Genomic DNA, 72,089 nt, shown 5'->3' with positions numbered 1-72,089 from the left:
TTTATGAATTTCTTTGCATGTGTTTTCCAATAGATCTTTGGGCACATTTTGTTTGTAAGCTTTTGTTTATAAGTCTGACATTGGGGATTCCTTAGGGCTGATTTCCTCCTACTTATTTTCTGTTTCTTAAAATTTAGGCAAGCACTCTACTACTTGATCCCCATCCCCACTCATGTATCATAGTTTTCTTCAAAATTTAGAATTTGATTGTTATTATTATAACATGGAAATTCTGGAAATCACATTTTTAAACTGTTTGATATTTTTATTAGTGGAGATCATAGTAGAATATTGGTTTTGAAGCGTTTGAAATTGTTATTGTAAGAAAAATTCTACATTGTGAGACCATTGATTCATTTTTTAAAAAAAATTTTATTGTCAAACTGATATACAGAGGGGTACAATTTCATACATTAGACATTGGATACATTTCCTGTACTGTTTGTTACCTCCTCCCTCATTCCACCCTCCCCCTTTCCTTTCCCCCATGAGTTGTTCAGTAGATTTATACTAAACAGTTTTGCAAGTATTGCTTTTGTAATCATTTGTGTATTTTTTACCCTGTGTCTCTCAATTTTTGTATTCCCTTTCAGTTTCCTAGCTCTAATACCTGTATAGATGGTTTCCAATGTACTCAGATAAGATACAGAGATAGTGCAGGTACAACCACAGGAAGGGGATACAAGAGGATCATCAATAATAGAAGCTACGGTTTTACATCGCATGTTGAAAGTAATTACAACAGTGAGTAAGAAAAATTCTACATTGTGAGAGCATTGATTCATTTTAGCTTTTATTTTTTTTCTTTTTGAACTGATTTTAATGAGAGGTTTAGCTTGTCTGAACTCAGGATGACTACCACTGCCATTTTGGTAGGTGCATTTGCTTGGGAGATCTTACTCCATCCTTTCACCCAGAGCCTGTTTTTGTCCTTTGCTGTGAGATGGGTTTCTTGATGACAACAGATGGATGGGTCATGTTTTTGGATCCATGATGCCGTTCTTTTTCTTTTGATTAGAGAGTTGTTTCCATTGATGTTTATAGTTACTGTGGATAGATGTGGTTTTTTTTCCCTTCTATTTTCCTATTAACCTGTGTTTTGCTTCTTTCCTTTCTTTCTTGTGCTTATTCAGATGCTTTCTTATTGGCTTCTAACTATTGTGGTTCCTTGATCTTGGCTGTTTCCTGTTGGGTGACAGTCTCCTCTTAGAATTCTCTGTAGGGCTGGCTTTTTTTTCATATATTCCTTTAATTTTTCATTATTGTGGAAGATTTTGGTTTCTCCATCAAAAGTAAATTCTAATTTTGCTGGGTATCTAAGTCTGAGTTGACAGTTGTTGGCCTTCAGGACTTGGACGGTTTTCTTCCAGGCTCTTCATGCATTGAAAGTTTGTGTGGAGAGGTCTGCTGTGATTCTGATCTTTTTCCATTGTAGTATAGTTCTTTCTTTGTTTTGATTGCATTCAGGATATATTCCTTGTTGTTAAGATCTGAAGCCTTGACTATGATGTGTCTGGGGGTGTTTCTTCTAGGGTCGGGTCTGCTAGGTGTTCTATATGCTTCTGTTATTTGGGTAAGGTTTTCCCTTTTGAGATTGGGGAAATCCTCTGTAGTAATTCTATTGAATATGTGTTGTATACCTCTGCTCTGATACTCCTCTCCTTCATCTATTCCAATTACAAGGAGATTATGTCTCTTTGCTTTGTCCTCTATATCCTGGATTAGTCTTTCATGAAGATTGACAGTTTCTTGGAGTGTGATAATCTTCTGATTCTTATTAGCTAAGTTGTGTTCCAAAAATGAGATTCTAGATTCCATATGATCAATCCTTCCGTTGTAGTTTGCATTTTGGAAAGTGAGCTGCTTATGGTTGCTAGATCAGCTCTCAATGTGGTAATTTCTTCTTTTAATGAGTTGAGATTTGATTCTATTTTTTCATGCATTTCGGTTCTCAAGATGTTAAGATCTTCTTTAAATGAGGAGTAGACTGCATCTATTTTTACTTCCATTCTTTCCATTTCTTTCTTCACTCCTTGAAGTTCCCTTGAGAATTCCTTTCTGTTTTCGTGAAATTGTTTTTGGAATTCAATCTTGATGCTTTTAGTCATTTCTGCTACCATAGCCTGAAGTGCTTTTTTATGCTCCATCTCCTTTTCGGTTGCACTGGTTTTTGGAGCTGGCAAGTTGGCTTGACCTTTCATGAAATTTGTAATATTTCTTTCTGATTTAGGCATTGGTCCTGGAGTCTGTATGTGTCCCTCGGTGCTGTGGGCTCTCTCCGGGTCAGGGTATGGCAGCTGTGGCTCTCTGCAGTCCTCAGTGCCCAGCTCCCTGGCTGCTGTCTGGTCCCTGCCCTTTCAGTCCATTCCACGTTCTGCACCATGGTCTGGCTTGGTCTGGTCTGCGTAAAATGGTCTGGGTCCCGTGGAGCTCTTGTTGTCTGGTCTCCGCACTCATGGTGGGACTTTCTGCTTAGCATCTGCGCTCACTCTCTTAGCTTTTATTTAAATAGATGTTTGAAATTTCACTGAATGCCATGAGCTGAAACTAATTATCTGAACTTACTTTTAGCTTGTGGAAAAGCCTGAAGTGAGAGATAAGATCTTAGGTCTTTAATGAGTCATGTGTACATTGTTCGGGCAATCAGGAAGCATTCCACATCCCATCATGAACTTGGTTGCATATGAATGTCTTAAAATCACCCCCAGTTCTCCATCAGTACTTATTCTACTGGACTATCATTTGAAAGTTTGTAATCTTCTTATAGATATTGCAATCAAAGCATGTGACTTCCCCACCTATGTTCCACATTTTGTGAGATAGAAATGAACTGTTCTTTTCTTCAAGTAACCACAGAGAAACTGGAGAAGATGTACACCATCAGTTACAAATAATGACTGCACCATTTCCTCTGGTTTGAGGGAGAGCCCTTAAAACCAAGCTATTGCTGATCAAGACTAAAAGTATTGCCATATCCAGGAAGGTAGGAGAAAAGGCCAAGTAAAATAGAAAAAAAATCCTACTATTCTGAAGATGGATTTTTCTTGAGTAGGGATTTGCTTGGCTGTTGTAATTGATTGTTTCCCAGAGTTACTATAAAATTCATTCAGATGACTTCTGGGTTTTTTTGTTTGTTTTTCTTTGTGATGTTTCTGTGCAGAATGAGAAATTGGACCTTCCTACCTTCTTATTTTACCGTTGTCACTCTCTTGGACATGTTTTGTTTTGTTTTGTTTTTTTTTTTTGGCCAGTCCTGGGCCTTGGACTCAGGGCCTGAGCACTGTCCCTGGCTTCTTCCCGCTCAAGGCTAGCACTCTGCCACTTGAGCCACAGCGCCGCTTCTGGCCGTTTTCTGTATATGTGGTGCTGGGGAATCGAACCTAGGGCCTCGTGTATCCGAGGCAGGCACTCTTGCCACTAGGCTATATCCCCAGCCCATCTCTTGGACATGTTTTTGTACTCATATTTTCAATTGTGGAATCAAGCCATGGATATTTCAAGTTTAGTTAAATAAAGAGTATATATCTTAATGAGGACTTCAGTATTTATTTTGAGCTAAAGTATTTTGTCATTCTCACACAGTTTCATGTTTTTACCACTTTGTTCTCCTCATCTGCAATTCACATCTGCTGCAGTTGTTGTTGGCCTGAGGCTTGGGGGGCAAGTGGTGACCGAGTCAACGAAAAAGAGGGCCCGGGCAAGACAGACTCCGGAGACCAGACTCGAGGTACAGACCTAGTTTATTGCATAGTTTCAAAGCCTATATAGGCGAATCACCCAGTATACGATCATGTAATCAACAACCAATAGGTAACAGACACCTTTACTTAGGGACTCTTCCAAGTAGGGACTTCCCAGGAGGCTCAGGCTTGGGGCAGAGTCAACTTATGCCTTAATGCTTATTGGGTTTGCCCAAGAGCATGTAGTGACTCTGTTGTACGCTGATAGCCGCTAGCTCCCCTGGGGCGTTCCCCACACACATCCCTAAGGAAGTAGTATGATAAATACTATAGAGATAAGACAAGAGTCATTGTCTTTTAACTTCAAGGTGTTTGTTTCTGGAGATATAATTTAAATTATTTGTAAGATCAAGACTTGTTTTGTATACAGTATTTGTCTATGAGCAATGATAGCATTCCCGAAGGATCTAGATTGTTTTGTGATTTGTAGAAGCCCCACTAGAGGCCTTGCTGAGTTATCTTCAGCATTCTATTTGATTTAGGTGCTCAGTAAATATTTAAGAATTAATAAAAATTAATATCTCCCTATGCATCTCATAAAAATAAGGAGAAATGGCATTTATTAGAGGAACTAAAGCTCCTACAGATCCTCTAATGCCGAACATAATTTTCAGCTCTTTCAGAATGTCTTTCTTCTCTAAACTGAAAATAAGGCTTTCTCTCTCATCTAAATCCCTTTAAAGTTTCAATCCACCTGAATTAGACATACAAGGATCTTATGGAGAATAGTATTTGAATTTTGAAATCAGATGATTTTCAGTACTGAGTTCTGCTACTAACAACATTCTTGGTCAAGTTGCCAAACTCCCCTGAGCCTCAATTTCCTCACCTATAAATGAGTTTCTTCATCTGAATTATCAATCAGTATTGCAGAGAGGAATAAATAAAATTGTACAAGTGGTAGGGCCTAATATAGTGTCTGGTTGATTACTTAAATTCATTGTTACATATTTGCAATTTTTTTGGAGTGAGATAAGATAGAGTGTATATTTACCTTTCACATTGCTATACATGGAGCACATGTTATGCAGATTCCTAAGTGGGAAGCTAGCTACCAGGTACTGCATCTAGGGCTTGGAACTTTATGTAAATTTTCCTGGCCTTAATAACACCTACTTTCCCATTCTGTTAACTAAACCAAAGCACAGAACACAAATCTAACTAGTTCAACTCAAAGCTTAGGATCTTTGCTGGGCCTTAATTAAAGACTTAGAAACTGTTATGAGTAAAGGTGTGAGGAATCAGGTGGAGATACAGATGAATCTTGCTGATGCCTCCACAGTTCCTAGTATTTGGATCCACTAATCAGGGCAGTAGGAAGACAGTATGAAAGAACTGAATATTATCAATGACAAATGATCAATGTTTTTAAGTTCAGCATCCTTGTAGTGGTACAAAGAAGAAAAAGTTACAGAAGTAAGTGACCAAGTTACATAACAATGACAGAGAAAGGTGAGAAGGACGAGGAGGAGGAGGAGGAACTGGAGGAGGAGGAGGAGGAGAGGGAGAGACAGAGACAGAGACAGAGACAGAGACAGAGACAGAGATCACATTAGAGAGGACCTCCCTACAAGAGCCATGGCATTCTTACAGAAAAGTACCTGCACCTCTGTTTTTCACTGTTACCTTCTGTTAATGAATTCCCCCAAAGTCAAGGGAGGTTCATTGAACTGGTTTTCATAGGTCAGCTTCTTAACAGGGAACACAGTGTTTAGAGAAAATCACAGAGTGAACCTAAGTACATAGAATAGATAGTGTGATAGCTAGAATATCTTAAATGGCTCTTCTCTGTCTAAAACTATTAGACTGTTTATGTTCATCATCTCTTCTGATCCTTGCTATAGCCATAGAAGTTGGGAATTATTCTCCTTATTTCATACATGAAAAACTGAGTCATGGAAATAAAATTTCCAAATACTGGTTAATTACATAGACTCAATGAGCTAACTTATGCAAAACGGCACCTCTGATCTTGAGATTCACATATGCATTCATTTATTCAACATTTTCATAGATAAATGTAGAGACAAATAAGAATAAATGTTTGCTGTCAAGAAATCCACAATATGAGACAAAGAAACAGGTGAGACAGAAGTAATACAAGAAAGGAAACAACAGTTTGCTCCAGAATCTATGGGGAAAGACAATCTTAGTACATTTCTTTTTCCATTGTGGGGCTTGAAATCTGAGCCTGGATGCTGTCTGAGCTCGTTTTGCTCAAGGCTAGTACTCTACCACTTTGAGCCACAGCACCACTTCTGGTTTTCTGGGGAAGTGGAGATAAGCATCTCACAGTCTTTCCTGCCTGGGCTGGCTTTGCATCACGAACCTCAGTTCTCAGCCTCCTGAGTATCTCGGATTATGGCATGAGCCACCAATACCAGACTATCTTTGATGTAATAAATGGACATCTATCTGTACTTATCTTAGTTTTTGCCATCAGAACTTTAGGTAATCGGTGTTACTGTTGTTTCCACTTTACTACTGAGCAAATTGAATTCAGAAAGATTGATTACTCATACCCTCAAATCAAGAAAGGGGTAGAACCAAGCCCGAAATTCAGGTTTCCAACCAGCACATGCATCTGTAAATTATATCTTTACAGGTGTCTTGATGCTAAATATATTGTCAGTTTTAGTGCTACTTCATACTTGGAATTTGAAATATATCTCTATAAAGTTTCACTTCCAAGAGGTAATCATTCAAGATATCCAACAAAGGGCTTCACAGAGACTTGCAGTGAAGATGGCTTAAATTTTGTAAAGTTGTTTCCTAGAAACCAACACACTCAACTCTGAAGAGATACAACCTACTCTCACATTCATCAGAACATGGCTCCAACTCTAGTCTGTTTCAGTGTGATTGATGAAGTGTAGATGGGACTTGGATGAAGGAATGAAAGAAGAGTCCCAGAAATTACAGATGCAGAGAGAAATGGGGTGTTTGAATTTATTTTCTGGATCTCAGATTTGGAAAGGTAAGCTTCATCTGAGGCTTGAAACTCCTCTTTTGCATGTTGGCAGGTGATGAACTAATCTTATCATTTTATCACTCCTTCTTAATCTACTTGTAATTGGAAAATCACAAATATATGTATTTATGGTGTACAATGTGATACTTTGTCATGAAGATAATTACATGCTGATGGAAATGGCTAAGTTTAGTAAAAATAACTGAGAGAAATTTTAACCCTGATTTAGTTTGATTTGATTTTTATCATTCCCCTTGAATATTGTTTTCTCTTCCTCCTTAGCATGGACTGGTTGTTAAACTGCAGATAAGTTCTTTAGCAATTTTGTGTTGTAGATAGTTTTAGTATTCTAGAATAGCCTACTAGTAAGTTTATCTTAGAATAATATTTTACATGCAGAAAAGAGAAGAGATCATGATGAAAATAAATTATATAAAACTAATGTAGCAACTTACACAAAAACATTTGTGACTTAGAAATTCATGTATGTTTTTATAAGTCTGTAGGTTTACTAGATAGTCTAATTTCAAAATAATTAGAATAAAGGATACTCCAATATATATACAACACACACACACACACACACACACCACACACACACACACACACACACACACACACACACACACACACACACACACACATATATATATATATATATATATATATATATATATATATATATATATATGCGTTCTGGACTTTTTGTAATTTCTACTGGTTTTACTACCCAGTATGTTATCTGTCCTTGGGAGGGCAAGGGGATGTCATGGAAAAGGAGGGACAAAGGGCGAACAAATGCAGCAGTAGTACTTACTAGACAATATGTTGAAAATGAGCTATACAATTTGTGGGTGGAGTTGGGAAGGAAAACTGAGAGGGAAGAAATGGATGACATTGTTCAAAAAGAAATGTACTCAATACCTGACTTTTGCAACTGTAACCACACTGTACCTTTACACTAAAACATTTTTTTCAAAAATTCATTGTTAGGAAAAGAAAATAAAACAATATTGTAGGAAAATTTGAAGTTGTATGTTCTATTTACTGTATACCATAGGTTGAGGATACAGAGGTTAAGTGACTCATCACAAGGTCATCCTAGTAGTGGTGAGAAGCTCAAACTGAAGATCAATTATTTAATTCAACCATACTAATTTTGATATATGTGTGTGTAAATAAACTCAGTAGCTGTACAAAGAGGTTTTGCTTAAACATGTCAGTTTATGAGTACAATGTAGCTTGATCAATGTCACCATCTTCATAAATCTTCCTCATCTCCCACAATCTTATTTATATCCTGTCAATATTCATAGTACCATTTTCACATATGTACGTTGACTATTATGATTACATTCACCTATCTTTCCTCTCTCTCTGTAGACATATAACAGTTTTGAAAGTAACCGATTGACACTAAGAACGAGTTTGTACTCTCAACATGTCCTGGGCTTAACTCACTAATGTTAGTAGGATTACTAAACAGAAAATTGACTATAATCATTTATCTTTTGGGTTTGGTATTTGACAATGTATTTATGGATATGATTAAGAAATGAGGTTTCAATTCACTGTATCGTGAATGATAATTGTGAATAACCAGAGCTTCACTATGAAATCTATTCAATTATGTCAAGCTAGCTGGAGTTTCCTTAATTGTGCTGCAGGTGTTGGTTCTTGCCTGTGACTCATTCAATATTTTATTAGTAGCTCTGATGAGAACTTTAACAGCATATCACAATTACAGATTACAGATTACTGTGCTGGAGAAGAAAGCACAAATGAATTGAGATATAAAATGAAGATTCCAGAAGACATTCACAGGCTGTAATGATGGATTAAATTCATTCAAGATGAAACTGAAATTTATATGAAGATCTTCATTTGGCCTGGAAAACATGCACAGACACAGAAGGTGAAATTCCAGGGTATGGTATTGGAATAATGGAATGGAATAAAGGAAGTAGTTATTTCAGCAGCAGAGGAAAGTATGATTCTAAAAGCTGTTGTGTGTATATTTAGTGAAGGTAGCACCAACTTCTGTGAATGGTAATCCCTAAAACTCCTGAGTAAAATGGATTTTTTCCTAGTACAGTGGAAATTTTAACTAAAAGGAAATCCAGAAAGTAATGACAGAAAACCTGTTTCCACTCAGGTCCAGAGGAATTAAGGCTGCTAGAAGTTCTGCCATGCCCATAGTATGGCTAGAGAAACCCTCCTCAGGGTGGCTACCATGGAAGATGGAAGGGAAACAGTGGAGGCAAGGTTACAGCTTGTACATACCACTTCTACCAGTATCCCACATTTTAGAATTCATTTATATAACTGCAAGAGGACTAGGAAATGTAGCCTAGATTAATGAGTGGGAGAAAAAAATAATATTCTAACAGTTTTTACCCACAGATACTTTGGCTACAATGGCTGGCAGAGTTAGAATTTTATAGTCTTATTCTTTTCTATTCTGGTTTTATACTTTAAAAGAAAACAGACTAGGAAAAAGGGAAGTAGGCTGGAGAGCTGGATTCTTTATTATACAAAATGTCATTGGAAAAATCTAGGCCTCAAGATGAGAAAGTTCAGGAATATGGTTCCTCTTTTCAGACCTCTGAGGAGCAGTAAGAATGAAAAAGATGAAGTTTGCAGCCTGAATGCGTCCTCCCCCCTAATTTGATATGTTGAAACTTAATAGCCAATTAACATTGCTACTACCACTAATAGTAATAGCAAATATCTGTATCTATCTATCTATTATCTATCTACTATCACCCATCCATCCATCTATCTATCATCTATCTGTCTATCTACGTATCTATCTATCTATAATGTAATAGGAGCTAGAGCCTTTTTGAAGTGATTAAGTTATGACCAATGAAAGGGCCCTTGTAAAAGGGGTTTGAAGAAATGAGTTTATTCTTTTCTGGTTTTCTGCCATGACTGTGTAAGGACATACTTTTTGCCCTTTTTTCAATAGCTCTTCCATCCTATAAGGATACAGCAAGAAGGACCTCTCTAGACACTAAACGTTGATATCTTGATTTTGACCTTCCAATTCTCAGAAGTGGAGGAAATAAATACATTTGTTTGTAAATTTTCCTGATGAATAGAGTAAGACAAAGTTGTATAGCTCAAGGTGTTTGAGCTGAGACAAAGTAGTGAAAAGCACAGAGGAAATGGCTGATGCTGGTTGTGATAAGCTGGTTTGGGAGACAATGAGCTTCTCTTTACCAGAGAGTATAAAGGGTAAAGGAGACACACCTCTCCCTAAAGATGCTCAACTGGTTCCACTATTATCTTGCAGATTAAATTACTTCATTTAAAGCTCTTTCTAATTCAGAGCTTCTGCAATTCTATGTTCTTTAACTGCTGTTCTCTAGTTTTAAGCTCATTTCTTGGTTTCTAGTCTTTGAAGAGGGAAAATGAAATGAAACTAAAGGAAGCTTAAAAAACTCTGGATAAAAGACAATATTCACTCACTACAAGTTATGGAGAAATTACATTTATAGACACATTTTATATTCTACTAACAATAAAAAATGATATCTTTTAATGTAGACCTTCATTTCAAGTTTTAAAGGAAAAAAGTCCAAGTGACTGATTTTTTTAACAATTTGACAATATTAAGACTACATTAGAGCCACTCCATAGCAGAATTAGGGACAACTCCATAAAGGAGCTAGCACTTAACTACAAGATGGGCATGGTTTTCTCAAGCAGTGATAAGACTTATTCAGTAACTCAACAAACACTGAGGTAGTAGAAATTGACCTATAAATGCATAGCTTGTTTTTGTCCTTATTAAGCTTACATCCTAGAAAGATAGCAAGAAGAAAATAGAAAGAAAGCAAGTTCCAAAGTTAAAAATGCTTTGAAGAAAAAATGATAATAGCTGAAGAATCATACCAGGTAGGATTTTACAGGTCATTGAAAAAAAGGAGTTATTACTCTAACTGCAACAGGAAAGCATTTGTAGGTTTAAAAACCTTGTTTGCTAGGCACCCATGTCTCGTGTCTGTAATCCTAGATACTCAGACGAGTGAGCTCAAAGGATCACAGTTTGATACCAGCCAGAGCAAGAAAGTCTGTGAGACTTATCTCTAACGAACTACCAAAAAGCCCAAAGTGGGGCTGTGGTTCAGATGGTAGATCACTATCCTTAAGCAAATACGTTCAGGGATAGCATGTAGGCTCTGAATTCAAGCACCAGGACAGGCACAAAACAAAAAACAAAAACATGTAATATCGTTTCTGATTGTTATGTTTGTTTTTATTGAATATATAAGCAATCCTGAGAGGTAGGTGTTATTATTCACACTAGAGGATTTTCAAGAAGGAAATGATATGCTCTTACATACATATACATATATATTTAAATATAAAATAAGCAGATACCTTTTCATAACTCTAGTTTCCTGTCTAGCCATTTTGCCTCTCCCTCTTGCATATATTTCTACTACTGATGTCATTCATTATGTGCTGCAAGTAGGTACCTTCATCAGAGCCAATGCCATTCTATCTGAACTTTCAGCCTCCAAAAACGTCAGCCAAATAAGTATCTTTACTTTTAAAATTACCCAACCTCATGTAATCCATTATAGTAATAGAAATGGACTAATACATTACAGGCCCTCACATTTCACAAAGCTCAAATCCTGTGTTTTAAAACTGATTTTGAATATAGGGGTAACTTCTCATTGCAGCTGTTATTAGAACTGCCTCTCAGATCCATGAGAAGCAGCCACATTCAGCTTCCTGGTTGTTGTAGTTTTCTGGGATGAGACACCTACAAGACAAGAAAGGTACAGTCAAGTGTCATACAATCATCATAACAGGAGCAACATTTATTTCCTACAAAAAACCAATAGCCTCATTCTTTATGGCTGAGTAATACTCTCTTGTATATACTTACCACATTTTCATTTTGGCAATACTGCAATTTGAACTTAAACTCCTGATTGTTCACCTGAAACTATTAAGCCAAAATTCTAGCCCTGCTTTTTGCTGGTGAATTTGTATACAGAGTCTAGTGCCCAGAAAACAAGCACTTCTTTTTTTATAGTAATCAGGTTTCAACTTAAGGCCTTATACTTCCCATGATGGCATTTTTTACCATCTGAGCCATGCCTCTAGCCTTTACCATATTTTCTTCATCCAATTAATTTTTAGTTAGCTAGGCTGGTTCTATAGCTTCAATATTGAATTAAGTCCCTTAAATGTATGCCCCAAAGTAATATACCAAGATTATATGGTAATTTTATTCTTAGTGTATTGAGAAGCATTCATACAAATTTCCATAGTGACATCACTAATTTACATTTCCATCAACAATGTATCTGGGATTCTTTTTCCTTTCACTCTTTTCTGCATTTTTTGTTTGTTTTCTTGTTGATAGTAATTCTGATTTCAGTAGGAAGAAATCAGTGTCATTTTGGTTTACATTTCATTTTTGGCTGAGGATAGTGAGTACCTCCTTATGTATTTATTAGCCATTTGCATTTCAAAAACTTTCTGTTCACTTCTGTAACCCATTTATTAATTAGATTACTTGTATTTTGCTGTATAACTTTTTGAGTTCTGTGTATATATTAAATGTTAAACATTATCTATTGCATATCTGGCAAAAGTTTCCTCCATTCTTGAAGGGAAGAAAGTTTCATTGTATCTTCATTCTGAGAACTGTTTGCTTGGATGTATAAAACTATTCAATTTGATATAATCCGACTTGCTAATTCTTGCTTTTGTTTGTTGAATGGTTGAAATTTCATTTGGAAAGGTATGGACTCTACCTGTACCTTTCTGTGCTTTCCCTTACTTTAATGCAGTGGTTTTAATGTTTCATGTTTTGCACTAAGGTGTTTTTTAATCTACTTTGAACTGATTTTTTTACAGGGTGAGAGATAAAGGGTCTATTTTCAATCTTCTATATGTGGATATGTAGATTTTCCAACATCATTAATTGAAAAGACTATTATTTCCCAGGACAAGTTTTGGGGTTCCTTGTTTGAAAAAATCAGATGACTATATGTGCATGGATTTATTTCTAGGTCATCTATTTTTCTGTTCATTATTGGCATATACAAAGACTACACATTTTTGTATGTTGATTCTGTATCCCATTCCTTTGCATAATATATCAACCATATCTGAGCTGTTTGTTTTGGTGGAGTCTTTATGTTCTTTTAAGGATAGAACCATCTCATCTGCAAATAAGGAATATTTTTCATTCTTTATGTCCTTTTATTATTTTATCCCCATGACTTATTGCTTTGGCTAAGAATTTTAGTATTATACTTAATAGAAATGAGGTAAGTGGGAACCCCTGATTACTTCCTGACTTTAGAAGTGGTTTCAGATTTTTCCCATTTAGTATAATGTTGGCTGTAGGCTTCTGATATAAAGTCTTTATTCTATGCAGGTAACCTCCTTCTATTAGCTTCTTCAGAGCTTTATCATGAAGGTAAGTTGAAGTTTGTCAAATGTTTTACTACATCTGTTGAGACTATCATGTTATTTTGATTTGGTTTAAGTTGCATATGTTGAATTATCCTTGCATCTCTAGAATTAAAACTTGTTCATGGCATATGGTCTTTTTGATATGTTTTAAATTCAGATTGTAATTGGAGGGAAATTTTTTTTTCTCAAATTTTTATTATCAAACTGATGTACAGAGAGGTTACAGTATCATACGTTGTGCATTGGATACATTTCTTGTACTGTTTGTTGCCTTGTCCCTCATGCCCCCCTCCCTCCCCCCCTTTCCCTCCCCCCACCAGGTGTTCAGTTCACTTACACCAAGCAGTTTTGCAAGTATTGCTTTTGTAGTTATTTCTCTTTTTTTACCCTGTGTCTCTCAAATTTGGTATTCCCTTTGAATTTCCTACTTCCAATACCAGTAAACACGGTTTCCAATATACTCAGATAAGATTACAGAGATAGTGTAGGTACAACCATAGGAAGGTGATACAAGAACATCATCAATAATAGAAACTACACATACACATAGGACGTTGAAAGTAGTTACAACTGTGATATATCACTTGTTTCCATAACATGGAGTTCATTTCACTTAGCATCATCTTATGTGTTCCTAAGGGTATAGCTATTGGGCCTTGTGATGCTCTGCTATGGCTTGCCTACACCTGTACTAATTATTCCCAATAAGGGAGGCCATAGAGTCCATGTTTCTTTGGGTCTGGCTCACTTCACTTAGTATAACTTTTTCCAAGTCCTTTCATTTCCTTACAAATGGAACAATGTCATTCTTTCTGATAGAGGCATAAAATTCCATTGTGTATATGTACCACATTTTCCTGATCCATTCATCTATGGAGGGGCATCTGGGTTGGTTCCAGATTCTCGCTATGACAAATTGTGCTGCGATGAACATTGTTGTGCTGGTGGCATTACTGTGATTTTGTTTGTGGGCTTTTGGATAGATACCCAACAGTGGGGCTGCTGGGTCATAGGGGAGTTCTATATTGAGCCTTCTGAGGAATCTCCATACTGCTTGCCAGAGTGGCTGAACCAGTTTACATTCCCACCAACAATGAAGTAGGGTTCCCTTTTGGCCACATCCCCTCCAACAATTGTTATTATTAGTTTTCTTGATATATGACATTCTTGCTGGGGTGAGATGGAATCTCAATGTTGTTTTGATTTGCATTTCCTTTATGGCCAGTGATGTAGAACATTTTTTCATATGTCTATTGGCCATTCTCATTTCCTCATCAGAGAAGTTTCTTTGTAAGTCTTTAGCCCACTTGATGAGGGGGCTATTGGTTCTTTGTGGTTTTGTTTTGGAAGAAGGTAATTTTTTTAGTTCTGCATATATTTTAGAGATGAGGCCTTTGTCTGTTGAATGTCCGGTAAAGATCTTCTCCCAGTCTGTGGGCTTTCTGTTTATCTTGAGAGCTATGTCCTTTGCCGTGCAGAAGCTCTGGAGTTTGATGCAGTCCCATTTGTCCAACCCTTCTTTGATTTGTAGCCTTTCAGGGTCTTTGTTAAGGAAGTTCTGTCCTGTGCCAAGGAGCCCAAGTGTTTCTCCTACTCCTTCCTTTAGTGTTTTCAGGGTGCCTGTTTTGATTTCAAGGTCTTTAATCCATTTGGAATTGATTTTGGTGCAGGGTGATATATAAGGATCTAGTTTTAGTTTGTTGCATGTGTTGAGCCAGTTTTGCCAGCACCACATGTTAAAGAGGCTATCTTTCTTCCATACTATTGTTTTAGCTCCTTTATCAAAGATTAAGTAGGCGTAGTTCTGTGGGTTTAATTCTGGGTCTTCAATTCTGTTCCATTGGTCTTCAGGCCTGTTCCGGTGCCAATACCAAGCTGTTTTTGTTACTATAGCTTTATAATACAGCTTGAAGTTGGGTATTGTAATTCCTCCAGCACTATTCTTTCTGCTTAGGAGTGTTTTTGCTATTCTAGGTCTTTTATTGTTCCATATGAATTTCTGGATTGCTTCCTCTATTTCATTAAAGAATGGTGTTGGGATATTAATGGGTATTGCATTGAATTTGTAGATAGCCTTTGGCAATATTGCCATTTTGATTATATTAATCCTCCCAATCCAGGAGCATGGGAGGTTTTTCCATTTTCTTAGTTCTGACTTAATTTCATTTTTCAAGCTTTTAAAGTTCTCTTCAAAGAGGTCTTTCACTTCTTTGGTTAAGGTTATTCCTAGGTATTTTATGTTTTTGGGGGCTATTGCAAAGGAGTTGCTTTCCTGATTTCAGCCTCGGTCTTCGGGTTGTTAGCATAGAGAAAGGCCGTTGATTTTTGAAGGTTTATTTTATATCCTGCAACTTTGCCAAAGTTTTGGATTAGCTCTAGTAGCTTGGGGGTAGAGTCTATGGGATTCTTTAGGTATAGGATCATGTCATCTGCGAAGAGAGAAAGTTTAACTTCATCTTTTCCTATTTGGATCCCCTTTATATTCTCTTCTTGCCTAATTGCTCTGGCTAGGAATTCTAGTACTATGTTGAAGAGCAGGGGAGAGAGTGGACATCCCTGCCTTGTTCCTGATTTTAAAGGGAATGGCTTTAGTTTTTCACCATTTAGAGTTATGCTTGCTGTTGGTTTGTCATAAACTGCCTTGATTAATTTCAGGAATGTTCCCTGGAATCCCAGTTTTTCCAGGGCTTTTAGCATAAATGGGTGCTGGATTTTATTGAACGCTTTTTCCGCATCCAGCGATAAAACCATGTGGTTCTTTACCTTGCTCCGGTTGATGTGGTGCATTACATTAATTGACTTGCGCATATTAAACCATCTTTGCATCCCTGGGATGAATCCAGTTTGATCGTGGTGTATGATTTTTTTGATGACCTGTTGAAGTCGATTGGCCAGAATTTTGTTGAGAATTTTTGCATCTATGTTCATCAGGGAGATTGGTCTGTAGTCCTCTTTCCGTGATGAGTCTCTGCCTGGTTTTGGGATGAGGGTTATACTGGCTTCATAGAATGAGTCTGGTAGTGAACGTTCTCTTTCAATTTCATTGAAGAGTTTGAGAAATATTGGAGTGAGTTCTGTTTTGAAGGCCTTGTAGAATTCTGCGGTGAATCCGTCTGGACCTGGGCTTTTCTTGGATGGGAGATCATTTATTGCTGTTTCTATTTCAATACTGGATATGGGTCTGTTTAGAAGGTTTAAGTCTTCATAGTTGAGTTTGGGGGTATCAATTTTTTCTAGGAAATCATCCATTTCTTCCAAGTTCTCGAATTTGTTGGCATAAAGGTTTGCAAAATAGTTCCTTATTATTTTCTGAATTTCGGTTATTTCTGTGGTGATGCTACCTGTTTCATCTCTTATCTTGTTTATTTTAGTGTGCTGCCTTCGTTCTTTGGTCAGGTTTGCCAGGGGTCTGTCTATCTTGTTGATTTTTTCAAAGAACCAACTCTTTGTTTTGTTGATTCTTTCGATGGTTTTTTTCATCTCTAATTGATTTAATTCTGATTTGATTTTAATTATTTGCTTCCGTCTATTGACTTGGGGTTTGGCTTGCTGTTCTCTCTCCAGAAAATTAAGGTGCTTCCTTAAATTACTGAGTTGCTGTTTCTCCAGTTTGTTGATGTATGTACTCAGAGATATAAATTTTCCTCTGAGTACTGCCTTTGCTGTGTCCCAAAGGAGCTGGTACTTTGTGTCCTCAACTTGGTTGAAGTCTATAAACATTTGAATTTCTGTTTTAATTTCTTCAATGATCCACTGATGGTTCAGCAGTGTGTTGTTTAGTCTCCATGAATTGTGGGATTTTCTGTGGTGGCTGAATGAGTTGAGCTCTAATTTTATCCATTGTGGTCTGAAAGAATGCAGGGAATGATTTTGATACTTCTGAATTTGTACAGATTTTCTTTGCGCCCTAAGATGTGATCTATTTTGGAGAATGTTCCGTGTGCTGCCGAAAAGAATGTGTATTCTGTCCTTGCTGGGTGGAATAATCTGTAGATGTCGATTAAGTCTAGTTGGTCTATGCAATTGTTTAGTTCTGTGGTTTCTTTGTTCAGTTTTTGGCGTGTTGATCTGTCCAGAGGTGATAGTGGAGTGTTAAAGTCCCCCACTATCATTGTGTTTGGGTCTATGGATGTTTTTAGAGCCAGTAGTGTTTGTTTGATGAAGTTGGGTGCTCCTGCATTTGGCGTGTAGATATTTAGGATGGTTATTCCCTCCTGTTGGAGAGATCCTTTTACTAGTATGTAGTAACCTTCTTTGTCTCTTCTTACCTTTTTTAATTTGAAGTCAATTTTGTCTGATACTAGGATTGCAACTCCAGCCTGCTTATGGGGGCCATTTGCTTGATAGATTTGTTTCCAGCCTTTCACTTTTAGAAGATGTTTACTTTTGCTGGATAGATGTGTCTCTTGGAGGCAGCAGAAAGATGGATCTTGATTTTTGATCCAAGTTATGAGCCTATGTCGTTTGATTGGAGAATTAAGTCCATTAATGTTGACAGTTAGGATTGAGAGGTGATCGTTTGTTCCTTTCATTATCACTATCTTGTTTAAAGCTGTGTCTTCCCATTTCTTGATCTAGTGTTTACTAATTAGGGTTCATTTCTCTGTCTGTGTTGGGATCTTGATTATTTTCCCTGTATAGTACATCTTTAAGGATTTTGTGTAAAGCTGGTTTGGTGGAGATATATTGTTTCAGTTTTTCCTTACTGTGGAAGACTTTTATTTGACCTTCGGCTATGAAGGAGAGTTTGGCAGGGTACAGAATTCTTGGTTGGGAGTTTGGTATACTTCATTCCAGGCTCTCCTTGCTTTCATGGTCTCTGCTGAGAAGTCTGGGGTAATTCTGATTGCTTTTCCTTTATATGTGATTGTTTTCTTTGCCCTAACAGCTTTGAGTATTTTTTCCTTGCACTCTGCTGAAGCTGTTTTGATCACAATGTGTCAGTGGGAAGTCCTATTCTGGTCTGGTCGATTTGGGGTTCTAAATGCTTCTTGTATCTGTATAGGCCTTTCCTTCTGGATATTTGGGAAATTCTCAGCTAATATTCTGTTAAATAGATTGCCTATCCCATTAACCTCTTTCTCCAAGTTTTCCTCAATACCTATTATCCTTAAATTGGGCTTCCTGATCGTGTCTTGAATCTCCTGTAGCGATCTGTTTTGTTGATTGGACTGGATTTGTATTGATTTTTGATCTTTCTCCATAGAATCTAAGGAATCTTCAGCTCCTGACATTCGATCCTCTGCTTCAGTTAGTCGGGACTGTAGGCTAGCTACTTGATTTCGATTCTCTTTTCCTTCTGACTCTTCTTTCCTGATGATTTCCATGTCATTTCTTAGGTCTTGTATGGACTTCTTTACTTCATTAACTTCATTACTTTGGTTTTGAGAGTTGTCTCTCAAATCTTTAAGCTGGTTAGCTATCTTTTCATTTGACTCTTGAAGTTCATTTATCTTTTTTTTTTGTACCTATCCTCGTAAAAGAAATTAGCCTATAGTTTTCTTTATTGTTGTGTCCTTGTCCAATTTGGGTATCAGGGAGAAACACTTGGTTTGTAGAATGATTGTGGTAGTGTTTCTGCCCTTTGTAGTTCATGGAAAACTTAGAAGAGCACTGATGTTATTTCTTCTTTGAGATCTGGTAGAATTTGGTAGTGAACCCATCTCATCCTTTTTGGAGTTTCTTTAGTACTGTTGTAACATTTTTGTTCATTATATGTCTAAGTGGTTAATATACTCCTGAGTCAATTTAGGGAGATGACGTGAGTCTACAAATTTTCTTCCGAAATTTTCAGTTTATTAGAACATATGTTTGAAAGCATTCTCCACTCATATTGGTATTCAATGCATTGTTTGCATGTTGTATGCTTTCTAGTCTCTAATTTTATTAACATGTCTTTTCACTCTCTCTCTCCATAAATGTGACTAAGGCTTTGTCAAGCTTATTTATCTATTCAAAGAGCCAATTTGTTTTGTTTTTTGCCAGTCCTGCAGCTTGAATTCAGGGCCTGAGCACTGTCCCTGGCTTCCTTTTGCTCAAGGTTAGCATTACTTGAGCCACAATGCCACTTCTGAACTTTTTTGTAAATGTGGTACTGAGGAATCAAACCCAGGGCTTCATGCCTGCTAGGCAAGCACTCTACCACTAAGCCACATTAGAACTAGGATTGCAAAGGAAATATCAAAATCTAGAGACATGGTGTATGATTTTATTTGATGACCTGTTCAAGTCGATTGGCCAGAATTTTGTTGAGAATTTTTGCATCAATGTTCATCAGCGAAATCGGTCTATAGCCCTCTTTCCGTGATGAGTCCCTGCTTGGATTTGGGATGAGGGTTATATTGGCTTCATAGAATGTGTTTGGTAGTGAACTTTCTCTTTCAATTTCATTGAAGAGTTTGAGAAATATTGGTGTGAGTTCTGTTTTGAAGGCCTTGTAGAATTCTGCTGTGAATCCGTCTGGACCTGGGCTTTTCTTGAATGAGAGATCATTTACTGCCATTTTTATTTCAATGCTGGACATGGGTCTGTTTAGAAGGTTTAAATCTTAATGGTTGAGTTTGCGGATATCAATTTATTTTCTAGGAAATCGTCCATTTCTTCCAAGTTCTCAAATTTTTGTACTGAATTTTGGTTGTTTCTGTGGTGATGTTACCTGTTTCATCTCTGATCTTGTTTATTTGGGTGTGCTGCCTTCGTTTTTTGGTCAGGTTTGCTAGGGGTCTATCTTGTTAATTTTTTCAAAGAACCAACTCTTTGTTTTGTTGATTCTTAAAATTTTTTTTGTCTCTAATTCATTTAATTCTGATTTGATTTTAATTATTTACTTTAGTCTATTGACTTGGGGTTTGGCTTTTTGTTCTCTTTCGAGGAGATTAAGATGTTTCCTTAAATGATTGGGTTCCTGTTTCTCCAGTTTGTTGGTGTAGACATTCAGAGATATAAATTTTCCTCTGAGTACTGCCATTGCTGTGTCCCAAAGGAGCTGGTACTTTGTGTACTCTTCTTGGTTGAATTCCATAAGCATTTGAATTTCTGTTTTAATTTCTTCAATGACCCACTGATGGTTCAGCAGTGTGTTGTTTAGTCTCCATGAATTGTAAGATTTTCTGTGGTGGCTGTTTAAGTTGAGCTCTAATTTTATTTCATTGTGGTCTGAGAGAATGCAGGGAATGATTTTGATACTTCTGAATTTGTAGAGATTTTCTTTGTACCCTAAGATGTGATCTATTTTGGAGACTGTTCCATGTGCTGCTGAAAAGAATGTGTATTCTGGTGTTGCTGGATGGAATATTCTGTAGATGTCAGTTAAGTCTAGTTGGCCTATGCAGTTGTTTAGTTCTGTGGTTTCTTTGTACAGTTTTTGTCGTGTTCATCTGTCCAGAGGTGACAGTGGAGTTTTAATGTCTCCAATTATCAATATGTTTGGATCTATGAGTGTTTTTAGAGTCAGTAGTGTTTCTTTGAAGTTGGGTGCTCCTGTATTTGGTGTGTAGATATTTAGGATGGTTATATCCTCCTGTAGGAGAGATCCCTTTACTAGTATGTAGTAACCTCCTTTGTCTCTTCTTAACATTTTTAATTTGAAGTCGATTTTATCTGATACTAGGATTGCAAGTCCAGCCTGCTTAATCAAAAGAACATTGAGATTCCACCTCACCCCAGTAAAAATGGCCATTATCAGGAAAACTAACAATAACAACTGCTGGAGGGGATGTGGCCAAAAGGGAACCCTACATCATTGTTGGTGGGAAGGTAAACTGGTTCAGCCACTCTGGAAAATGGGATGGAGATTCCTCAGAAGGCTAAACATAGAGCTCCCCTATGACCCAGCAGCCTCACTTTTGGGCATCTCCCCAAAAGACCACAAACAAGAACACACTAAAGCCACCAGCACAACAATGTTCATCACAGCACAATTTGTCATAGCTAAAATATGGAACCAACCTAGATGGCCCTGAGTAGATGAGTGGATCAGGAAAATGTAGTACATATACACAATGGAATTTTATGCCTCTTTCAGAAAGAATGACATTGCCCCATCCGTAAGGAAATGGAAGGACTTAGAAAAAAATATACTAAGTGAAGTAAGCCAGACCCAAATAAACATGGACTCTATGGTCTCCCTCATAGGGAATAATTAGCACAGGTTTAAGCTAGTCACAGCAGAGGATCACAAGAGCCTAATAGCTATGCCCTTATGAATGCATAAGATAATGCTAAGTGTAATGAACTCTATGTTACGGAAACGACTGTTATATCACTGTTGTAATTACTTTCAACATGCCATGTGAAACCTTCACTTTTATTGTTGATGATCCTCTTGTATCCCCTTCCTATGGTTGTACCTGCACTATCACTGTATCTTATCTGAGTACATTGAAAACTGTATATACTGTTATTAGAACTAGGAAAGTGAAAGGGAATACCAAAATCGAGAGACACAGGATAAAAAGACAAACGACTACAAAAGCAATACTTGCAAAATTGTTTGGTGCAAACCAACTGAATAACTCATGGGTGGAGAGGGAAAGGGGGAGGAGGGAGGAGGGAATGAGGGAGGAGGTAACATAGTACAAGAAATGTATCCAATGCCTAATGTATGAAACTGTAACCTCTCTGTACATCACTGGCAATAAATATGAAAAGAAAATCGAGAGATAAAGAAAGGATAAAAAGACAAACGACTTCAAAAGCAATACTTACAAAACCATTTGGTGTAAACCTACTGAACAACTCATGTGGGGAGAGGGAAAGGGGGAGGAGGAGGGGGGAAAGGAGGGATGAGTTAAATTGTAGAAGAAATGTACCCACTGCCTTACGTATGAAACTGCAACCCCTCTGTACATCACTTTGACAATAATTATTTAGAAAAAGAATTCATATATCAGAAAATGAGAGGAAAGATACAAAATGGCAAAAAAAGAGCCAACTTGGTTTCATTGATTCTTTGTATTGCTTTTTAGTCTTGGTATTACAAGTTTCTGCCTTGATCTGTATTCTTTCCTTCCACCTACTAATATAGTTTTCGACTGAATCTTGTTTTTATTTAGTTTGAAATACATCATTAAACTATTTAATTGAGATCACTCTAATTTTTAATATAGATGCCCATAACTGTGTATTTATTTTTAACACCACTTTCTAAAATTTTCTGTGAAATTATATTTTCATTTATAGAACTCTTTATTTCCCCCCTTTTTCATTGATGACCCACTAATACTTCAGCAGTATATTGCTTGGTCTTCAAGTTGTGTGTGTGTGTGTGTGTGTGTGTGTGTGTGTGTGTGTGTGTGTTTTAATATTTCCTGTGGTTTGGGTTTTTGGGGTTTTTTTTGTTTGTTTTTTGCTGTGGTTCTAAACTTTGGCTCTACCATGAGCAAATAAAATAAAAGAGGTAATTTTTACTTTCTTATATTTGTTACATTTTCTTTATGTCCTAAAATATGATTTTTGGAGAAAGTTACATAGAATGCTGGGAACAATATTTATCTTACTATTGTTGGATAGAATGGTCACCTGATATCTGTTAAGTCTACCTTATAGTGTCATTTAATTCTGAGGCTTTCTGGTTGATTTTTTTGGAGATCTGGATGACTTATCTGTTTCTGAGAGTTAAGTATCAAAGTCATTTCTGTTGCCTTGAGATTTATTTGTGCTTTTATATTCAGTATATATATATATATATATGTTTAAATGTTTAAAGTTATCTTCTCTTGGTAGATTGTTCCCTTTATTAGTATGAAGTGATCTTTATCTCTTGTAGTTTTGTTTTGAAGTCTGCTTTGTAAGATAAGTAGAGTTACTCCTATTTGTTATGGGGCTCCAATATATTGGAAAAAATTCCCATCCTTAAACTTCAAGCCTGAATTGTCCTGACCAGTTAGGTGTATTACCTGAAGACAGTAGATGATTGAATCTTGCTTTTTAATTAGAAACACCCAATCTGTTGTTTTGTTTTGATCAGAAAATTGAGACAATTAATATTCACAGTTGTTATTCAAAGGCATGTAGTAAATACTTGTTATTTCATTGTCTTGTAATGCATTTGCTTTTGATTTCATTACTGACATTAAGTTTGATTCATGTGCTTTCTTGATTGCGATTATCTTTATCTTCTGTGTGTAGTTTTTCTCTGTGTATTTTCTACAATGCTGGCCTATGGAGATTTCAGCTTCTCCTTCCTTCTGGGGAAAATGGGGTAGGCCTGTAAAATGTATCCTAACATAATCTTTCATCATGTTTTTCAGATGTCTTGCTCTCATTCATGGTTGTCCCTATTCTTCCTCTCTTTGCTCTTCTACATAGTTTCTTTATTGTTACCCAGATTCTTCACATTCATGGAATCCAACAGAGAAGTACTGTACTTTGTTATCTTGTTATCCATGAATATTAATTTTTTATCAGTCACAAGGCTTGAACTCTGGGCCTGGGCGCTATCCCTGAACTCTTCGGCTCAAGGCTTACACTCTACCACTTTGAGCCACAGCACCACTTCCAATTTTCTCGAAGTTAATTGAAGCTAAGAGTCTCACAACCCATAACCCTCAAATCTCAGCCTCCTGGGTAGCTAGGATTATAGAGATGAGTCACCGAGCTCAGCTCATGAATATTAATTCTTGAAGTATTGGCTTGAAACCTTTTTATCATAGGCTAATTCCACTATTTGAAATGCAGAAAATGTGAGGATCATGGTTTAAGGCCAGTATAGTTAAAATACTAGTGAAACCCATCTCAGGCATGATGCTGTAATCCTAGCTATATAATGGTTAGTAGGTAGGAGGATAGCAGACTAAGGCTGGCCTCAAGCAGAATTTGAGAACTTATCTGAAAAACAACTGAAGCAAAAGAATAGACCTGGGAGCTGGACACCAGTGGCTCATTCCTGCAATCCTAGCTACTCAGGAGGCTAACACCTGAGAATTGCTGTTTGAAGCCAGCCCAGGCAAGAAAGTCTATGAGACTCTTATCTCCAATAAATGGCCAAAAAGCAAGAACTGGAGCTGTGGCTCAAGTAGTAGAGCACTATCATTGAGCAAAATGAAGCCCCAGAACAGCCCCCAGGGCCTGAATTCAAGCCCCAGGAATGGAAAAAAACATAGGGCTAGAAAATGGCTCAAGTGATAAAGTATCTTCTGAATAACCATGAGCCACTGACTTCATATCCAGTACTTCCAAATAATAAACAAATGCACAAACAAATAAAGACTGCTTGCTAAGGCCAGTGGATTGTTTTGATCCTCCTTCCTGTCAAGTGCTTTGGAATTTTTGATAGTTTTGATATATTTTTGTGTTTCAAAGTTTCCCCCCTTGCAAAGTTTAAAATGGATGGGGACCTCCTAGCTACATAAGATGGTAAGTTGTAGTTATACGGAAATTATGTATGAAGTCATTATGTTCAGCTGATGTCAGCAGATTCTTAGGCAAGTGTACAAACTGAGGCTCATAGATGTCTAAGTTCTTGAGAATTATGTGCTATTTAAGTTGCCTTAGGTAATTTTGGTTATGATGACACTTCCCTACTTCACAAATATGTCTGTATAATGACTTCCAAGACTGAATTTCAATATAGAACTTTATTGTCATGTAGAAAATCTAGTTTCAGGATGTAGTCCATATTTCTGGGAATTGATCTGAGCACGCAAGTGTGGGTTGTTGGGGTATAGACCTTAGCCTTGTACACTGTTCACTTTGTGAGTAATAGTCAGAAATAGCATAGAATACAGTCTGCAAGCCTAACACAAAATATGGTGTTTCCTCCAATGCAGTATGCTCCAAACTATCTCTACTATCTCTCAACCCTTCCCTCTCCCCTTCATTAGTGTTGACAGTAGCAATAACAACCAGTCATAATCTTTATATGAGTAGACAGTCTTCATGTCCTGTCCATCCCTGCCTTCTTCCCATAGGTTCCTTTATCAGAACATCTTACTCCCAGATTTTTCCAGCTAATACAGTGTGTAAACCCAGGAATTTTTTAAAGAATACTATTAAAATTCTTGTTAGGTCATATCTTTAAGGAGTACTGTGTGATAACTTGATGTATGCATATAGTGTGTAGTAAACAAATCAAGGTAATAAACATTCTTTTTATCAAATACTAATCATTTCTATGTGTTGAGAACTGTTGTACTCTTCTGGTTATTTAAAAATAGATCATAGATCAGTACAAACAGTGGTTACCCTACTGTACTATAGAGAACATGTATAATTCATATCTGTTTTGGTGCTCCTTATCTAACTTATGCTCACCCTTCCCTTCTCTTGGCTTTCTCGAACCATAAGGATCATTATTCCAATCTGTAGATAGATCAACTTGACTTTCTTGTTTCTACAAATGAATGACAATGTGTAATATTTGTCTCTCTGTCTGGCATTTTCTGTACATGCGCGTGTGTGTCCGGCATGCAAGCGTGCCATCCTGGGGTTTGAACTCAGGGCCTGGGCACTTTCCGTGAGCTTTTTTATTCAAGGATAGTACTGTACCACTTAATCCACAACTCTACTTCTAGCTTTTTTTGGTAGTTTATTGGAGATAAGAGATTCACAGACTTTGCTGCCCAGGCTGGATTTGAATCGCAATGCTCAGATCTCAGCCTCCTAAATAGCTAGTTTTACAGGTTTGAGCTACCAGTTTCTGAGTTTGTTGGGCTTATTTTAATAAACAATGATGGCCTCAACTTTTGTCTATATTGCTACAAATGACAAAATTGTACTGGTGTGTGTGTGTGTAGTGGTACCAGGGCTTGAATTCAGGACATGGACACTGTCTTCCTTTTTCACTCAAGGCTGACATTCAACCATTTGATACATGAATCTACTTCCAGCATTTTGCTGATTAACTGGAGATCAAAGTCTCTAGTATTTATCTTCCTGGATTGACTTCAGGTCTTGATTCTCATATTTTAGCCTCCTGGGTAGCTAAGATTACAGGTAAAAGCCACCAGCTGGCTCTTAGCATCACCTTTTTCAAGAACAAATAATATTAGATTGTGTGATTTTACATATATTTATTTTCCATTTGCCTTATCCATTCACCCATATTTTAATAGGAATACCTAGAATTTCTCTTTATTTGGCATATATATCATTGACTAAGACCATGTAATGTCTGTCTACAATCACTGTCTAGGTATATTTAGCATATTCAGGTACCCTCTAGCATGTCCAGAGTGCCAGAACATCTTACTCTGTGGGAAACCAAGGAGCTAGAAAGTTAGAATACTTCTGGGTTAGAGTGTTGTATCTTATGGATTTCAGAATATTCAGTCCAAAGGATACCCTTTGGCTTATGCATTGACTCCTTTATACCTTCATAGCTGAGATATGGGCAGAAAAGTATCTACATCTGTGAGAAAGTAAAAGGAACAAGCTGAGAACTCGAAGAAACACACTGCCACAAAGGGATTAACTTCTCTTTGGATCAATGCCAGTTCTCTTGGGAAAGAGACGCTGACAATAAGCAAATAACATTAAAGATGACTCCCACTTGATTATCTACATGAAGCAGAAAGAATGTTACTGTGGTTTGCATGTCTGTGCTCTGTGAATTTCATGTTGTTTATGTCTCTAGCATTGTAACAATATTAGGAGGTGGGACCTTTGAGGAGGGATTAGGACAGAAGTCTCCTGTATTCATGAGTAAGATGAACAGTGTCACCAGAGTGGTTGGTCCCTCCTGTCTCACCCTTTTAACCCTCCTACCTTATAGTGAAGTACACATCAATAAAGACCCATGTTAGAAGCATAGAGAAGCTCTCATCAGACATTGAATCATTTGATATTCCTAGAAATGAAATACATTTGTATCGTTTATAACATCTTTGACAGGTATTCTATTTTAGCAGCAAAAACAAATTAAAGCAAAACTCAATATGGATTTGTGGTTGGATATTAAGCATTCAATTGCTAGGAAAGGATTTTTTCTCTTCAAATTTGGTGCTGGGACTGTTCAAGTGAAAAGAAAGGAGTACTGTGAAGTGGACACAATAGGAACATTTGGTCATATTAAATGGCTTCTTTGGGTACTAGAATTGGTGCCAGGTTGGCAACAATAGCAGGACATCATGCTACTGGATAGCTAAACTCCCTGAGGCTATGGGAGAGCCTAAAGAAAGTCAGTAGCTTGTAGGCAACAGGTAAATTCAAGTGATTTGGCTTCAAGAAGTGGATAGCTGACTACAAAAGGCTAAATCTAAAGACCTTGCTTATACAACTTTAACAAGAAAATAGGCTTGGTTTCTAGGTTGGTTTCACTAGATCTTAGATACTCTATTTAAGCTAATACAGTGATTTTGCTAATAACTATTTATTAAATGTCAACGTGTCCCAAATCCTGTTAATCTTTCCCCTCAAGCTATTCCATTCTTACTTTTGTCTTTCTTTACAGTGGCTACATCAGTGAATCCTCAAACCACTTCAGCTGGAAACTTTGGAGGCTTCTTGGAATCTTTCCTTACTCTACTTCTCTGCATGTCCCTCATCTGTACCTATTCTGTATGTTGACACTCATTTGTATTTTCTCACTGTAGCAAAGTAGTTTTAACACTTCTAGGCACAAATGGAAATGGGCAGAAACAGAAAGGATGTAGTCATTTCCCAAGCATTTCTGTCATCACACTGGCTTGAATTATGTCACATGACCATTTGGACACAACCACTACAGCTGGGAGAATGCCAATTATTTGTTGGCTTAGTATTGAGGCTCTCAAATGAATACTGTGGTATAGGTGATAATACCCTTAGACTAGTTTATATTAGCCCTAGTTCTAGGATTGAGACTTAGGTGAGGGTTGGGGTAAGACTGACCTTCCATGACGCACAGAGTACTTGAGCAGTGTAAAAAGTGCAAAAATGATGCTAAGTGGACAATCAATAACATTTACTGTAGGCCTTTTGATCCAGATGGAAAGTTTTAGACATAATACATTTTCCAAAGATCTGTCCCCTAGCCACAGTGAAAAATTCAGTCATGTTTATGGATATGGGTGTAGGTGTGTATGTGTGCAGACTTTGTTTTCAAGTGTACTAGGTCTTTAAAACTGGTGCAAATTTCTAAAATCAGACTAAACCAGACATGGCAATGTAATGCATATTTCAAAACAAGAGAGACTATTTGAATATACTCACCCAGCATTTAGAAGTAATATAAGTTTAAGGTAATAGGCACACAAATTTTTCATTATATAATACAAACACACATAGAAACACCACATTATTCTTCATAAATGTACACATTATGGCAATCTCCAAATAAAAATGAATCAGAAAGAAGGAAAGAGGAAGGAAGGAAGGAAGGAAGGAAGGAAGGAAGGAAGGAAGGAAGGAAGGAAGGAGAGACAGAGGACAAAGAAAGGGAGGAAGGAAACGGAGGAGGAAAGAGAATGGAAAGTCATTTGGGAAAGTAAAAATCATAGAATTCCAAAAAATTTTAACTGATACAGGGCAGTTTATCTTTGAATTTGTGGATCACTCCTCCAAGTCTATCCCTGCTATTTGAATCTTTGTTTTCCCTTTAGGGCATCTGGTTCAGGTTTCTTCTACATCCATATTCACATTGTGGGCTTTTGCCATATGGTTAGCTTATGACACAGTAATCTTCATCAAGAACAGCAAAGCTGTAAATAATGTACTTTTTTAATTTTGAAAAACTCCAAAGCTTAACCAGGTGGTGATAGCTCATATTCATAATCTCAGGTAGATGAGACTGAGCGCTGAAGGATCTTGATTCAAAGCCAGTCATGGAAAAAAGTTTGAGAGAAACTCTATCTCCAAAACAATCTGGGAATAAGAAGGGTTGAAGGTGTAGTTCAAGCTGAAAAGTACCAGTTTAGCAAGTGTAGGGCCCCAAGTTTGATGCCTGGAATCAGAAAAAACAATAGGAAAAAGACAACTTCTCAAAATATGATACTGGAGATCTGGATATGTGCATGTGAAAGAATTAAAATAGGTGTATACCTTAGCCTTTGAAAAGAATGAACTCAAAACTTACTAAGACTTACAATGTAAGATCTGATGATCCCAAAAACCTGGACAAGAAAAAAGCAAACCTATACAAATTATGTAATCATACTAAACAAGAAATTTTAAAACAAAGGAAATGGGGCTGGGAATATACCCTAGTGGTAGAGTGCTTGCCTTGTATACATGAAGCCCTGGGTTTGATTCCTCAGCACTACATATATAGAAAAGGCCAGAAGTGGCACTGTGTCTCAAGTGGTAGAATGCTAGCCTTGAGCAAAAAGAAGCCGGGGACAGTGCTCAGACCCTGAATTCAAGCTTGCCCCATGACTGGCAAAAAAAAAAAAAATACAAGGAAATAATCTAATAAAAGAAGAGCTAACATACAAATGGGGAGAAAATAGTGTTAGTCACACAGAAAAATTGAGAAAATATCCAAAATATGCAAAAACAAACTTAGAAAACCTAATCAACAGAATATAAATAGAACTGTTCAAAAATGGATTAAGTTTCTGCAAAGATATATCTCAACAGATGAAAAATTTGCTGACAGATATATGAAAAGAACTTAAAATCATGACAGAAATGGAAATCAAACCACAATGAGATTTCACCTCACTCCAGGAAGAAAGGTTATTACCCAAAGAACAACAACAACAAAAATAACAAGTATTGTAAAGGATGGAGAAAGGAACCTTTGTACACCATGTTTGTAGAAATGTTAATTAATAAAGCCAAGAGATAGAAATGATCTAATAGTCTGTTAATAAATAATAGATGCCAAAATATGGTATGCATGCACAGTATAATAGTTTTGAGCTATAAAAATAACACTGTCATTTATGAAAACTGGATAGATAGAACTAGAGATCATAGGGTAAGTAATCTCACTTGTAAGTGAAATCTCAGAAGATCTATATCATAGAAATTCAAAGTAGAATAGCACTTTGCAAAGGCTAGGGAAAGTGGAGGGAAGAGAGAGAGCAATAGGGAAAGATTAATCGATGACTACTAAGTTATAGCTAGATATAAGTAGCTGCAGTATGATATTTCACACTAAAGTGACAATTGATAGCAATTATATACTGTGCATCTAAAAAATCCAGAATAAAAGGTTAACCATAAAGGAATGATAGAAGACAGAGAAGGAAGACTTGCTTAATTTGATGTAGACATTACATGTTGTACACATAAATCAAAACATCACATAATACCTCACCAATATGCATAATTTGTATGGTTTTACATATCAGTAAAAACAATGAAAAAGAAATACAAGATATGCAAATTGTTCCCAGATGTCTTACTCCTCTTACACACAGAAATATGTGAGTCCAGCAAGTCGTAAGATATAACATTAACACACAAAAATCATTTGTATTGAGTATATTTACAGTGAAAAATCTGAAAAAATATAAGGAAACCAATTTATAACAGTTTCAAAAATAATGCTTAGGAATAAATTTAACCAAGGTAACAAAAAATCTTGCTGAAAAGTACAGAATACTTCAAGTACAAATAAATGGAAATGATTCCCATGTTAATGGATTAGAAGACTTAGTTTGCAATATTATACAAAGTGACCTGTCATTTTAATGAAATCTATTGCTTTTTATGGCTTTATGATTCGAGTCCATCACAATGCCTTTGTTTCCAGCCAAAGTGCCATTTCCATACCTTCAAACTCATTTTTTAAAAACTAAATGTATTTTTAATAGGGAAATATATCTGTGCAGCCGTTAATCTTAGCCAACAGTGGCTCCTCTATCCATCTCCAGATAGTTATATTGATTAATTTAAGAAAATAATAGTAAACTGATTTTCCTAACTAAATGAATATGTATGCAACACAATCTGGATAATTAGATATAAGGGAAAATTTAGCCTTATGAATGTGAGGGCCGGGAATTTAAAAAGGCTTCTTTAATCCTTAAAAAAAGACACAAATAAGCTATGTGTTTTTCTTTGTCTTTTTATTTGCTATTGTGTGAGAGCATGGTGGTTAGATTTACTATAGCTATCATATGATCATAAAAGGCAACTTGGAGAAAAAAAGAAATTGAGAAGAAATGCAATAAGAATCTTGGGTATTGGTGTTAAAGTATTTGAGGAAAGATTGTGTATGAAAAGAAATGGCAGGGGAAGAACTAACACCAAGAGGTGATTCTCCATAAAATCAATAAGAACTCTGGATAATATTTCTAGTACACACAATGAACTAAAATAACTATGACAAACAGTAGTCTAGCAGCCGCTGAAATGTGAGGAACAGGTCTGGAGTTTGTCAAAAGGTCCCACTCCCAGAGAACTGTCATTAGTGGGAAAGGATATATGCCTAGGGAAATTATACAAAAATAATCACTGGTAATTATTTAACACTGCAACTGCATATATTGGTGATGGCTGGGCAAGCACCAAAGAGGCTGATCAAAAGTCTCAAAGGAGGGCTGGAGATATAGCCTAGTGGCAAGAGTGCCTGCCTCGGATACACGAGGCCCTAGGTTCGATTCCCCAGCACCACATATACAGAAAACGGCCAGCAGCGGCGCTGTGGCTCAAGTGGCAGAGTGCTAGCCTTGAGCGGGAAGAAGCCAGGGACAGTGCTCAGGCCCTGAGTCCAAGGCCCAGGACTGGCCAAAAAAAAAAAAAAAGTCTCAAAGGAGGATATGAGAAATGACAAGTACAAGCAGAATAGAAAAGTGCTCATCTGTGCAAGTGAGACATGACAGAATCCGAGTCTCCTAACTGGCTGAGCTTAAGCCTTTGTACAAGAAGCTAGTGAAAGCTAAGACAAATTTGTATATTACCAGAAAATTGAAAGCATGTCACTACACACACACACACACACACACACACACACACACACACACACACGACTTCAGAAAATAAATGTTCATTTACTTTTTAAAGCATTTAAGAAATCTCGACTCAGACATTAGCTTACTCCATATTGTGGCTATTGGGAATAGTGCTGTTATAGACATGCATATTAACCTCCCCTTTGGATAAGTATCTAAGAGTAGAAAAGAAGGATCGTAATGCATTTCTATTTTGAGTTTATTAAGAAACCTTTATAGTGATTTCTAGTAGCTAGATTAGTTTATATTCCCACTAACAGTATGTAAAGATTCCATTTTCTCTATATTTTCACCAGCATCAGTTGTTTAGTTTCTGATTGGATGACTAGTTACACTTCATGAAAACTGTTCACTGCATTTGACTATTTGTTAATTGGACTGTTTCTTTTTGTGTTTAATTTTTGAGCAACAGTTGTTTGAATCCAAGTCTTTCTGCTCTATAGGCAAGTATTCTAGCACTTGAACCATGCCTCCTTTTCTGCTTTAATTATATTAAGACAAAGTATGTCATTTATTTCCTACACTCTCTAGGAATATGGTTCTCCTATTTATATTTCCTGCATAACTGGAGTGATAGACACATGCCACCATGCTTAGTTTTTTGTTGTTTCTATTGAGATATTCTTGCTTGCTTTTTTGACTGGACTGACCTCAAAGCATGATCCTTCCAATATCTGCCTCCAGAATAGTTGTGATGAACAAATGTGTCAAGCCTTCACAGGTTTTTCTGTTTGTTTTGCTGTTATTGTTGCTTTGATTTAATACTTATAAAATCATTATAAGGATAGTCACCAATTGTTAGCATTTTGTCACATGCCTTTCTCTTTCTCTTTTAGATTATATATTTGAGGGGGAAGGAAAAGACAATGTTAGAGAGTAAGCAATGATGACATACATTGCATATATGAATGAAGGTAGCAAAACTAAACTCGCAAAAAGCTGTTGAACAATTAGTGGTAGAGGAATGAGGAAAGTGAGCATAAGCAAGGGGATCAATCTGATTAAAATATTTCATATGTATATGTGAAATATTGTAGTGAAATACGTTTGAATAAATCATCATGCAGTACAAAATATATGAATGGTAGAAATGTGAACAGTCTGTTAAGATAGCATACTGGAAAGATCAAGAAAAAGCAGAGTCCTAGAAAAGTTAATGTCATAATAGAGTGATAATGCACACAACAATGATTGAAGACTGAAAAACCTATTCTAGGAAGAAAATAGATTCAATAATTTGCATTTTGTTTTGTTGTTGTTTATTCATTATGTTACCTTAAGTAAGTTATGAAATGAATAAGCATAATAAGCTACAAAGACATTGAATAAGGATTAGCATTTGAAGATCCTACAACATATTACCTAAAAGTCCCAGTTTTCCAAAAAAAAAATATACAAAGCCAACAAGGAATGAGAATATGAGACCGACAGAAAGGTAAAGAAAAGCCAGCCAATAGATTACCTGTTAGAAGGACTAGATATCAGACTTCACAAAGACCTCAAGGAAACCACTAAAGATATATTTAAATAACCAAAGAAAACTATCATTGAAATAACAGAAACTATCCACAGAACCAAATGAAAGTTGAATTACAAATTACAACTAAAATTTTACTTTTGTTATAGGATACAAGCAGTGTATTGGAACTAGTGAAAGGAGGAGTGAACAAATTGAAGACAGAGCAATAGATATGCAATCCAAATAAAAGAGATAAAACTGTAAAAAAGAAAAAAGTGAAGAGTCCCTGAGTGTGTAGGACTCATTTGAACACAACCCAATATATGCATAAGATGCCAAGAAAACAAAGAAGCAGAAAAAAACAAGGATTGAAACATCTATATAAGAGCTCAATAATTCAAACAGGATAAATACAAAAACATTCACATCTAGATATCCTAGTGGAAATGCTGCAAGTTGAAGAGAGAGAGGACCTAGTAAAATCATCAAGAGAAAACCAATTTGACATACAAAAAACCCCCAGTAAGATTAACAGTTGACTTCTCATCAGAAACAATGGAGACCAGGATGTACTGAGATGACATTTTGAAAATGCTGAAAGACGATGGTAAATTGAAAAATATATAGCCAGTAAAACTACCTTAATAATGAAAGCAAAATGAAAACATTCCAATAGAAATAAAAATTGAGGAAATACTTTGCTCTATTATTTGCCTCATAAAAAGCATTATAAGAAAATCTAGGAGAAAATGAGAGAGGGGGTGAGAAAATTCAAAAAGAAATTCACTGATTACCAGACTTATGTAACTGTACAGCACCTTTTCAATAAAAAAATTTTGAAAAATAACATGTTAATAAACAAAAATATTAGAAGACAGTCCTTTACCTTGAATGCAATTAAACCAAGATAAACATTTGAATTCAAATGAAAGAAGAATGTGCACAAAGATAGTTATATAGTTGTAAAGGGTAATAATAATGTATATCATTGTCTGCTCTCTTAACTGATTAAAAAGGCAAAACAACAATGATCTATAAAGAATGGTATATAATTATATGTGGGAACCTATAACATACTATCACAAAGGAGTCATGAGCCAGTAAACCTATATATTAAAGAAATGACAAGAGATAGTAAGTCACACAGAAACAAATGGAGAAAAGACATAATAAATATGATAAAATACAATAAATTAGCTGGGCACTGGTGGCTCATGCCTGTAATCCAAGTTACTCAGGAGGCTGAGATCTGAGGCTTGCAGTTCAAGGCCAGCCCCAGAAAGAAAGTCCTTGAAACTGTTATCTCCAATTAACCAGCAGAAAACCGGAAGTGAGGCTATGGCTCAAGTGGAAGAGTGCTATCCTTGAGCTAAAGAGCTCAGGAATAGCCCCCAGCCCCAGAGTTCAAGCCCTATCACTGTCAAAAACATAGAATAAATTACAACAACATACATTCACTTCTTTAACTTCTATTAAAATAAAATTGCATGACTTAACAAAATGTATTGTTGAGTTTGTAACATATATATGTGTAGTAAGTATAAAACAATAGCACAGTCGGTGACAGTGCCTCATGCCTGTAGTCCTAGCTACTCTGAAGTCAGAGATCTGAACAATGCAGTCAGGAAAGCCTGTGGATGCTTATGTTCAATTAACCATGAAAAAGCTACAGGTAGAGCTATGGCTGTAGTGATAAGAGGGCTAGCCTTCGGCAAAAATGCTACAGGACACTAATGCCTCTTTGTAAAGTGTTAGATTAGTCAACGTTGACTTACCATACAAAAATCAATAGATTAAATACAGTATATCAATAGACTATAGGACAAAAGTACATTATCTCACAAGACACAGAAAAAAATTCGACAATATTTAACATCCCTGCATAATTTTTTGCTCTATTTTTAAATTAATTAACTAATTTATTGTCAAAGTGATGTGCAGAGGGGTTACAATTTCATATGGCAGTGAGTACATTTCTCATCAAACTTTTACCTCCTCCCTCATTTTTCTCCCACCTCCCCCCTTGCCAATTCCTCCCCCACCCTCAGTTGTACAGTTGGTTTAGAGCGTATTGTCTTGTAAGTTGCAATTGCTATCGCATTGGTTCACCTTTTATCTTTGTCTCTTCATTTTGATCTTCCCTTCCCTTTCCTAGTTCCGACAAATGTATATACCATACCCAGGGTACCAAAATCAGTTACAGTGACCTCAGGGGTAAAACCATGGGGAAGAAACACAAAAAAGGGCATAATTTCACAAGGTGTGTTGAAAATAACAACAATGATAAACCACTCATTTCTATAACTTGCAGTTCATTTTGCTTAGCCTCATCTTACATGGCCATATGTACATAGCTATTGAGTTATTTTGCTCTTCTGCTAGAACTATACTAGGCATATACTGATTATTACCAATGTTCCTGCATAATTTTTAAACATAATAAACTAGGGAAGAGAAGTAATTTCCTCAATTTGATTAAACATGTCTATGAAAAATTCAAAGTCAGCATAGTTAACATCATCACAAAAACTGAAACTTATTCTAAGATCAGGGGCAAGACAAGGATGTCCTCAATGTTGTCCTGGAAATCCTGCCCAAGGGGATTAAAAAAGAAAATAACCCATCTGTATTTTCAGATAACAAATCAACTAAAATATATGAGGATGAACTGAATTTAGGAAGATTGAAGGATACACGGTCCCAAATATATTTCTACAGATTATCAATGATGAACACAAAAATTAAACTAATAATTCCACACCAATTACATCAGAAGGAATAATATCTTTAAGAATAAACTTAACAAAAGCAATGCAAAGCATATACTCTGAAAAACACAAAACATTGTTGAAACAATTAGAATTAAATCGAAAATGTGAGCAAAAGATACTTTGTGATGTAGAAGAGAAGGGTGCTAAAATGACAAGAGAACTGAAATATATTTTCACACAAAAATGTATAATATTCATAACACCCTTACCTGTAATATACAGAAGTAGATGAAAACTCCCTCAATATGTGGGAATACAATATTTTAAAATATATAATTCACTCAGACATAAAAATAAAACACTGAGCTATCTATAATCTATATTATAATAGATTAATCATGGAAATATCATGTAGAAGAAGGTGGCTCACGCCTATTATCCTAACCACCCAGGAAGCTGAAAACTAAGGATCCTGTTCAAAGACAGTCCAAGCAGAATTAACAACCAAAAGGTAAGAAATGGTGCTGTGGCTTAAGTGGTAGAGAATCAGCCTTGGCGAAAAAGCTAAAGGCGAGTGCCCAGGCCCTGAGTTCAAGTGCTAAGATTAACACACAGAAGTTACAAAGAATCACATATGTATAACAAGCAAACGTTCATATCATGATCTCTAACTGTCCAGATCAGACAAATAATGTTATAGACAGAAAATAGACCATCATTGTCTAGGTGTTGTGGGTAGTAGAAATAGAGGGTGATTGCTAATTGGTATGAGGATACTTTAGGAGCTGAGGACATTCTCTGCCATTAGTTGTGTCTATGTTGTGTAACTCTAAAATAAAAAGTAAAAAACTGTGCATTTCACAATGTTGAATATTTTACACCATATCTTGGGACTATCATCAAAATATGAAGGCATTGTTAAGTCAATAGATTATTACCATAAAATGGTATAATATGCTGCCATTAAATGTGTACTATAACATAGGTATAGATAGACACAGACTACACACATGTGGAAAGATTTCTCTCATTTATTTTGAAATTTATTCACTTTTAAATCACATGCCAGTATTCCATATAGACTACTATATATCATTCTTTAACTGTAGCAAAACATATATTACAAAATTACCTATTTAACCATGTTTATAATTAAGTATCATTAAGTACATTCACATTGCTGTGCAACCACTACAACTATCCATATCTGTAAAATGTAACTCATTCCCCAAAGGAACTCCTACACATAACCAATAAGTTCCCCTTTGTCCTATTTAATCCTCTAGATACCACTGTTCCACGTTCTGTGTTTATGGTTCTGATTAGGTACAACATGTGAGATACAACATATATTTATTTCTCTTTTGGTGATGGGTGGACATAACAAGGGGATAACAAGAAAGATGGGGATAACAAGGAAGGAGTGGTAAAAGGTCACTCCTGAGAAAAGGCAAATAACAGGGGGTGTCTTTTGGGACTTGTAAGGTTTACCTTCCACCCTGACTATGGAAGTTTGAGCTGGGTAGGTTTGGCCTTGAAATTCAGTGAGCACCGAATATGAAGCACCTGTTTCCACCAGAAATGAGGTCATCCTACCTGCAACCGTGATCACTACCCTGGGCTCCTGTGTGGTGATGGGAGTGGTCGGGTCCAGGAGTCCAGGGCCCCTTCAGTCTTCTTCTGCAGCCAGTGCCAGAATATTGGAAGGGGGCACTGGAGCCTGAGTGGATAGCCGTTGTCCCTGAGAGGATAATGAACAGTCCACAGCCCAGTGCCCTAAATTTCCACACCGGGGGCATGGCCTGGTTGGCCTCCATGGCTGCGGACAGTCTGTGCCCTTATGGCCTCGCTGCCTACATCGGTAGCATGGTTTCCTTAGGGGGCAGGATCCCTTCCAGTGCTCCCTTTTTCCACATCCATAACAGGACCCAGGTAGACCCGATTGGGAAGGGGCTGGTTGCCAGGCCTGAGGCTGGTGGATCTTTGCTAGCATTTGGTACTTGAATTTCTGTGCTTTTCCCTCCCTGCCATGGTACACCTTAAAGACCACCTCCATAGCCTGACTCGCGCCTGTTAGGGGCCATTTTTCTAGTGCTTTTAGCTTGGCTCAAATATCCGGGGATGCTTGGTTAATGAAATGGGTCATTAAGCAGCGTTGTCCATCAACAGACTCTGGGTCTAGGTTAGTATTTTGGAGGAGAGTCTGACATAATCTAGCCCAAAAGGCCGATGGGTTCTCGTCTCTATCCTGAATTACCTCAGTCATTTTGTCATAATTAATGGCTTTGTGGCCTGCCTGTTTGAGACCCTCAATCACGCTGGTAATAAAACAATTCTGGCTTTGGCGACCCTCCTGGGAATTGTAATCCCAGTGGGGCTCCTGGTCGGGCACAGCTTTGGTCCCAATTGGGTGATCTGGGGTGGTTTGGTGGGCCTCGTCCGCCTAGCGGCGGGCTTTTTCCCAAACCCTCTGTTCCCCTGGCATTAATGTGCGGCTCAAGTTTATATACACATCATGCCATGTTACCTCATATGATTGGAGCACATGCTGCAGCTCCTTGATGTAGCTAGTAGGATTGGCAGAAAAGGACCCCAGGCGGGCCTCAACCTGGGATAAGTCATTTAGCGAAAAAGGAACATGCACCCGAACTATACCTTCTGCCCCCGCCACCTCGCGTAAGGGTAGTAGGGGGGCTGGGGTGGAGCAATTGGAACCTTGAGCCATTTGGTTTTGGGTAAGCCCCACACCGTGTATCCACAAGACGTGTAAGGAGTTCTACGGCATCGCTTTGTCTGTCGCCAGGTGTCTGTTTTTCCGTGGAGTTGCCTTTTTATTTTGTGGGGTCCTGAGGTGGAGCTTCGGTTACGGTGTGTGAGGGAGCGGGAAACTGGCGGACTGAAGTTGGGCATCGAAGGTGCTGAAGGAGGAAGTCCCATCCCATGCGGCAGAAGTCCCACCTCCTGAGGAGGAAGTCCTGCCTTCAGGGGCGGAAGTCCCGCCTCCTGGGACAGAAGTCCCCCCTCCCCTGGCTGAGGTCCTACCGGAATGGGAGGAGGATGCTGCACGCGTCCAGTATGGCGGCAACTAATCCGTGGGATCTGGAAAAGAATCTGGGTAATGTGGCAGCGGCCTTGTGGCTAGAAGTATTGGAGTAGGTGAATGTGACGTCCCAGGAACAAGTTTAGAGTAGAGGAAAGAGAAAGCCTCTACGTAGCTGGCCTCCATTAGCTTGCCCGAACACTAGCAGTAGTTGGAGAGATACTGTGTAATATCAGGATTCAGTGTCCCATTAATGGGCCATGTGGACTGATTGTCCAATGGATATTGGGGCCAGATTTTATTGCATAATCATATAAGTTCTTCAGGGTCAATGTCGGACTCAAGTTTTAGAATTTTTAGGTTGTCTAGGAGACAGCCCAGGGGAGAGTCCTGAGGAATGTTACATTGTGCCCCTCCCATGGTAAGTGATTAGCAGAGCTGAGGAGTTAACACCAAGCATCCTCGGTATTACTCTGGTTAGGTAAAATGTGAGAGACAATCAGCGATGGAATCGTCACCCCAATCACTGTGTCTCGGACCAAGCGCAGAGTGTGGCCCTGTGGCCCTATGTTATGGTCATTGAGTGGGTCTCGGAACTTGGTGCCAAGATTTTTGGTGTGGCCCAGAAGCCACGGCCCTATGGCCCTACGGTAAATCGGAAAATTGGATTCGAGCCCTTGTTTAGAAAATCACTTACCCTGGGTGTGAGGGCAAATTCGCCGCTGTTGGGTGTAGGGAAGCGTTTATGCAGGAGGAGACCAGCTTGGTGGTCTTCTGGGTTGGTTAGGAATTCGGGCTAGGTCCCGGCGGCAGCTTGGGCCCCTCCAAAAAATGGGGGAGCTAATCCACCGGGGAACCTATCCTGGGTCTCGGCACCAATGAAAGGAAAATTGTCCCAGAAGAACCACAGACCATAGACAAAGTCATGTAGAGCAAAAGAGTTTATTGTCAGCAGGACTGGCAAGGCCAAGTTCCCACAGAGGAGAAGAAAATGGCACCTGAACTCTCTTTTAGGGGGGGTCTTTATACCCTCATGCAACTAAGGTGGGAGGTGCTCCGCCTGCCCCTCAGGTATCCAAGGGTGGAGTCGCATTGCCAAGGGCAGAGCTTATGGGGGACATTCTATAAGCTTAGAGAACTCTGGGCCTCAGAGCTGTCCCTGAGCTCTTCATCTCAAGGCTAGTGCTCTACCACTTGAGCCACAGCCCACCACTTCTGGTTTTCTGGTGGTTAGTTGGAGATGAGTCTCCTGGACTTTCCTTCCCCAGGTGGCTTTGAACTGAAATCCTCAGATCTCAGCCTCCTGAATAGCTAGGATTACAGGCATGAGCCACTAGGGCCCAGCCAGAATTTTTTAATTTGACAAACTGCAATTTGTTTATTTTCTTTTTTGTTGGGAAGGGAGTAGATTGGAGGATAGGATAGGGAAAGGAAGAGAAAGAAAGGTTTTGCATTTTCAGTGTAGATGATAATGCTTTGATGTGTGGATATATTGTGAAATATACCAAATATTACCAAAATAAACTTTCTTAACATGTTTATCACGTCAGAAAGTGTATGTGTGTGTGTGTGTGTGTGTGTGTGTGTGTGTGACTGTGTGTGTGTGTGTGTTAATAGATCTACTCTTTTGGCAATTTTCAAGTATACATGATTTGACCATCATCTCCTAATTTGCCCTTCCCCATCTCTGAAGTCACCATTATTATCCTATTATGCTCTCTTCTGATAATGCCATGTGACAGCTCTGGGTGTCCTTGGTTGTTGTTTTTTTCCACTTTTCTGTGGGAAAGTCAAGCCTGGAGCTTTGTCTGTCAGAACCAAATGATTTTGCTATTATCATTCTATTATATTTTGCTCCAATGTACATCTTTAAGCAGTAGTGTTTGTCTCTTTATTTTGTTCCTATGTCCCCACTCTTTCTACTTAGATCCATCAAGAAGAGTCATATGGTCCAATGTAAAAAACACTGGGCTAGAGTTCTGGACCTGTAAATTCTATTCTTAGTTCTGTGCCTGACTCATCTCTGTGAATTTAGACAAGTAATTTCCCTTCCCAATCCTCAGCCACCACAAGAAGAGTGGAAACTGAAAGTTTTCAGAGACCTTGACAAGCTCTAGTGCTTTAGAATTGTTAGTAAGAATAAAGTAAAATTTACCTTTTCCTACTTAGGCAGAGAACACATTTATGTTTTTCTGAGCAAAGAACAGATAGTTATTTGCATGGATAAACACATACTCATTTAAAACAATGGATGGCTGGGCACTGGTGGCTTATGCCTGTAATCCTAATGATTACAGAGGCTGAGATCTGAAAATTACAGTTCAAAGCTAGCTCATGTAGTAAAGTCCATGAGATTCTGGCCTCCAACTGACACCTCCAAAATGCTAAAAATGGAGCCCCAGAACCAACACAAAAACAACTAAAGGAGATAAGAGACTCAAGATTCTTTCTCCAATTCTTGTTGCTCTTGAGGAAAGAGGTACAACCTGGGCTAGAACAACTGCTTCCTCAACAAACTCCCCACAACTTCTGAATATTCTCCATCCAAGCAGGTAAATCTAAAATCTGACATCTCCCTGACTAACCTTATCCTCAGAAAGAACTAAAATCTCCCATGATCTAAGGCTCTACAATAGTAGAATCTTACTATTTTGTGATTACAGGGAAGACATTCCATGAAATCCAAGGGACAAGCTTGGCCTTGATAAGGAGAATTAGTGGAATTAAAGCCTGAATATCAAAGGAAAAGAAGAAAAGACAGACACATGTCTTGAGTATTCTTGCCCACCCTTTCCTCCAAAATCTCCCCTCACTCTGCTGCTTTCCCATACGTATGTCCTCACTCTGATCGTTAGATTTTTTTTGAAAAACATAAACACCAAGAAGTCATGAAAAGAAAACAAGATTTAAAATCAAATGCAAACATCTGAAGCTGGTTCCAGTGGCTCAGACCTATAATCCTCCTTACACAGGAGGCTGGGATCTGAATATCTCAGTTAAGAGCAAGTTCTGAAAGAAAAATCCTTGAGATTCTTATGTCTAGCCATCCATTAAAAAGCTGGAAGTTGGGTCATGACTCAGGTTATGAGTGCAAACCATTAGTGGGAAAATGGGGAGTGTGAGGTTCCAGTACTGGCAAAAATATCTGCATTTCACTGTGTGACCCTTGGCTTATTGAGTCAAACTTCTGAGCTTTACTGTAATTCTCTGCAGAGAAAGTGAAGCAAAGAGCCATAGGGAAGGGGAAAGTTCTACTATGATTGTGCTGAAAAATTCTTCAGCCTGTGATACAGTGCATATGAAAAGTATGTGTCAACATGGGAGAAGATTTGCAGTGTTGATTTTTTTATTACTGCAAATTTAAAGGGCACATTTTGATTGAGACTACATGGAAGTAAAGACAAAAAAGAAAATATTTCTCTGTGCTCAGAATTTGAGGCCAGCCAGGGAAAAATGTTAACTAGATCTCATCTAAAAAAAATGGGTGTGATAGTTCCTAGACCCATAATCCCAACTGCACAGAAAGTCTTGGTCATTAGCCAGTCTCAGGGAAAAATACAACAGTACACTTAAAGCAAAAAATAAAGAGCTGATAGCATAGATCAATGAGCAAGGTTCTTGCTAACAAGCATGAGACTCTGAATTCAAACCCCAGTACCATGAAAAACAGACATAGAAATCCAAAGACTCCCTCTATCTCACATTTCAGCTTGTTTTGTCCACTCGTAGCTCTTATATTTTATTTTTTGTATTGGTACTGGGGCATGACCTCAGAACCTGGACACTTTCTTTTAGTTGTTGTTGTTTTGTTGTTGTTGTTGTTACTGTGTTTAGTTCCCATTATTTTTTGTCTAAATGTTGTGCTCTACCACTTGAGCCACAGCTCAACTTTGGACATTTGGATGGTTAATTGGAGATAAGAGTTTTGTAGAATGTCCTGCCTGGGCTGGCTTTAAACCATGATCCTCAAATCTTATCCTACTGAGTAGCTAGAATTAGAAGAAGCTTGACCCTCAGGCATCAGGCTCCAGTTATGTTGTTTGACATTCACTTTATCCTTTAGGGCTAAAAAGGGTGTGAGCTGCCACCTAGCATCATGTCACTCAATATTCACCATGAGCAAGGTACAATCACTGACATTCTTATAGATGCACAATGAGAATCAGAAATGAAATCAATATTTAAGTCAAGTTCCACACTTCAGAAGACAATGTGTACTCCCAAGTTACTACAGCTGATCCAAAACATTGGCAAAGTAGCAGGATACAAAATAAACCCTCAAAAATCAACAGCCTTTCTATATGCTAAGGACCTGAAGAACAAGGTTGAAATCAGGAAAGTAACTCCTTTTGCAATAGCCTCAAAAAACATAAAATACCTAGGAATAACCTTAACCAAAGAAGTGAAAGACCTCTATGATGGGAACTTTAAAAACATGAAAAATGACATTAAGGCAGAACTAAGGAAATGGAAAAACCTCCCATGCTCCTGGACTGGGAGGATTAATATAGTCAAAAGGGCAATATTGCCAAAGACTACCTACAAATTCAATCCAATACCCATTAATTTCCCAACACCATTTTTTAGTGAAATAGAGGAGGCAATCCAGAAATTCATATGGAGCAATAAAAGACCCTGAATAGCAAAAGAAATACTAAGCAGAAAGAAGAGTGCTGGAGGAATTACAATACCAAACTTCAAGCTGTATTTTAAAGCTATAATAATAATAAAAATAAAAAAAAAACAGCTTGGTATTGGCACCGGAACAGGCCTGAAGACCAGTGGAACAGAATTGAAGACCCAGAAATGAACCCACAGAATTATGACTACTTAATCTTTGATAAAGGAGATAAAAAATAAGATGGAAGAAAGATAGCCTCTTTAACAAATGGTGCAGGCAAAACTGGTTCAACACATGCAACAAACTAAAACTAGATCCTTATATATCACCCTGCACCAAAATCAATTCCAAATGGATCAAAGACCTTGAAATTAAAAGAGATACCCTGAGGGGCTGGGGATATAGCCTAGTGGCAAGAGTGCCTGCCTCGGATACACGAGGCCCTAGGTTCGATTCCCCAGCACCACATATACAGAAAACGGCCAGAAGCGGCGCTGTGGCTCAAGTGGCAGAGTGCTAGCCTTGAGCAAAAAGAAGCCAGGGACAGTGCTCAGGCCCTGAGTCCAAGGCCCAGGACTGGCCAAAAAAAAAAAAAGAGATACCCTGAAAACACTAAAAGAGGAGTAGGAGAAATGCTTGGGCTCCTTGGCACAGGACAGAACTTTCTTAACAAAGACCCAGAAATGCTACAAATCAAAGAAAGGATGGACAAATGGGACTGCATCAAACTGCAGAGCTTCTGCACGGCAAAGGACATAACTACCAAGATAAACAGAAAGCCCACAGATTGCCAAAAGATCTTTACCAGCCATACAACAGACAAAGGCCTCATATCTAAAATATATGGAGAACTAAAAATATTAAATTCCTCCAGAACAAAACCATGAAGAACCAACAGCCCCCTTAACAAGTGGGATAAAGACTTAAAAAGAGACTTCTCTGAGGAGGAAATGAGAATGGCCAAGAGACATATGAAAAAGTGCTCTACATCACTGGCCATAAAAGAAATACAAATCAAAACAACATTGAGATTCCACTTCACCCCAGTAAGAATGTTTTTTTCAAGAAAACTAACAACAATAAATGTTGGAGGGGATGTAGCCAAAAGGGAACCCTACTTCATTGTTGGTGGGAATGTAAACTGGTTCAACCAGACTGGAATGTGAGATGGAGTCTTCAGAAGGCTAAACATAGAGCCTCCCCTATGACCCAGCAGCCCCACTTTTGGGCATCTACCCAAAAGACCACAAACAAGTACACCCTAAAGCCATGAGCACAACAATGTTCATCGCAGCACAATTTGTCATAGCTAAAATATGGAACCAGCCCAGATGGCCCTCTCTAGAAAATGTTTTACATATACACAATGGAATTTTATGCCTCTATCAGAAAGAATGACATTGCCCCATTCATAAGGAAATGGAAAGACTTGGAAAAAATTATACTAAGTGAAGTGAGCCAGACCCAAAGAAACATGGACTCTATGGTCTCCCTCATAGGGAATAATTAGCCCAGGTTTAAGCTAGTCACAGCAGAGGATCACATGAGCCTAATAGCTATGCCCTTATGAATGCATAAGATAATGCTAAGTGAAATGACCTCCATGGCTGTTATATCACTGTTGTAATTACTTTGAACATGCCATGTGAAACCTTCACTTCTATTGTTGATGATCTTCTTGCATCCCCTTTCTATGGTTGCACCCGCACTATCACCATATCTCATCTGAGTACATTGGAAACTGTATATACTGGTATGAGTACAAGGAAAGTGAAAGGGAATACCAAAATCGAGAGACACAGATTAAAAAGACAAACGACTACAAAAGCAATACTTGCAAAACTATTTTTTGTAAACCAACTGAACAACTCATGGGGGGAGAGTGAAAGGGGGAGGGGAGCGGGGGAATGAGGGAAGAGGTAACAAACAGTACAAGAAATGTACCCAAGGCCTAACATATGAAACTGTAACCTCTCTGCACATCACTTTGACAATAAATAAGAAAAAAAACAAGAGTAGACTGGAAATATGAAATCAAACTAAAGTTTCATTTAAAACTTTTGTAAATGGGTTGTGTTCTGCATTTAATTGCGTCCAGTGAATTATTTCCATCTTTTCTTTTAAAATAGAGTTTCATGATTTTGATACCCTGGATTTTTTTATATATGTGTATTTGAACTAGAGAAGGGAAGGGGAATATCAAAATGGAGAGGCAAAGGATAATAGAGAAACCAATGCAACAGCAATACTTACAAAACTATATGCTGTAAACCAACTTTAAAACTCATGGGAGGAGGGCTGGGGATATAGCCTAGTGGCAAGAATGCCTGCCTCGGATACACGAGGCCCTAGGTTCGATTCCCCAGCACCACATATACAGAAAACGGCCAGAAGCGGTGCTGTGGCTCAAGTGGCAGAGTGCTAGCCTTGAGCGGGAAGAAGCCAGGGACAGTGCTCAGGCCCTGAGTCCAAGGCCCAGGACTGGCCAAAAAAAAAAAAAAAAAAAAAAAAAAAAACTCATGGGGGGAGAGAAACGGGGAGCGGGGAAGACGGGGGGGATGAGGGAGGAGGTAACAAGTTGGATAAGAAATGTACACACTGCCTTATGTATGAAACTGTAATTCCTCTGTACATCTCTTTGTAAATAAGGAACTAAGTCAATTTTTAAAAAGAAAACGAAAGACGACAATGTGGAGATTGGTGGAGGGATAAGGATAGAAAGAGACATTATATACTGCAAAAGTCTTTTGTCAATGTTCTTTTAAATTTCCACAGCATGTCTGTCATCTACTAAGATTTTCTGAATAAGATTAGAAAGGAATTGACCCTGTGAGTATTCAAGAGAATTACTTAATTTATATATATTCTCTAACTTGCAACCTAAAGAGGTTATTACCCATTTTAATCACTGCTATTCATGTGACTATACAAAGCGGTACTAGTAAATGTAGGGGGTTAAAGGTGAACAATTTTTTTGAATTCCAGCTGTCACTTTCATCCAGAATGAATAGTGTAGAACGAATTCCTTGATCCCAGCAACTTAATGTTTCCCTATGTAAAATAAGGCCAACAGAGTACCTATTTCATAAGGTCCTGGTGAAGATTGAATCAGATAACTCATTTAGAGTACAATGTATGACATAGGTATTGACTGAGTATAACATGCCATTACAATTATGACACAGATGAAGACAAAGAAGAAGTCATCTATCTGCATTTCTGATGGCATTATAATTCTGACAGGAAAAATTAATAACTTTGCAAAATAAATAGAGAAACTTCATAACTCACCCTGTGGTAGAGTTAAGAGGCCAAAGTTTGGATCCTAAATCTACCACCAGCTACTCACAGGAAATTGCTATTGCTGTGGCTTACTTTCTTTATCAATGGAATGAGTATTCTGAAGATGAATGAACAAGAGTGTATATGTGAAATTTCTGTGCATTGAATTCATTCTATTCAAATTCATAATGGCTGGCTGGATTACTTGAGCTCAATTGTGACATTCTGTGATCTTCTGGATTTCTTCCCATCATTGTAAAGACACAGGTCCATTTTTAAAATACTTTTGGAAGTATGCCACAAACACTGAATGTCTTAGGAGTATTACATCAAAAAATAGTTGAAGACTTTCATCAAGGATGAACATGTGACAAAAACAAATTTAAAACTTTGAAAACAGTCTCAATTTACAATGGTTTATGAAGTTTAACATGTATATGTGTATATTTACATATATGTGTAATTACTAATATTAATAATGAAAGTAATATCCAACATATCAAAATAATTTAAATGATAATTATACTTTTTATCTAAATATTCCTGTTGGCCATACCTTTATTCCCATTAAGAAGATAGTATGAAAAAACAAAAAAATCCCAAAAAATGAACACAAAAAGGTTATAATAAATAATAGTAGCTCTCAGATTTCCAATAAATCAAACATCATAAAATACAAAAGCAGACAAACTACCAGAGTCACCAGAAACAATGAACAGTAACTCAGAAGGATAGCTACTATGCTGATTAGAAATAAAATCAGGACTAGCATAAAATAAAGAATAAAAAATATAAATAAATAATCACCAGTATGCATGAGATTCAACTAAAATAGTAGTTACAATGAAAATTTACCACCGTAAAAGCTTTGATTAAACATGCTACTTTGTAGCAACTGCTGAAAATTGACAAGCCTTTGTTGAAATTGTATATGAGGCAAAAAGAAGACACAAATAAATTATATTAGAGATCAACAAGAAGTTATAAATAGAGAAGTAAATAAGAATATAAAATAAGAATAAAAACATTATGAGTAATTTCATGCTGCAAAATTAGAAAATATGAGTCAAAGGACAAATTCTTGGAAAAAGTTAAATACAGAAATGGACAACCCAGAAAAAATAGGTTTTCTATGACAAACAAATATGCTGAGGAGTTGATTTTTTTCATGCAAAGAAAGAACCAGGCTCAAATGATTCTACATGCAAATTATATGAAACATTTTTAAGTGAATGTTTGGCTTACACAGAGAGAATAAATAAAGGGGAATTGTCCAACTCATTCTATAAGTCAAATAATCCATTGTGGATATATTTTTAAAAGAAAGCACAATCTAACTAACATGTTAGAATTATAAGTAAAATGCAAGTTTATTCAGCATTATAAAAATGTAATATTACCAAATTATCAGTTAAATGAAACAATTCCTATGCTCATCTCCTTATGTAAAACATACTTGGTAAAAATCCAACACTGTTCTCTTGAAAAAGTAGTAGGAAATTTCTGAAACTTGATAAATGGTATATGAGAAACAACTATATCAAACATCATACTAGGGCTGGGAATATGGCCTAGTGGCAAGAGTGCTTGCCTTGTATATATGAAGCCCTGGGTTCGATTCCCCAGCACCACATATATAAAAAACATCCCGAAGTGGCGCTGTGGCTCAAGTGGCAGAGTGATAACCTTGAGCCAAAAAAAAAAAAAAAAAGAAGCCATGAACAGTGCTCAGGCCATGAGTTCAATGCCCAGGACTGGCAAAAAACAAAAACAAAAAACCATCATACTAGAGATTGAGAATGTAGCTTAGTGTTAGGTTACTTGCCTAGCATTTTCCAGGTCAACAGTTTAAATCAAAAGATCCCCTCCAACAATTGTTATTGTTAGTTTTCTTGATATAGGACATTCTTACTGGGGTGAGATGGAATCTCAATGTTGTTTTGATTTGCATTTCTTTTATGGCCAGTCATGTAGAGCACTTTTTCATATGTCTCTTGGCCATTATCATTTCCTCATCAGAGAAGTCTCTTTTTAAGTCTCAAGCCCACTTGATGAGGGGGCTATTGGTTCTTTGTGGTTTTGTTTTGAAGGAAGGTAATTTTTTTAGTTCTGCATATATTTTAGATATGAGGCCTTTGTCTGTTGAATGGCCGGTAAAGATCTTTTGGCAATCTGTGGGCTTTCTGTTTATCTTGGTAGATATGTCCTTTGCTCTGCAGAAGCTCTGCAGTTTGATGCAGTCCCATTTGTCCATCCTTTCTTTGATTTGTAGCATTTCTGGGTCTTTGTTAAGAAAGTTCCGTCCTGTGCCAAGGAGCCCAAGTGTTTCTCCTACTCCTTCCTTTAGTGTTTTCAGGGTGTCTGTTTTGATTTCAAGGTCTTTGATCCATTTGGAATTGATTTTGGTGCAGGGTGATATATAAGGATCTAGTTTCAGTTTGTTGCATGTGTTGAACCAGTTTTGCCAGCACCATTTGTTAAAGAGGCTATCTTTCTTTCAGACTATAGTTTTAGCTCCTTTATCAAAGCTTAAGTTTGCGTAGTTCTGTGGGTTCATTTCTGGGTCTTCAATTCTGTTCCATTGGTCTTCAGGCCTGTTCCGGTGCCAATACCAAGCTGTTTTTATTATTATAGCTTTATAATACAGCTTGAAGTTGGGTATTGTAATTCCTCCAGAACCATTCTTTCTACTTAGGATTGTTTTTGCTATTCTAGTTCTTTGATTATTCCATATGAATTTCAGGATTGCTTCCTTTATTTCATTAAAAAAATGGTGTTGGGATATTGATGGGTATTGCATTAAATTTGTAGATCGCCTTTGGCAATATTGCCATTTTGATTATATTAATCTTCTCAATCCAGGAGCATGGGAGGTTTTCCATTTCCTTAGTACTGCCTTAATTTTATTGTTCATGTTTTTAAAGTTCTCATCATAGAGGTCTTTCACGTCTTTGGTTAAGGTTATTCCTAGGCATTTTTTTTTTTCCTGATTTCAGCCTCTGTCTTTGGGTCGTTAGCATAGAGAAAGGCCGTTGATTTTTGAGGGTTTATTTTATATCCTGCAACTTTGCCAAAGTTTTGGATCATCTCTAGTAGCTTGGGGGTAGAGTCTATGGGGTTCTTTAGGTATAGGATCATGTCATCTGCAAAGAGAGAAAGTTTAACTTCATCTTTTGTGGCCAAAAGGGAATCCTACTTCATTGTTGGTGGGAATGTAAACTGGTCCAGCCACTCCAGCAAGCAGTATGGAGCTTCCTCAGAAGGCTAAACATAGAACTCCCCTATGACCCAGCAGCTCCACTTTTGGGTATCTATCCAAAAGACCACAAACAAAATCACACTAAAGCCACCAGCACAACAATGTTCATCACAGCACAATTTGTCATAGGGAGAATCTGGAACCAACTCAGATGCCCCTCAGTAGATGAGTGGATCAGGAAAATGTGGTACATATACACAATGGAATTTTATGCCTCTATCAGAAAGAATGACATTGCCCCATTTGTAAGGAAATGGAAGGACTTGGAAAAAGTTATACTACGTCAAATGAGCCAGACCCAAGGAAACATGGACTATATTGTCTCCCTTACAGGGAATAATTAGCACAGGTTTAGGCAAGTCACAGCAGAGGATCACAGGAGCCCAATAGCTATATACCCTTATGAACACATAAGATAATGCTAAATGAAATGAACTCCATGTTGTGGAAACAATTGTTATATCACGGTTGTAAATACTTTCAACGTGCCATATGTAACTGTAGCCTCTATTATTGATGATATTCCTGTATTACCTTCCTGTGGTTGTACCTACACTATCTCTGTATCTTATCTGAGTATATTGGAAACCGTGTATACTGGTATTAGAACCAGGAAATTGGAAGGGAATACCAAAATCGAGAGACACAGGCTAAAAACAGACAAACAACTACAAAAGCAATACTTACAATCTGTTTGATGAAAATGAACTGAACAACTGAACAACTCTTGGGGGGAGGGTGAAGGGAAATAGGGAGGGGGAGGGGGAAATGAGGGACGAGGTAACAAACAGTATAAGAAATGTATCCAATGCCTAATGTATGAAACTGTAACCTCTCTGTAATTCAGTTTGATAATAAATATATATATATATAAAAGATCCCCTCCATGAAAACCATATCAATAATCAAATATTAAAAGCATGCCTATTGTTCTGGTAAAGTATTACATGTCTGTAATCCCAGCTACTCGACAGACAGAGATTTCAAATTCACAGGTTGAGGAAGTTAGTGATAAAGGCCAATAGGCACATGTAAAATTGCTCAATAGATGAATGGATCAAGAAAATGTGGTATATAAACATCATGGGATTCTGTGCTTCTATCAGAAAGAGTGACATTGCTCCATTCATAAGGAAATGGAAGGACTTGGGAAAAAAATCATAATAAGTGAAGAGAGCCAGGCCCAAAGAAACATGGACTCTATGGTTTTCCTCATTGGTAATAATTAGTACATGTCTAAGATAGTCCTAGCAGAAGAGCACAATAGCTCAATAGCTATGTACATATGATTACATAAGATGATTCTAAGCAAAATGAGCTCCATGTTATGGAAATAATTGGTTTACCATTGTACTGTGTGAAGTTGTTTCTTTTTTCTTTCATTTTTTACCTTTGGTCTATTCCCTGTTGACACTGTATTTGATAGCCTGTGTCTTGTATATATGTTTACTTGATTGGGGAAGGGAACGAGAACAGTAAAATGGTGAGAGAAAGGATAATGGGTGAACCAATGCAGGAGCAATACTCACAAGACACTATGTTGGAAATGAACTTTACAACTTGTGGAGGAGTGGGGAGAAAGATAGTAGGAGAAAAACAGGGGATTCGTAACAATGTTCAACCAGAAGTGTACTCATTACATTTTGTAACTGTAACCCTTCTGTATATCACCTTTAAATTAAATTTAAAGAATAGTGAGAAATTATCAAAAACAATAAAACATGTTGGGTATGGTGCCATACTCTTGTAGTATCAACTACTTGGGTGGCAGAGCAAGATCGTGGCTCTAGGCCAGCCTGGGAAAAGTGTTAGTCGATACCTGGAAATAGACTAAAACCAAAATGATTGTGGGGACATGATTCAAATGGCAAAACACATAACCTAACAAGCACAATTATCCACCAGAACCACAAAAAAGATAATCTTCTAAAAGATTTTTAAAAGGCAAAAATGTATCTAGCATTACCCATGTATCTTTTGTATTTTTGATGGTACTGGAGTTTGAACTCAGGGTCTTGAATTTGTCAGACAAGTGCTCTTCCACTTGAGCCACACATCTAAGCCCATTTTATTTTAGGTTATTTTATAGATAAGGTATCTCTTTTTTCCCCAAGTCCAGCTTCAGACCTACCCTCTATTTTCTTAATCCTGGCCTGCTAAATACCTGGGATGAGAGATGAAAAACCACCTGATTTAGTGCCCAAGTTGTTCTTGAACCTCAGTTATCTCAATCTACTTCTAGTAGCTGGGATTACAAATATGAGCTACCTGGCACATTACAATAACAGAGCATAAAATTAGTAAGAGCTGAAGAATAGGAAAAAGTATCTTCCTATTTACAAACCATGTAACTCTCTATGTAAAAATTTCTGAAGAAAATCAGAGAAATTATTAAAACCAAAAAGAAAGCTTTCTGAGATTTCTATATACACGGACAACTACCTTTAAAAGTAGTAACAATGAACAAAAATGAGTTGTTTCCCTTCTAAAAATGTCATTTAATAAAAGAGTAGAAAGGAAGAAATTCTAATAATTGTGTTGCTATGATTGCCTATGCAGAATATGCTAAGAATTTTAGAAGATATTTCTAGATTTACTTGTGAATTCAGTAAATCTCAAACTATAATATTAACACACAAGGTTAAATGTTAGCAATCAATGTATGGAAATTACATTTGAAAACAATATTATTTGGAATCATTGTCAAGAAATTAAAATACTGACATATAAAATGTATAAAATATTTTGCACAGGGTATATATGATGCAAGCTTCAAATCACTGATGAAATTAAAGAGGGTATGAAGTACCTTTCTACAAATTTAATATGCAAAATTCAGTAACTATTCTGCATAGCTCCAAACAAATTAAGTACCTAGGAATGAGTCTTAAGGAAGAAAAAGCTGCTATAATGAAAACTGTGAAGAAAGAAATTGATGAAGTCATCATCAGCTAGAAAGAGCTCTCCTGTTTATGGAGAGGCAGGTTTAACAATCTGCAGATTCAATGCAATCCCCACCAATATCCAAATTTTATTCTTCACAGAAATGAAAAGTCAATCCTAAAACTAATATAGAAGTATAAAAGACCTTGGAGATCCAAAGCAATCATTAGCAGAAAAAATGAGACTGAAGGTTTTATATTTCCTAATTTCAAATTATATCATAGATCCATAGTTACCAAAACAGCATGGTACTGACACAAAAACAGATGCATAGACCAATTCAATACAATAGAAATAAGACTGTACCAATACAAATACCTGATTTTTTCAACAAAGTTAGCAAAAATATGCACTGGAAAAAATGATAGCCTCTTCAACAAATTATCGGTATATCTACATGTAGTGAACAGTGAAATTAGACACTTCTCTCTCATCCTTCCATACCCATATAAAAATCTATTTTAAATTAAGTATATTAATATGAGTACAACCCTTAAAACTATTAAATAAAAATATATTTGTCATAGATATAATATATGTGAAAATATAAATAAACACATTGAATGGTATACAAGTATTTACAAATGAATTAACTGAAGAATAGAAAGCTCTATGGAGAGCTAAAATATTTTTTTTCAAATGCTTGGTCAATGACCAACAAAATCAGCACCAGGAAATGGATGCATGCACTAAGAGTGGTGGGTCAAGGGGAGAAAGGTAAATGCACAAAGGGGGTAAAAGGTGGGAGAAAAATGCAAAGTGGGAGAAAAACGAGGGAGGAGGTAACAAGTTTGACAAGAAATCTACTCACTACCTTACATAAGTAACTGTAATCTCTCTGTACATCACTTTGACAATAAAAATTTTAAACAAGAAAATAATAATTCATTGTATATAGCCTAAAACTAAGAAAAGTAAACAAGGGCTTGTTGAATGTGAGAATGTTGAAGGAGGTGACATTGATCAAGACTCATTGTATTAATAAACTACTTTGTTAAGTGACAACTCCATTGAACAACTAATTAAAGATAATTTTTAAATTTAAAAGAAAATACAAGGAAAACACTTGAAGATAATTGTATAAACAATTATTTTCTGAATAAGATTCCAAACCTCAAGAAGTTAGATCAAGACTTGACAATTAGAAAAAAAAAGAATAAGCAACTAGTCCTTTGTGATATTACAAAGCTTCTGTATGGCCAAGGAAACAATCATCACAATGAAGGGAAAACTCACAGAATGGGAGAAAATCTTTGCCAACTATTTGTCACATAAAGAATTAATGTCCAGAATACATAACAAACTCAAAAATCAAACAGCAAAAGGACAAACAATCCAATTAACAAACAGGTAAATACCGAACAGTTCTCAAAAGCACAGAAGAAATGCTCAAATTTAGACACCACAAAGATTACCTCTCACAACAGCCAGAATGGCCATCATTATTGAGGCAAACAATAAATGCTGGTAACATTGCAGGGGAAAAGGAACTCTGCACACTAGAGGAGGAAATGTAAATTAGGTTAGCAACGTGGAAATCAGTATGAAACTTCCTTCATATGATCCTGCTATAAGGCTGGATATATATCCAAAGGAGTGTAAGTGCTTTAGACATGCCCGAACATCCATGTTTATAGTAACATTGTTCATAATAAGCCAGCTATGGCATCAGCCTAGGTACCCATTAATGGATGAAAAGATTTTTTAAATGCAGCCTGGCAAAAATAAAAATAACAAAAATCAATTAAATGAAAAAAATCTGGATGTGAGGGCATGTGCCTATCATCATAGCTCCATAGAAGGCACAGAGTAGGAGAGTCACAGTCCCATCCAGTCTGGAACAGAAAAGCAAGAACCTCTGTGGAAAATACCCAAAGCACATAAGAGAAGAAATGTTTCAGTTGGTGGAACACTTGCCTAGAAAATGCAAGACCCTGAGTTCCAACCACAGCACTGACAAAAAAAAAAAATATATATATATATATATATATATATATATATATATATAAAATATAGATAACTTAGAAAAATGTTTTTAATGTTGGAACAATAAAGGTAAGAATGTCTCCACATATAGAAGTGTTGTATTGATAGATATCCAGATTGAGGAACCAGAATGAGGCACCCAGAAATGGGCTTACACAAATATTAAAAACTAATTTTTTAAGAAAGATATGGGCTGTGCCCTGGTGGCTCATCCCTGTAAGCATAGCTACTTAAGAGGCTTAGATCTGAGGATTATAGTTCAAAGCCGGCCTGTGCAGGAAAGTCCGTGAGACTCTGATCTCCACTTAACTACCTGAAAAACCAGAAGTGGAGCTGAGCTGTTGCTTACGTGGTACAGTGCCAGCCTTGAGCAAAAGAAGTTCAGGAACAATACCCAAACCCAGAGTTCAAGCCTCATGACCGATAAAAGAAAAAAATACAAAAAATGAGAAATGAAAGATACAGCTGGGTATGATCTTCATGAATGTTTATAATTCTAGCATTCAAGAAACTGGGGCCCAAAGATCCCAAGTACAAGGCCAAGTGGCATTCTGCCTCAAATAAGTAAAAAATAAATAAACAAGAAAGAAAGAAATATTCTGAATTTATTTGGCACCAAACAATTCAAAATATATATTTAGGAAATGAATACATAAATCTAACATTGCACTCAAAAATTAAGTGGATCCGAAAACATAAAATTACAAAACTATTTGTAGAAAACCTTTAGGATTTAGTGCCGGAAAAAATCGTTTCTATACTAGATCCCACTAGTAGAATTGATTTGAAGAAACCTGATACTTCATCGAAAGTACAAACTTTAATTTCATGAAACAGGGTAAAGAGAATAAAGATAAGCTATAGATTATCTTTTCTAGTTGAACGCTACCTGTTCAACAAAGAATTAGAACACAATTTTCAAAGCTCAGAGGTAAAATTCAAATGATCCCATTAGATATATTGGCAAAAGACATAAAGACTAATTTTACCAAAAAGAAAGTATACAAATGACAGATTAGTACATGAAAATATGTTCAACATCATTATCCATTAGGGAAATATGAATTAAGATCACAATATGATGTCAAAATACATGTGTTGGTACAGCTAAAAAAAAAGAATAAACATTCATCAGTGCACATCACCAACTGGCAGTGATGAAGATGCATCAAATGTACATTGTTGGTGAAATAGAAAATATTACTGTCATCCTAGAAAATGTTTGGTACTTTCTTATAAAACAAACAATGCATCTACCACAAAATTTTACAACTACAATCCTGGGTATTTATCCTAGAGAACTGAAAAATTAAATTTATACCAAATATAGATGAATGTACATGACAATTTTATATATAAACTCAAATCCTACAACTGAAATAATTAAATTTACACAAAATATAAATGAATGTACATGATAATTTTATCCATAACCCCAAATCCTACAATTAAAATATCACTTAAAAATCCACTTACTAGTTCATCTCACATGTCAACATACATTGTTTTGTATTTTATTTTTATTATCAAGGTGATGTACAGAGGAGTGACAGTTACATAAGTAAGGCAGTGAGTACAGTTCTTGTCAGACTTGTTATCTCCTCCCTCATTTTTCTCTCAACTTCCCTTCTCCCCAATTCCCCTCTACCCTGAATTGTACAGTTGGTTTACAGCATATTGTCTTGTAAGTGTTGCTGTTGTACTGGTTCACCTTTTACCCTTTGTCTCTCCATTTTGATGTTCCCCTTCCCTTCCCTGGTTCAGATAAAAGTATAGACAATACTCAGGGTATCAAAATCAGTTACAGTGACAACAGGGGTAAAACCATAGGGAAGAAAAAAAAACAAAAGAAAAAAAATAATTTCACATAATACATTGAAAATAACAACAATGATGATTTGGAGAATGGATTGGTGGCTGCCAGGATTTAGGGATGCATGAGTGGCAGAGTAGTAGAAAGGACAGTAGGTATAGCTATAAACAAGGTAGAAGAAAAGTTCTCTGGTGATAGAACTTTTCTATAAATTATCAGTTATAAATATCCCCATTGTGGTATGGTACTATAGTTTTACAACATATGACTGGAGGAAATTGGTGCTACCTGGGACATTACATTACATGAGATCTCTCTCTCTCTCTTTCTCTCTCTCTCTTTCTCTCTCTCCTGCTCCTCCTCCTTTCTTTCCCTTTTCCCTCCTTTCTCCTATTCATGATCTTCTCTCCTTCTGTCCCTCTTCCTCCTCTCTCTCCTTTCTTCTATTAGTTTCTTCAAACTGCCTTTGAACCTGTAATTATGTTAAAATAAGTTTAATTAAAATAGAACACTTACAGTAGCAATACATGTTGTTATGTAAAGAAAATAATCAAACAAATATGAAGAATAATTATTGTTAAAAGGCTATAACTGTGCTAAAAGCTATTTCAGGAGATGTCAATAATTTGTGACACTTAGCATGCATTGTTGTAGACAGAGCAGAAGTTATTATAAATTATACTAACTCTTTCCAACAGATTTGTAGATTCCTTGCAACTACTATGAAAATTTATCTAAGTGTTTCATGAAATTACTTAAAGTGATTACAAGGCAATTACTTAATTGGCCAAGAACAGTCAAGATTTTATTGAAGAAGTAGAAGTTAGAGAGATATTGACACGCAAATATAGCCTAAAAATGATCCAGTAGGGCAGACCATGAGAACTAGGGAGATGGCTGCCAAAGTGAAGCCTTTCTTCAGCTGAGTACATTGTACTTTTTTAATTGTTACGTTAAGGACTTGTAGAAAGGAATTACAATTTCAAAAGTCAGATTATAAGTACAATGTTTCTTGGGCACTGTCATCCCAATTTTTACTTTCCCTCATTCCTCCTCTCATCCTTATTCCACAAGTTACTTAGTTTATTTTATGTACATATTTATCTTTAGGTGGTTGTACAGAGAGTTGCCATTAACAAAGCAGTTTATGAATACAATGTATCATGATCCCTGTCACCCCTTTCAACATTCTCACCCCTCCTCCAAACTCACTTCTTCTGATACTTTTCTTAATTTTGTAGGATATGCATTGAATTCCTTTTTTTATTTTTTCCCTTTATTTTCAAAGTGAAGTACAGAGGGGTTACAGTTTCATATGTTGCATTGAACTCTTGATTGCATTCTCCCCCTCTGGTTCATTTTTTACATAGTGCATATTGGATGCAATGACTGCATTTGATCATCTTTCTTCCCTCTATTCCTGTCTCCCCCTTTACCCTCACCCATAAAAGGAAAAACAAGACAAAATACAGAAAAAACATGTTTCCATTTCTTGGAATTCTTTTTGATAAATAGTATTTTAGACGTTCAGAGGACTTATGACCCTGGATTCCTCCCCTACATATATCCTCCTTTTGTCAGTTTATTCAAGTGTAAATGCATAGAGCCCTGTATAATTTATCATGTGACCAAAATACCAAGTGAAACTTTGTGGTAAGTGGATGGTATCTGGACTTCAGGTAGAGATCATGATTTGTATCAAGGGAGCAACTGAAATGAGACAGTGTAGGTTGAGAGGCAAAAAGATTGGTAAATTGAGTTGTTGGCTACATAGAGTGAGGTAATGTGAGGAATGGAGTATTGGAGGTTTGAAAACAAAGCGCTCATCACATTTTTCTGTCAAGTGTTCCTGATCATTCTCTTACTACTTATGAAGCTCTCAGTAACTACAGAGATAGCATAAAATACACATTAAAAGCAACTGAGTACAATACTAAACACCATAGACTATGGAGTTGTGAATTACTAGTTCTATGAACTTGAACAAGCAATTTATCTTATTCAGCCTTAGTTTCCTTATTTGAAAAATTATAATACAATGTATAGGTCCTGACAGACTATTTTGAGACTAAAATGAGACAACCAATGTATCAAGTACTAAAAAGTTTGTCTGGCATATAGGCATTTTCATTGTTTAGTTGGTCTACAGAAAGAAAGGTTTTAGAAAATGACTGAATAAAGTCAATACCTCTTGATTCAGCTGCTTCTAATGCAGTAAAAGTCTGACCTTCAAGGCTCTGTCTTCTAGGGAAACTCTCCACAGGAGATTCATAACTTCAGAGCTTGCATTCGGCTACACTCATACATAGCACTTGAATTACAACCATTCTGGGGCATTGCTGGACATGTTCTGAGTACAGGGTTGAGGAACCTGAGGAAGAATTTGGATCAGGTTTCTAGCTAAGAATAAAGTGTTAATTCAAGGAGGATATCAGGAAGTCTGAGCCAAATTTCTGAGAATAGTATCTGAGACTGACCTAATGTCAGACAGCACATGAGAGACGCATAAACTCTCTGGTATCCTACTCAATTAGATAATCAGAAGATGCCTTATATCTGACCCCTTTAAAAAATGACAACAAACCAAGCCTGAAGTGACTTGAATTATGGTCCTGTGACAATGCAGTGGGTTATAACATATGCTATTACTTTATTGTTATGATAAGGATAGCATAAAGATAGATGTGAGGAGGAAGGAATCTTATGATGGGTGAGAAATATAAACTTCAATGTCTGCACAAAGTCATTCATATTCCAACCCCTAAACAAGAAAGATGACTAGGTCATGACTATTTGTGTGGGATGCATAAATGTATTTCTTACTGGCACACCAATAAATAGTTGATCAATTAAGGAAGCTCACTCACTCTGATGGGAATAGAATTAATTACAATACAGACCATGCACAAAAGGCAATTAACACATGCCATAGTGAATTTTGGCAAATTAGAGGGTGCTGTACAAAATCAAGAGGTCATCAGAAGTCAGAAGGCATCCAGAGTAGTACTTGGCTGCCAGAGCACAGGAATTTCAGTCTGGGGACATACTGTATTTCTGGGTATAATAATGGGTCATATAGCACTAGAGCATCTTTACAGTTGACCTTTAGTGGAGGTTAATGAAAGGGAAGAAAAGAAGGGGGAAACTAAGTGAATGCCTACTAAGTACCACGCATTGTTATTTAAACTTCATAATATTTTGATGTAAATAATATCCATATGTTTCATCTTGATTCTGTTCACTCTTGGACAATCATAACATATATTAATGTATTGAAGGTTCCAATATGTCTGACAGTAAATAAACATGCTTAACTTGGTTGAGCAGATTCACAACTCATTTGGCTATAAACTTTCATTGATTCCCAGAATATCCATTTATATTTCAATGAGAAACAAGGCATGCTGCTTTCTTGGGCTTTAATTCTCTTATCTAAAATATATGATGTGAACAAACAGTAAAAGAAGGCCTAACTCAAGGTATGAAACTGTAACCTCTCTGTACATCACTTTGACAATAAATAAGAAAAATAAATAAATAAAATATATGATGTGTAAGATTTTAAAGGCAAAGTATAGTAACAAGTGTCATTTTATTTAACTGATAATATATGAAATTAGTATTAACTCTTGCAACAAAACCTCCAATCCTTTCCCTCTCTCCTTTTACTTAGAAAACCCACACTCATTTTTAGGCATCTAAAAGAGAGGATGTAAAACTATGGCCTATATGTCAAATTTGGACCATCACATATTCAGAAATAATGTTTTGTTGGAATACAAAGATTTTTTCATTTATGTTTGGATGAATGAATGTTTCCACACTGAAACAATATCATTGAATAGCTTCTTCAGAAATATATATCCCACAAAATCTAAAAGAAGTGCTTTGTAGTCATTATAGGAAGCAGTTACCAATTGTTGGCCAAGAGCAGTGCCTGGCACATGATAGACCCTCAATAATTGTCAGGGAGATGATTAGTAAAATTGCCTCTGCATAAAAAAACACACAATTTTGAGCCTTACTATAAGAAGATAATGAATACATGGATGGTGTAAAATACTTCAAAATATAAAAGATAGAATGATGAGGGAAAAAGAGAGAGAAATTCAAGCTGTTTTAAGGATTCTATAAAATAGTTAGCTCCATGAATACAGCTGTTCAGGACTTCATTTTTACCTGTCATAATCATGAATGTTCAAAAAAAGTAGGAAAATGACACTGTGTATGTACAGGTACTGGGGCTTGACCGCAGGGCCATAGTGTTTGCATTAGCTTTTGTGTTCAAGGCTGGAACTCTAGCACTTGAACCACAGTTCTACTTCCACTTTACTGCTGGTTAATTAAAGATAAGAGTCTCACAAACTTTCCAACATTGACTGACTTTAAAACTACAATCCTCAGATTTTGCTCTCCTAATTACCTAGGATTATGGTCAGGAGCCACCAGCACCCAGCTATAACCCATTTGTGTGTGGGGGGGGTATATCTGTGTGTCTGTGTCTGTGTGTCAGTGTGTTTGTGTGTGAAGGTCCTGCGGGATGAACTCTGTTCATGCTCTACCACTTGAGCTACAGGTCCACTTTTGGTTTTTAGGTGGTCAATTGGATATATGAGTCTCACAGACTTTCCTTCCAGGACTGACTTTGAACTAAGATCCTCAGATCTCAGCCTCCTGAGTAGCTAGGACTACAGGCACAAGCCACTGGTACTCAGCTATGACTCATTTTATTCTAACTATTAACACTTCCTTAACTGTGGTATCCCTATACAGTAATACAGCATGAATTAATTATACCCCTTGCCCTTCTTTTTAACACCTTAAAAGTGCACTTACAAAAGAAATCCAGAGGGATTTACTCTCTTTTCCTCATCTTGGAAGCAACAGCCCCTGGTAGTTTGTAGTTGGATTTTATGTGCTTAGTTTATTTATTTTCACTATTTTGTGTTTCCCTTTGATAGTTATTATATCCTCACCTCATACACTTTTCTTCTTCCCTATCTTGTTTCCTTTTCTCATTCTGATTCTTTTTATTGTTTGATTAATACCTTTACCTTTAATTTTCAATCTTTATCCTTTTTATATTGCTAGTAATAATACTGTGGATGTTTCCAAGTGTTTTTACTACATATCTGTTTTCTTTTTTAGTAGTTTTATCTATGTTCTATTCTCTGAGTGATACTCAAGAGAAAACTGCTCAGTCAGAAGATATCTATAAAAAAATGAAAGAGATGTCAATCCCATCACATGTGCAAATTACAATAGAGGGGGAAAAACAGAAACATAAAACTCAAGGTATTATAACACAGTCAAAAACGAGTAAGTCCTCAATGACCAAATTCAAAGACAATGCTGGACAAAGAATTCAGAAGTTCAGTATAAAAAACTTCCTGAGACATCAAATATGATTCAAACAAACAGAAGAATGAAGTGAAGAAGTCACATCAAAACCTGCATGAGAAAGTACGAAACATGTATGAAAATTCCAACATAGAAAGATGCAGGAAAATATATGGAAATGTCAAAAATGAAAGCCTCAATAATTTGAATTAAAATCACAATCATCATCAGTTGTGTAGATCAAGCAGAAGACAAATCTCCAGGATGGTACAAGAGCTGGGAATATAGATGTGTGCTACAATGGCCAGCTAAAATGTCTGATTTTCTTTCTTTCTTTTTTTTTTCCATTCCTGGGGCTTAAACTCAGGGCCTGCTATCCCTGGCTTCGTTTTGCTCAAGGCCAGCACTCTACCACTTGAGCCATAGTGCCAATTACAGCTTTTGCTGTTTATGTGGTGCTGAGGAATCCAACCCAGGGCTTCATGTATGCTAGGCAAGCACTCTACCACTAAGCCACATTCCCAGCCCAAAAATCTGTTTTTCATCTATTTTCTCAGTATAAAAATGAAATATACAGCAGCAAATAGACTGAGAAAGAAATCAGAAAACAATCTCATTCGTATTAGCTTCCAAATAGAAGGATGAGAAGTAAAGTAAAACTAACCCAGTAGTTAAAACACTTCCGCAATGAAAACGATAAAATAGGAAAGAGAGAAATTGAGAAGGTAGGAGCCAGTGTCTCCTGCCTGTGATCCTAGTCAATTAGGAGGTTGAGATCCAGAGGACTATGTTTGAAATCAGCAAACAACAACAAAAACAACAAAACTGGTTGGAGGCTTAGGTCTTCTTTATTTAAGCAATACCTTTACCCAAGCTTCCAACCGGGTTTTGGGTTGTTGTTTTTTTTTTGGTTGTTGTTGTTTTGCTGGTTAATAGGAGAAAGATTTGAGAACTACTTTGCCTGGGCTGGCTTATATATAAGATGTTAAATTGGGGAATTACCTAAAGAGAATATGTAAACTGCTATGCACAGAGACTTTTGGATATGACTCCAGAAACAAATATCAACAAAGCAGAAGACCTGAAAAACAATACAATTAGCAGAGAATACCAACAAAGAGTGTACACCACGGAGGAAAATATTTGCAAACTGTTAAGGAGCAAATACATGGAACACATAACTTAAATAATTCAACACCAAACCCAAACTGAACCAAATTATAATGAAAAAGTGTCAGAGGGTCAAATAATTTAATTAGTACAGTAATATGACCTTAATAGACATTTCTCAAAAGACAATAAATGTCGAACAGGTATATAAATGCAGTACTCATCATCACTAATAATCAGATTTTTCAGGTAGTTTTTGGTTGGTATGTAAATACGCTATTGATTTTTGTATATTAATCTCATATCCTGAAACTTTATGGAATTTGTATATCAGTCTTTTCAATTTTCTGGTAAACTCTTTAGATGCTTCTGTATATATATAATTATGCCATCTGCAAATAGGAGCTGCTTGACTTCTTTTCTAACTTTGATGTTCTACTTTTTCATTTCTCGCCTAATTTCTCTGGCTAGGAGGGTCAATACCGTGTTGAACAAGAGAGGTTCCCAATATAGCAAGAAATGCTTTCAATTTTTTCAAATTTTTTTCCATTCTGTATGATATTAGCTGTAGATTTGTCATATGTAGCCACACTTTTGTTATTTTTGTCAACTCTCAATATATTTTAGCTATAATGAATATAACATTTCCTTCTTAAAATTTTCTGCTATTGCTGTTTCCTTTTGCTTTGACATATGTTTAAAATTTAATTTATTTTTGTAAAGCTTTTAACTTCCACACATTAATACTATGTACAAGTTTTATTGTGATAATATCATACATGCAATATACATTGAAAATATTCATCCTCTCCCTTATATTTACATTCTTCTTTCTTCCTCTCCATTTCCAGTGTTGATAAGGTTTCATTACTGTCTTCATACACACACACACACACACACACACACACACAGAGAGAGAGAGAGAGAGAAATATGGCATATATTGTTCATTGTTACTCCTCAGTATTACTTCTTTTCTTCCTCTCTCCCACAGTCCCCAGAAAGAATTCTTTAGTCCCCTTTTTATATGTCACTAGTTCTTTCACTTTAAAACTATGTATGGTTTTAACCAGCGAACTGAGGTTGTTGCAGGAGTTACATAGTTGAGTCTTTTTTAAAAAAAATATCTTTAGTTGTAAAAAAGAGTTATCTATATGTATATATGTATGTTTGCATGCATGCATGTATGTATGTATATGCTGGACCTGGGCCTTGAACACCAAACCTGGATGCTGTCCCTTGTCTTTTTTTGCTCGAGGGTAGTGCTGTACAATTTGAACCATAGCTACACTTATAATTTTACTGAATAATTGGAAATACATGACTGATGGACTTTCCTGCCCAGGTTGGCTTCGAACTTTGATCCTCAGATCTCAGATCTTCTGAGTAGCAAAGATTACAGGTGTGAGCCACCAGTGCCCAGCAGGAGTTGCCATTGAGCAAAGAAGTTTATGAGTGCAATATATCTAGATCAATGTCATTCCTTTCAACAATCTCAGCCCTCCCATCCCTACGCGCTCTTCTCTCCTTCTTAATTTTTTAGGATATACATTGGACTCTTGCCTGAATTCCCCACCCCTTCTCGTCTTCATTCATCTACCCCTTTTGCTTGACTCCACTCCACCCTTCTTGAGTACTTGCTTCCTAGTGTTTTATTTTGCTGACCTTTGATTTTGGCTTTCTAAAGTTAATCCTATTTGAGATCTCCTTTGAATCTGCCATTATCAGGTAATACATTTGTATACATTTGCGTAGCACCCAACGTATTTATTTATGAGTTTGTAAGCTGAATCTACCTTCCAAGTGTAAGGGAAAATATAGATGTTTTGTCTCTCTGGGCCTGACTCACTTCACTCAATGTATTTTTTTCCAAATCTTTCCATTTCTTTGCAAATGGTACAATATCATTCTTTCTAATGGATGAGTAAAATTCCATTGTGTGTATATGTATCAAATTTTCTTTTTTCCCTTTATTGTCAAAGTGAAGTACAGAGGGGTTACACTTTCATATGTAAGGCATTGAGTACATTTCTTGTTCAATTTGTTACCTCCTCCCTCATTTTCCCCTGCCTCCCCACTCTTCTCCCCGTCCCCCATGAGTTGTACAGTTGGTTTACACCAAATGGTTTTGTAACTATTGCTTTTGGAATCTTTTATCGTTTATCATTTGTCTCTCGATTTTGGTATTTCCTTTCCCTTCCCTCATTCTAATACACGTACACACAGTATCCAGGGTACTAAAATGAGATGCAGTGATAGTGGGGTAAAAACCACAGGAAGGGAATACAAGAGAAAAAAAGGTATGATTTCACATGGCATGTTGAAAATAATTACAACAATGATATAACACTTGTTTCCATAACATAGAGTTCATTTCATTTAGCATCATCTTATATGTTCATATGGGCATAACTATTGGGCTATTGTGGTCTTCTGCTGTGACTAGCCTAAACATGTACTAATTATTCCCTATGAATCAAAACAAATTGTATCAAATTTTCTTGATCCATTCATCCATTGAGGACCATCTGGGATGATTCCATACTCTGCCTGCAGTGAATAGTGCTGCAATAAACTTGACCGTGCTGGCAGCTTTTCTGTATCCTGGTTTGTAATCTTTTGGATAAATGCCCAAGTTTTGAATTTGTGAATCAAAGAGCAGTTTTATGTTTAATTTTTTGAGGAACCTCCACAGTGCTTTCCAGAGTGATTGACCAAGTTTACATTCACAAAAATCAAACCATGTATTAGGGGTGGCATCTGCTATTATTTGTCTTCTTGATAATGGACATTCTACCTAGGGTGAGGTAGAATCTGTGTTGTTTTGGCTTGTATTTCCTTAATAAACAGAGTTGTTGAACATTTCTTTATGCTTCTATTGGCCATTTTTACTTCTAAGAAATCTCTCCTTAGCTTATAAGTCCATTTATTAATTAGGATGTTGAGTTTTTATGAGAGTTTAAGTTTTTAAGTTATTCATGTATTGTTGGTATTAGGCCATAGTCTGATGAGTAGCTGACAAAAATCTCCCATTCTGTAGGCTATCTTTAGCTTGTTGGCTATTTCTTTGTTGTGCAGAAACTCTTGTTTGGTGCAGTCCCATTTATCAAATCTTTGATTTTCTGTGCTTCTGGATCTTTACTCAAAAAGTTTCTACTTGTACTCAGTAGCCCTAATGTTTCTCCTCTGCTCTTTCTTGTGTTAATATCGAGGACTTTTATCCATTTTAATTGATGCTGATACAAGGTTGATAGGTAAGTCCAATTTCAGTTTTCTACATGAGAATATCCAGTTTTTTTCAGCACCATTTATGTAAGAGACTGTCTTTCAGCCCTTTTTTTGGCTTTCTTATTGAATATTAAGTAGCTATAGGTCTGTGTATTTATTTCTGGGTCTTATATTCTGTTCCATTGTTCTTCAGGCATGATGTATTTTTTTCTGTGTTTTTTTTTTTTGCCAGTAACAAGCTGTTCACATTAGTATGGCTCTTTAATAGTGTTTGAAGTTTGGTATTATTATTCCTCCAGCACTATTTTGCCTGTTAAGGATAGCCTTTGCTATATGGTATATTTGTTGTTCCATATAAATTTTTTATTGCTTTTTCTATCTCATTGAAGAATCATGTTGGGATTTTGGTAAGTGTTGGATTGAATATTTTTATTTGGCAATATAAGATAGCAATACTTAGTCATTTTTATGGTGTTAATTCTTCCAATCCAAGAACATGGAAGATATTTCTATTTTTGTTCAATCATCCTATCTTCTAAATAGGTAATTTAATCCAGTTACATTCGAAGTTATTATTGATAGGTAACAACCTGCTAGTACAATCTTGTTAACTGGTTTGTAGTTGTTTTCTGTCTCCTCCCTTGTGGTTAATCTTAATAGTTTGATGACTTTCTTCCCTGAAAAATCATACTACCATTTTCCTTCTCCTTTCTGTATCTACTAATGACTTTTTAAAAAACTTTTGTGTTATTTCATGATGGTAGTCATTGTCCATTCACATTCTAGATGTAGGAATCCCTTTGGCATTTCATGTGAAGCTAATCTAGAAATTGTGCATTCTGACAGCTTTTGTTTACTTAAGAAAGAATTAATTCCTTATTCATTTCTAATGTATAAGTTTGCTGGGTATAGTATTCTTGGTTGGCATAGGTTTCCATAGTTGCTGTTGTCATTATTGTTGTTTCTTTACTTACTTGTTCTGTCTTTCAACAAACTTAATATGTCACCCTCTTGTCTCCTGGCACATACATTTTCTGTTAAAAGATATTCTGCTTATTTAAAAGATATCCTTTCATGAGCCTTGATTTTTTTTCTCATGCTGCTTATAGAACTTTTTCCTTTGTAACATTGATATCTTGATAATTTGTCTTAGAGAGAACTTCTCTGGGTTGAGTCTAATTGGTGTTCTTTGCCCTTTGTGGATCTGAATATCTATATCTCTCCCAGGACTTGGGAAATTTTCAGCTATTATTTCATTAAATATGCTCTCTTTGTCTTTCTCCATCTGTTCTCCCTCTGAAACTCCCATAATGTGACCATTTGTTTACTTTTCAGTGTCCAATAGGTCCATTAGGCTTTCTTCACTCTTTCATTCTTTTCCTCTGACTGGGTTAATTCAAAAGACCTGTTTTTGTGTTCATAAATTCTTTTCTCTACTTGATCTAGTTTGTTTTGTATCTCAGAATTTTCTTTCTTTTTGTTAATAAAGTTACTTATCTGTATGATTTCTCTTTTTATAGTCATCTCTTTTTTAAATTATGAACTATGTTTACAATTTCAATTAATTATCTCGAGTTATTGGTTTTTATTTCTCACTGAGGTTCCTCAAGATGATTATTGAGAATTCTCTTTGGGAGTATTTTGTAAATTTATTCCTTTTTGGTATTATTGCAAGAGAATTGTCATATTCCCTTTGGGAATATTTTTTCATTGCTTCTTCATATTTCTTATGCCCCTGTATTGATATATATGCAATAGTAGTTTCAACTTTGTGTTTATTTTTTCCTCTCTGAAATGTAAGAATTTTTCCCTATAGATTGATACAGGGTTTTGTTTTGGTATAATGTGTTGAATTTATTTATTCATGGTTGTTTCATCAGTCATATTTCTTAACAGCAATATCTGTGGTTGTATCAGTAACCAGGCTTCAGGTGTTTGTGGCTGCACTGACATTGTTAGTTTTGTTGGAGATGAAGGTTCTGCCTTTCAGGCTGGACATAGATGCCTAATGTTGTAGAACTGAAATCTATGTAATAAGCTCTCTGGTTGGTGGAGTTGCTATCTGATTGTTGGTCTGAACTGAGACTCATTCAGAAACTGTAGGCCAGTCATTTGTACAGAACAGTATGTATTTAGGAACAAGAACTATATGTTTACCTGTGAGACCCAGGGAGAACTCTTTCTTGGTTCCAAGCTGGGCCAGGCAATTAAATGGTTTGGGGAAGACAAATGTTCTCTGTAACTGTATCTTAGGTTTTCACACCCCACAAGGATTTTGTCATGTCTCTGATCCTCTTTGGCATACTTCCTCAATTCCTTCAATCACAATATAATTATTTATTCTTTGGGTATTCTTACCTCTTTTTTGTGTGTGAGGGGCTAGCAAGTGACAACTACATTCAGCCACCTTGTTAATTTGAAGGTAGACAATGAAAGCTGGCAGGGAATCTCTGCTCCACGACATCCTTTATCCTTTACTACACCTTGTGTGGCTAACGTTTGCAGGCTCAGGATGGTCTCCCCAGTTCCAGCAATTTCCTTTTAGTCCAGCCACCAGAAAAAATGAAGTGACCTGAAATAATAATACCAAGTGAATCTACAGACTCCATGTAATCTCTATCACACTCTTTACAAAACATTTGGCAGAAGTGGAAAAGTTGATCTTACCATTTGGGTAGAATTAAAGAAATCTCATGTAGTCAAAATTATCATGAAAGGAAAGAATGAATCTGGAGAAATAACATATTCTAATATTCATCTAAAATAATTAAACAGTATGATATTAGCATAAGATATGCTGGAACAGAATTGAAAGCCAATAAATAAACTTATAAATCTAGGGTCAATTGCTTGTGGATTATAGAGCCAAGACTATTCAATAAGGAAAGAATACTTTCTTTAATTAATTGTATTGACATAAGTAAGTATCCAGAAGCAGAATAATGGTGTTTAATCCTATTTTATTTACCTATCATAAAATTCACTCAAAGAACATATAAGATCTAAGAGCTTAGACCATAAATCTCTTAGAAAAATAATATTAATAGTATTGATAACTATCCACATGTAAAAGAATTTCACTTGATACTCACATTAACAAAGAAGATCAAATATCTAAACATAAGAGTAAAACACATAAAATGTTTTGGGAAAATATAAGTATAATGATCTTGAATTTGGCAATAGTTCTTAGACATTGCAGAAAAATAAAGATGCAACAAAAATCCATACATAAATTTTGTATATAAATTCATATATAATTCAATATCAAAAGAACAAATAAACAGATGGATAATAATCCTAGATACTTAGGAAGCTGAGATCTGAGGATCGCAGTTCAAACCCAGATGGGGAAGGAAAGTCTGTGAGACTTTTATCTCCAATTAGCCACCAGAAAAAGCCAGAAATGGAGCTATGATCCAAGTGGTAAAGCATTAGTTTAAGCAATAAGCTCAGGGATAGCATGTAGCCCCTGAGTTCAAGCCCTTGAACTGGCGCACACACACACACACACACACACACACACACACACACACACACACACACACACACGATTACCCAAATTAAAATGGGGAAAATAACAGAATTAGTATTTTCAATGAAGCTACACGTGGCCAATATGAACATGAAACAAAATATTCAATATCATTATCCTGACATTTCTTTCAAACTACAATAGAATAGAACATTGCATATGCTAGACAATGTTAAATATTAAAAATAGAAAATCAGCATTAGAGTAGGACAAAATAGAAATATTGTACATTGAACAATGTACACAATTCACAAATGACACAACTTCCATGAAAACATTTGGAGGTTACTCAAATAGTTAACTGAGCATAAATCAGCAATTCCATAGATATTTAAACAAAACCTGTACAGAAGTGTTCTTTGCAGCATAATCCATAACTCCTTTGATGGAAACAACAAAACGTTTGTCACCTAAGGAATGAGTTTAAAGGTTTTAACTCCCACCAACAGTGCAGTAGCATTCCCTTTTGGCCACATCCCCTTCATAATCTGTTGTTATTAGTTTTCTTGATAATGGCCATTCTAACTGGAGTGAGGTGGAATCTCAATGTTATTTTCATTTGCATTTCTTTTATGGCCAGAGATGTTAACATTTCTTCACGTGCCTATTGGCCATTCTTATTTCCTCTTCAGAGAAGACTGATTAGCCCACTGATTAATGGGGCAGTTGATTCTTTGAGGATTTGTTTTGGGGAGATTTAATTTTTTTAGTTCTACATATATTTTAGATATGAGGCCCTTGTCTGTTGTATAGCCAGTGAAGATCTTCTCCCAATACGTGGGCTTTCTATTTTTCTTGCAAGCTATGTCCTTTGCCATGCAGATGCTCTGTGGTTTGATGCAGTCTTATTTGTCCAAGATTTTTTGATTTGTTGTGTTTCTGGGTCTTTATTAAAAAAGTTTCCACCTGTGCTAAGGAGCCCTGGTGTTTCTCCCATTCCTTTCTGCAATGTTTTCAGGATATCTACTTTTATTGCAAGATTTTTGATCCATTTGGTATTAATTTTGGTGCAAGGGCTACATAAGGATCTAACTTTAGTTTTCTACAGTTCTTTAACCAATTATGGCAGCATTTGTTGAAGAGGCTATCTTCCTTCCATTCAACCATTCTGGAAAGCAGTATCAGGTTCTTCAAAAGACAGAGCTTCCCTATGAACCAGCAATCCCAATTCTGGTCATCTACACAAATGATCACAAAGCAGGCCATATTAAATCTACCAGCACGTGTTCATAGCATCATTATTTACCATAGCTAAGATATGGAACCAGATGGCCCTTAGTAGGTGAGTGGATCAAGAAATTGTGGTATATATACACAATGGAATATTATGCTTCCATCAGAAAGAATGACATTGCCCCATTCGCAAGGAAATGGAAAGACCTGAAAAAATCATATTAAGTGAAGTAAGCCAGACCCAAAGAAACTTAGATTCAATAGTTTCTGTCATTGGTAATAATTAGTACATGTCTAGGATAGTCCTAGCAGAGGATCACAATACCTCAATAGCTATGTACATATGATCATATAATATGATACTAAGCAAAATAACTCCAAGATATGAAAAGAAGAAGTATTCCATTGTTGTTATTTTTAATATACTGTGTAAATTATTTCTTTTGTCTTTCAATTTTCTTTCCTATGGTTTATCCTCTGTTGTCACTGTGTTTGATTTTGGTACCCTGAGTATTGCACATACGTTAACCTAATTTATGGAAGGAAGGGGGAACAACAAACTGGAGAGACAAAGGACAAATTGTGAACCAATTGGAATACTCATAAGACAA

At 36.6% G+C, this 72,089-nt stretch overlaps 1 long non-coding RNA gene across 1 annotated transcript; it reads left to right on the top strand.

The window, feature by feature from the left end:
- The first annotated feature begins 49,221 nt into the window (after positions 1 to 49,221).
- Positions 49,222 to 71,189, top strand: LOC125344276. The gene is made up of 3 exons (XR_007209452.1): positions 49,222 to 49,287; positions 54,008 to 54,011; positions 71,108 to 71,189. It is a non-coding gene; the product is annotated as an uncharacterized LOC125344276 (long non-coding RNA).
- The last annotated feature ends 900 nt before the right edge of the window (positions 71,190 to 72,089 follow it).

The sequence above is a fragment of the Perognathus longimembris genome, chromosome 28, assembly GCF_023159225.1.
Source record: "Perognathus longimembris pacificus isolate PPM17 chromosome 28, ASM2315922v1, whole genome shotgun sequence".
In the NCBI taxonomy this organism is placed as follows: Eukaryota; Metazoa; Chordata; class Mammalia; order Rodentia; family Heteromyidae; genus Perognathus; species Perognathus longimembris.
The sequence above is the reverse complement of the archived record's forward strand: the minus strand, read 5'-3'. Positions and strand labels throughout refer to the sequence as shown.